The sequence below is a fragment of the Triticum aestivum genome, chromosome 4D, assembly GCF_018294505.1.
Source record: "Triticum aestivum cultivar Chinese Spring chromosome 4D, IWGSC CS RefSeq v2.1, whole genome shotgun sequence".
Classification (NCBI taxonomy): domain Eukaryota; kingdom Viridiplantae; phylum Streptophyta; class Magnoliopsida; order Poales; family Poaceae; genus Triticum; species Triticum aestivum.
In genome coordinates, this window is record NC_057805.1 from 16,913,100 (window position 1) to 16,985,188 (window position 72,089).

Genomic DNA, 72,089 nt, shown 5'->3' on the forward strand with positions numbered 1-72,089 from the left:
CCATAGCTCATAGGTTCATCGTTGTCCAACAACATGACTTCCAAGACAGGATCACGTACTACTCTGAAGTATTACGCATCCTCGTCGTCCTACGAGGTTTGGTAGTGACTTGATCCGAAGTTTCATGATCACTATCATAAGCTTCCACTTCAATTGGTGTAGGTGCCACAGGAACAACTTCCTGTGCCCTGCTACACACTAGTTGAAGTGACGGTTCAATAACCTTATCAAGTCTCCACCATCCTCCCACTCAATTCTTTCGAGAGAAACTTTTCCTCGAGAAAGGACTCGTTTCTAGAAGCAATTACTTTTGCTTCCAGATCTGAAATAGGAGGTATACCCAACCGTTTTGGGTATTCTTATGAAGATGTATTTATCCGCTTTGGGTTCGAGCTTATCAGCCTGAAACTTTTTCACATAAGCTTCGCAGCCCCAAACTTTTAAGAAACGACAACTTAGGTTTCTTTAAACGGTGTCGTCTCAACGGAATTGCGTGGTGCCCTTTTTAAAGTGAATGCGGTCTTCTCTAATGCCTAACCCATAAACGATAGTGGTAATTCGATAAGAGACATCATGGTATGCACCATATCCAATAGGGTGCAGTTATGATGTTCGGACACACCATCACACTATGGTGTTCCAGGCGGTATTACTTGTGAAACACTTTCCACAATGTCTTAATTGTGTGCCAAACTCGTAACTTGGATACTCATCTCTATGATCATATCACAGACATTTTATCCTCTTGTCACGACGATCTTCAACTTCACTCTGAAATTACTTGAACCTTTCAATAATTCAGACTTGTGTTTCATCAAGTAAATACACTCAGCATCTACTCAAATAATCTATGAAGTAAGAACATAACGATATCCACTGCATGCCTCAGCACTCATTGGACTGCATACATCAAAATGTGTTACTTCCAATAAGTTGCTCTCTTGTTCCATCTTACTGAAAACGAGGCCTTTCAGTCATCTTGCCCATGTGGTATGATTTGCATGTCTCAAGTGATTCAAAATCAAGTGAGTCCAAACGATCCATCTGCATGGAGTTTCTTCATGCATATATACCAATAGACATGGTTCGCATGTCTCATTCTTTTCAAAAACAAGTGAGAACAAGGATCCATCTACATGGAGCTTCTTCATGCGTTCTGTACCAATATGACTCAAGTGGCAGTGCCACAAGTATGTGGTACTATCATTACCATCTTATATCTTTTGGCATGAACATGTGTATCACTACGATCGAGATTCATTTTAGGTGCAAGACCATTGAAGGTATTATTCAAATAAACAAAGTAACCATTATTCTCCTTAAATGAATAACCGTATTGCGATAAACATAATCCAATCATGCTCAACGCAAACACCAAATCTCGATAGTAGAGGGAGCATGCAATGCTTGATCACATCAACCTTGGAAACACTTCCAACACACATCGTCATCTCACCTTTAGCCAGTCTCCATTTATTCCGCAGCTTTTATTTCGAGTTACTAACACTTAGCAACCGAACCGGTATCCAATACCCTGGTGCTGCTAGGAGTACTAGTAAAGTACACATTCATATAATGTATATCCAATATACTTCTGTCGATCTTGCCTGCCTTCTCATCTACCAAGTACCTAGGGTAGTCCTGCTTCAGTGACCGTTCCCCTCATTACAGAAGCACTTAGTCTCGGGTTTGGGTTCAACCTTGGGATTCTTCACTAGAGCAGCAAATGACTTGCTGTTTCATGAAGTATCCCTTTTGCCCTTGCCCTTCTTAAACTAGTGGTTTTACTAACCATCAACAATTGATGCTCCTTCTTGATTTCTACTCTCGCGGTGTCAAACATCGCGAACAGCTCAAGGATCATCATAACTATCCCTGATTTGTTATAGTTCATCACGAAGCTCTACTAGCTTGGTGGCAGTGACTATGGAGAACTATCACTATTTCATCTGGGAGATTAACTCCCACTCGATTCAAGCGATTGTGGTACTCAGACAATCTGAGCACACGCTCAACGATTGAGCTTTTCTCCCTTAGTTTGCAGGCTTAAGAAACTTGTCAGAGGTCTCATACCTCTTGACGTGGGCACTAGTCTGAAATCCCAATTTCAATCTTCGGAACATCTCATATGTTCTGCGACGTTTCAAAAACGTCTTTGGTGCCACAATTCTAAACCGTTAGCATTACGCACTGAACTATCACGTAGTCATCAAAACGTGTATGTCAGATGTTTCGCAACATCTACAGACGACGCTAAGGTTCAGCACACCGGTCGGTGCATTAAGGACATATGCCTTCTGTGCAGCAATGAGGACAATCCTCAGTTTACGGACCCAGTCCGCATAATTGCTACTATCAACTTTCAACTAAATTTTCTCTAGGAACATATCTTAAACAGTAGAACTAAAGCGCAAGATATGACATAATTTGCAAAGACTTTTTGACTATGTTCATGATAATGAAGTTCATCTGATTATTGAACTCCCACTCAGATAGACATCCCTCTAGTCATCTAAGTGATACATGACCCGAGTCAAACTAGGCCGTGTCCGATCATCACGTGAGACGGACTAGTCATCATCGGTGAACATCTCCATGTTGATCATATCTACTATGCGACTCATGTTCGACCTTTCGGTCTCTTGTGTTCCGAGGCCATGTCTGTACATGCTAGGCTCGTCAAGTCAACCTAAGTGTTTCGCATGTGTTCCGAGGCCATGTCTGTACATGCTAGGCTCGTCAACACCCGTTGTATTCGAACGTTAGAATCTATCACACCCGATCATCACGTGGTGCTTCGAAACAACGAACCTTGGCAACGGTGCACAGTTAGGGGGGACACGTCTCTTGAAATTTTAGTGAGGGATCATCTTACTTACTACCGTTGTTCTAAGCAAATAAGATGCATAACATGATAAACATCACATGCAATCAAATAGTGACATGATATGGCCAATATCATTTTGCTCCTTTGATCTCCATCTTTGGGGCACCATGATCATCTTTGTCACCGGCATGACACCATGATCTCCATCATCATGATCTCCATCATTGTGTCTTCATGAAGTTGCCACGCCGACGATTACTTCTACTTCTATGGCTAACGCGCTTAGCAATAAAGTAAAGTAATTTACATGGCGTTATTCAATGACACGCAGGTCATACAAAAAATAAAGACAACTCCTATGGCTCCTGCCGGTTGTCATACTCATCGACATGCAAGTCGTGATCCCTATTACAAGAATATGATCAATCTCATACATCACATATATCATTCATCATATCTTCTGGCCATATCACATCACATAGCACATGCTGCAAAAACAAGTTAGACGTCCTCTAATTGTTGTTGCAAGTTTTTACGTGGCTTGTATAGGTTTCTAGCAAGAACGTTTCTTACCTACGTAAAACCACAACATGATATGCTAATTTCTATTTACCCTTCATAAGGACCCTTTTCATCGAATCCGTTCCGACTAAAGTGGGAGAGACAGACACCCGCTAGCCACCTTATGCAACTAGTGCATGTCAGTCGGTGGAACCTGTCTCACGTAAGTGTACGTGTAAGGTCGGTCCGGGCCGCTTCATCCCACAATGCCGCCGAAACAAGATAAGACTAGTAGCGGCAAGAAGAATTGGCAAAATCGACGCCCACAACTACTTTGTGTTATATTCGTGCATAGAAACTACGCATAGACCTAGCTCATGATGCCACTGTTGGGGAACGTAGCAGAAATTCAAAATTTTCTACGCATCACCAAGATCAATCTATGGAGTTTACTTGCAACGAGAGGGAAGGAGTGCGTCTACATACCCTGGTAGATCGCGAGCGGAAGCGTTGCAAGAACGCGGATGAGGGAGTCGTACTCGTAGCGATTTAGATCGCGGTTGATTCCGATCTAAGCGCCGAACCACGGCGCCTCCGCGTTCAACACACGTGCAGCCCGGTGACGTCTCCCACGCCTTGATCCAGCAAGGTGAGAGGGAGAGGTTGGGGAAGACTCCATCCAGCAGCAGCACGACGGCGTGGTGGTGGTGGAGGAGCGTGGCAATCCCGCAGGGCTTTGCCAAGCACCGCGGGAGAGGAGGAGGAGGGAGAGGGGAAGGGCTGCGCCGAAAGAGAGACGTTCTCGTGTGTCTTGGGCAGCCCAAACCTCAACTATATATAGGGGGAGGGTGCTGAGCCCCCCTCTAGGGTTCCCACCCAAAGAGGAGGCGGCCAGCCCTATATCCCATCAAGGGGGGGCGGCCAAGGGGAGGAGAGGGGGCGCGCCCCACTAGATGGGCCCTAAGGCCCATCTGGACCTAGGGTTTGCCCCCTCCCACTCTCCCACGCGCCTTGGGCCTTGGTGGGGGGGCGCACCAGCCCACTTGGGGCTGGTCCCCTCCCACACTTGGCCCACGCAGCCTTCTGGGGCTGGTGGCCCCACTTGGTGGACCCCCGGGACCCTCCCGGTGGTCCCGGTACATTACCGATATCACCTGAAACTTTTCCGGTGACCAAAACAGGACTTCCCATATATAAATCTTTACCTCCGGACCATTCCGGAACTCCTCGTGATGTCCGGGATCTCATCCAGGACTCCGAACAACATTCGGTAACCACGTACAAACTTTCCCTATAACCCTAGCGTCATCGAACCTTAAGCGTGTAGACCCTACGGGTTCGGGAACCATGCAGACATGACCGAGACGTTCTCCGGTCAATAACCAACAGCGGGATCTGGATACCCATGTTGGCTCCCACATGTTCCACGATGATCTCATCGGATGAACCACGATGTCGGGGATTCAATCAATCCCGTATGCAATTCCCTTTGTCTATCGATATGTTACTTGCCCGAGATTCTATCGTCGGTATCCTATACCTTGTTCAATCTCGTTACCGGCAAGTCTCTTTACTCGTTCCGTAACTCACATCATCCTGTGATCAACTCCTTGGTCACATTGTGCACATTATGATGATGTCCTACCGAGTGGGCTCAGAGATACCTCTCCGTTTACACGGAGTGACAAATCTCAGTCTCGATTCGTGCCAACCCAACAGACACTTTCGGAGATACCTGTAGTGCACCTTTATAGACACCCAGTTACGTTGTGATGTTTGGTACACCCAAAGCATTCCTACGGTGTCCGGGAGTTGCACAATCTCATGGTCTAAGGAACTGATACTTGACATTAGAAAAGCTCTGAGCAAACGAACTACACGATCTTGTGCTAGGCTTAGGATTGGGTCTCGTCCATCACATCATTCTCCTAATGATGTGATCCCGTTATCAACGACATCCAATGTCCATGGTCAGGAAACCGTAACCATCTATTGATCAACGAGCTAGTCAACTAGAGGCTTACTAGGGACATGGTGTTGTCTATCTATCCACACATGTATCTGAGTTTCCTATCAATACAATTCTAGCATGGATAATAAACGATTATCATGAACAAGGAAATATAATAATAACCAATTTATTATTGCCTCTAGGGCATAGTTCCAACACACAGTTTCATCAATTTCTTCTTCCATAGATTCCTGCAAAATATTAGTCTCTTCTGGGACAGCGGAGACTTTCTCAATAAGTGCATTAATATCGGAATTGTATTCATAATTCTCATAGCAATATTTGAGGATAGCTAAATTTTCAGGTCTATAAACAGCATCATCAAAAGCTTCAAACTCTTTAAACATAGATTCAATTTCATAATCACCCATAAAAGCAACAAATTCTTCTATTTGTTCCACATCATAGTAATCATATATACCATTAGCATAAGAAGCTAAGGTTTTATTATCATTAAATTTGCATGAAAAGGGAAGTTGTGGAGCCTTCATCCTAGAGCAACAAGTATAATCATAACTCAAGCATACTTGCCGAGCATACCACTTCAATATATGAATTTGATCCCATAATAGTTTCCCTTTTTGTGTCAAGCGATAATCCCTAAAGTATTCACGTTGATCCAACGTCACTCCCATTACATAATATCTGTCACATAACAAGCATCGAGGGTTTTAGGAGGTTCCCCATCTCCATGAGCAGCAAGCACACCTAATTTTGTTTGTATTTCGTGTTCCATATCCATAACTAAAGATAGAGAACAACTAAGAACAGCAAATAAAAAATACTTGGTGATAAAGCAAACAAGCACAGACGAGAATATTCACCCCACGCTATTGCTCCCCGGCAACGGCGCCAGAAAAAGGTCTTGATAACCCACAAGTATAGGGGATCAATTGTAGCCTCTTTCGATAAGTAAGAGTGTCGAACCCAACGAGGAGCTAAAGGTAGAACAAATATTCCCTGTAGCCTCTTTCGATAAGTAAGAGTGTCGAACCCAACGAGGAGCTAAAGGTAGAACAAATATTCCCTCAAGTTCTATCGACCACCGATACAACTCTACGCACGCTTGACGTTCGCTTTACCTAGAACAAGTATGAAACTAGAAGTACTTTGTAGGTGTTGTTGGATAGGTTTGCAAGAAAATAAAGAGCGCGTAAATAAAAAGTAGGGGCTGTTTAGATGAAGACACAACTAAATTAGTTTTAGTAGAGAGCTTTTTGTTACGAGAAAGTTATTTGTCCCTAGGCAATCGATAACTAGACCGGTAATCACTATTGCAATTTTATTTGAGGGAGAGGCATAAGCTAACATACTTTCTCTACTTGGATCATATGCACTTATGATTGGAACTCTAGCAAGCGTCCGCAACTACTAAAGATCATTAAGGTAAAACCCAACCATAGCATTAAAGCATCAAGTCCTCTTTATCCCATACGCAAACAACCTACTTACTCAGGTCTGTGCTTCTGTCACTCACGCCACCCACCATAAGCAAATCATGAACATATTGCAAACCCTACAGCGGGAATCCCTCACGCTTGCGCGACACGGAGAGCACCATAGGATAGCACCAATAATAAAACATGCAACTCAAACCAATCTTGATCATCAAATAACCCGTAGGACAAAACGGATCTACTCAAACATCATAGGATAGCCATACATCATTGGGAAATAATATATAGCATTGAGCACCATGTTTAAGTAGAGATTACAGCGGGTAAGAGAGAGGTTACACTGCTGCATAGAGGGGGGAAGAGTTGGTGATGATGGCGGTGAAGTTGTTGGTGAAGATTGCGGTGATGATGATGGCCACGGCGGCGTTCCGGCGCCACCGGAAGAGAAGGGGAGAGGGGGCCCCTTCGTCTTCTTCTTCCTTGACCTCCTCCCTAGATGGGAGAAGGGTTTACCCTCTGGTCCTTGGCCTCCATGGCGTGGGAGGGGCGAGAGCCCCTCCGAGATTGGATCTGTCTCTCTGTCTCTCTCTATTTCTGCCTTCTGTTCTGCTGCCCTTTCACCGTTTCTTTTATATCCGGAGATCCGTAACTCCGATTGGGTTGAATCTTTCGCCCAGATCTTTCTCATAAAACTAGCTTTCTTGCGGCAAAAGAAGAGCGTCAACCGCCTTATGGGGTGCCCACGAGGGTCCAGGGCGCGCCTGCCCCCTGAGGCGCGCCCCCTGCCTCGTGGCCCCCTCGGGCACCGTCTCGCGTTGATTTTACTTCCCAAAAATCATAAATATTCCAAAATAATTCTCCTTCCGTTTTTATCCCGTTTGGACTCCGTTTGATATGGGGTTTCTGCGAAACATAAAACATGCAACAAACAGGAACTGGCACTAGGCAGTGGATCAATATGTTAGTCCCAAAAATAGTATAAAAAGTTGCCAAAAGTATATGAAAGTTGTAGAATATTGGCATGGAACAATAAAAAATTATAGATACGACAGAGACGTATCACTTAGCACTTGATCGTTTAGTATGTTGCTATTGCTTTCTTCATGACTTATACATGTTCCTATAACTATGAGATTATGCAACTCCCGTTTACCGGAGGAACACTTTGTGTGCTACCAAACGTCACAACGTAACTGTGTGATTATAAAGGTCCTCTACAGGTGTCTCCAAAGGTACTTGTTGGGTTGGCGTATTTCGAGATTAGGATTTGTCACTCCGATTGTCGGAGAGGTATCTCTGGGCCCACTAGGTAATGCACATCACTATAAGCCTTGCAAGCATTGCAACTAATGAGTTAGTTGCGAGATGATGTATTACGGAACGAGTAAAGAGACTTGCCGGTAATGAGATTGAACTAGGTATTGAGATACCGACGATCGAATCTCGGGCAAGTAACATACCGATGACAAAGAGAACAACGTATGTTGTTATGCGGTTTGACCGATAAAGATCTTCGTAGAATATGTGGGAGCCAATATGAGCATCCAGGTTCCGCTATTGGTTATTGACCGGAGACATGTCTCGGTCATGTCTACATAGTTCTCGAACCCGTAGGGTCCGCACGCTTAAAGTTCGATGACGGTTATATTATGAGTTTATGAGTTTTGATGTACCGAAGGTTGTTCGAAGTCCCGGATGTGATCTTGGACATGACGAGGAGTCTCGAAATGGTCGAGACTTAAAGATCGATATATTGGACGACTATATTTGGATACCGGAATGGTTCCGGGTGAGATCGGGATAATACCGGAGCTCCGGAAGGTTATCGGAACCCCCCGGGAGGTATATAGGCCTTAATGGGCTTTAGTGGAAAGGAGGGAAAAGGAGCAAGGGAGGGCCACTCCCCAAGCCCAATCCGAATTGGGAGGGAGGCCGGCCCCCCTTTCCTTCCTCCCTCCTTCCTCTTCCTTCCCTTTCCCTCTCCAAATAGGAAAAGGAGGAGTCCTACTCCCGGTGGGAGTAGGACTCCCCCCTTGGGTGCGCCTCCTCCCCTTGGCCGGCCCTCTCCTCCCCCTTTATATACGGAGGAGAGGGGCACCCCATAGACACAACAATTGATCTCTTTGATCTTTTAGCCGTGTGCGGTGCCCCTCTCCACCATAGTCCACCTCGATAATATCGTAGCGGTGCTTAGGCGAAGCCCTGCGTCGGTAGAACATCATCATCGTCACCACGCCGTCGTGCTGACGGAACTCTCCCTCAAAGTTCGGCTGGATCGGAGTTCGAGGGACGTCATCGAGTTGAACGTGTGCAGAACTCGGAGGTGCCGTGCGTTCGGTACTTGATCGATCGGATCGTGAAGACGTATGACTACATCAACCGCGTTGTGCTAACGCTTCCGCTTTCGGTCTATGAGGGTACGTGGACAACACTCTCCCCTCTCGTTGCTATGCATCACCATGATCCTGTGTGTGCGTAGGAATTTTTTTGAAATTACTACATTCCCCGACAGAACCCTCTTCTAATCTTCTTGGGCGTCTCTTTTGTTGGGTCGGTTGGATCACCCACTTCTTCCTCGGTGTCGATGCCAGTGGTCTTGACGGTGTTGGTAATGAATAAATTCCACTTGGGTTGCCCAGTCAACTTCAAGCAACAATGCACGAGGACGAAGTTATTCTTGTCCACCTTCAGAAACAGGTTACACGCACGGGAAGGCTGCAAAGGCAAACATGTCATCAAGTTGCATATCCGGCCAAATGACCAACACACATAACAACGTACTTGTTCGGTGATTTGCACACCACTTGGCCACCGATCAATTAGTTGCTTCAAATTGCCGCAATACTTGGACACGTCCTTTTGGATAATGTATCACCGATGGTTAAACGACTTTACCCCACGGTTGCGGATTAGTTCGTCGGCGTAGGGATCAAAATATTTGTGCTCATCGAACCAAGTGTGAATGTTGGCCTAAAATGTTGTGCCCTTTTGCTTCGTGCCATGGATCGGAATGATGCTAGTGGCCAACCACGAATCACCTTCATGTGCACTCCCTCATGTTGAAGCTTTCTCCTCTACCCTACTTCTTTGGATCCGCAACAAATTCATCTGGATCAAGGTCGTCGTTGCAATCCTCCTCCGGCTCCTGCTGGCCGGTGTACGAATCTGGTTGCTGGTATACGTGTCTGACTCCATGCCCGGCTGCGTGGACTCCAAGTCATCCACTTGTCTGTCCTCGTAGCAGCTCCGCCTTCGTCGTGAATCATCTCAAACATCTGCTTGTCTGTGTCGTCATACGCCGGCTCGCCCGGTTGAGACATACCGTCGAACAGATAGCAGGCACCAAGCTGCTCCACGCGCGGTGCCTGAGTCCGGACAAGTAGTGGGGCTGTAAACCCGACGCGCGAGAGGATGCGTATCGGACGGCCAACTACAATCAAGCCACGAAATCTGATGTCAAGAAGCGTGGATGCGTGAGAGGACATGGATCAGGCTCAGCTTTTGTTGTCCTGAATAAATACTTTTGTGTGAATAAAGCTCTCTCAATTGTCCGAAAAAATAGAAAAACATAAAAGAGGAAACCTCTCCTTTTGGTTGAAAAAATAAAATAAAAGAGAAAATCTCTCGTCTTGGTTGGCAGCATGGTGGGAGTTGAATAACCAGGGCAATAATGACGAGAGTTTTTCACGGGAATTAATTACACGCCTTGGCCCCTGCGCACCGGCTGGCCTGCCTGTAGACTGCAGTCCTGTGCGGGCTCGAGACTGGCTGGCATGCCTACCGATGCGTTGACCAGAACTCTTGATGTTCACTACTCGTTGACCTTGTTTCTAAAAAAAACTACTCGTTGACCTTTCCGCGAAGCCTGCCTGCACGCGTACCTCGGTGCCCAAAACAGCACTCTACTCATGACATAGAGGTCTATGCACATTTCTTATTTTATTTTATTTTGCTAGAAAACTTTCAGTCTATTCATCTTCTATTTCCTAATTGCAGAAAATGAACCTCAAGTCTGTTCTTTGTAGTACAAAAATAGAGAATCAAATTTGTGTCAGTAGGGCAAAACACAATAGAATCTTTTTCACGTCGTTCACTCCTCGTATCCGGGACCAAAGCTTCGTCGTGCGTACTTTATTTTTTTAACATATCAGAAATTAGTCAACGAGTATGCTTTTACTAAGTGTATCATTCATTGATAGAAGAAGATCAGAACGAATACAAGATATGATTACAACACATGACACGGACGCAAAAGGCGTGAACATGGTGATCTGAGCAGAGAAACAAGGGATGCTCGGCCCAAAATAAGAAAAAACACAGCTAAACTCGCCATCTTGAGAAGTAGCGCAAACCACCAACAAGACAACCAACAACCTCAGATCCAAGCCCGAGGACGCCACGAGCAAAGAAAACGACACCTTCAAGAAGGAGAACGACGCCTAGACGCCGCCGCCGTCCGATCCAGATAGCCGGACCTAGGGTTTCCCCCGCTGCTCGAAGAGGGGCTCAGAACCGGCCGTGACAACGCCACCAAGGAGGGGACGGCACCCACGGGTGTCGCCGCTGCCAGCATCCAATGCAGGGATTTCGCCCTGGCCATAGTCCGAGCAATCCCAAGCCGTCAGAACACGATCGGAGTAGAGGAAGTCTGGTATAGGTCGGTGCCAGAACCGCAGGAGGGGAGCCACGCCCGTCACTGAAGAGGCATCGGGATCAAGCTCCGTCGTGCGTACTTTATTATTTGCTTTAACATATCAGAAATTAGTCATTCCTTTTTTTGCGAGGGAGAAATTAGTCGTTCCTAAAAATCTTATTCTACGAGACATGCAAAACAAAAGTGCTCAGCGAGACATTTTCTTGAACACGATACAATCGAAGTCACGAGACAATCAGTCGTCACTTGCACTGTTTGAAGATATAAATCCAATGCTAAGTTTAGTCGAGTTGTTTGGATGGTAGCCCACACTTACTTTACCAATATTTTGGCGTTGACCAAAAGCATGGGTTTGTATTTGGTTTGAAGCCTTTTCACTTCACACTAATTTTGTGGTATGCTAGTTGAGACACTGCACCATTCACGGACGGCGAATTTGCTTGCCAAAATCTTGGTATGCCCTTATTTGGTAGGGTTGCCTCAGGCGTCAACCAAACAGTCCCCTAGTAATCGTCACTTGATGTTTGGCTCATGCTTTACGGTTCCTGCACAACGTGTCCATCGACTGGTTCAAAAAAAATCGACTGACCAAAATGGTGTAAGTCGATTCCAAGAGATAATTAACTTGTCCAAATTATATTTTGAGGCGACTTGTCCGTAGCCAGTCCCATAGTGCAAGCTTTGACGAGCAAGGGCCAGCCCCTCTCAAATCGCTCGTTGCGCTGGAGATCAGTCACATGCACTCCCCCACGCTTTCACGAAAAATAGCACGCCGGAGGCCTCCTCGCATGTCGCATGGCCCAAGTTCCACCGCGCGCAGGAGATAATTTTGCCCTGTTTGTTTGAGCTTCAGGAATCAGATTCGGCTTTGCCGGTGAAGCTGAATCTGGAATCGGAAACAAACAGCTATTTCAAATCAGCTTTGCGAGTGAAGCTGAATCTGGAATCGGAAACAAACAGCTATTTCAAATCAGCTTTGCGAGTGAAGCTGGATCTGGATTTGGGTCATTTTTAGTGCAATTTGTTGAAGCACCTCAAAGTGTATTTCGGTGGCGAAGCTGATTCGCAGAATCTGCTTTACCACTAAAGCGAAATTACAGATGATTTGAATCCAATCAAAACTGGAACAAACATGATCTATATAACTGTGAATCAGCTTTGCCACTAAAGTGATTCCCTAGGTGATTCGAATCAGATCAAAGCTGAAACAAACAAGGCGACTCAGGGAAACTGGTTGTGGGCGCGTCAAGCCACTGCAGGGCAGGCCATCGTGTCGTGCGGTGAGACGAAATTACTAATTTCAAAATTTTGAAATAACAAGCTGCTAGTACTGCTTGTCTATTAGTACATCTACATATCCAAATGAATGAAAAAAATATGATTTGTAGAACACTATTAGCGAGAAAAGCAAGTCATGCACCATACAAATACAGGAGGAGATGAACAATGCAGATTCAAAAACACTACTTATATACTGATGATAAACTGACAAACCATCAAACAAGACTGGAATATCAACCAAATACTCTCAGAGGTTGACCATGCACTAGTAGAAAAAGGGGCTTTTACCCCGGTTGGTAAGGGTTTTTTGTCCCGGTTTTCGAACCGGGACTAAAGGGTCGTTACTAAAGCCCTAACCCTTTAGTCCCGGTTCTTACACGAACCGGGACAGAAGGTCCTCCACGTGGCCGCTGCTGCCAGCCCAGGTAGGGGGGCCTTTGGTCCCGGTTGGTGGGCAGGGACCAATAGGCATCCACGCGTCAGCATTTCAGGGGCTGGGGTTTTTGTTTTTTTTAAGGGGGGTGGGGGGTTTTGGGGGGTTAATTTAGGTGTTTCATATATTGTGTTAGCTAGCTAATTAATAGAGAGAAGTGTCCTCTCTTATCTCCGTGCTTGGTCGACGCTACGTACTATATACGTATGGAGAGGACTAGACACGCTAGCTAGTAAGCAAATGAAGGAAACAGAAGATCGTCATGAACATATGCATACAGAGAGAAGTGATATCGACCACCTCTCCTTCTCCGAGAGATTGGTCGAACAACAAGTTCTCGTATATCTATTTGACACTACCGGCTACATATATACAATAATTATCTCTTACAATATAATCTCCTAATTAAATTGTAAGAACACAGGGTCCACATAGTATTCTTCCGTTTTCAGCGATCACGTGGTCAAGGAAGAATGCCGCCAATTCCTCTTGAATTGCTCGCATACGATCTTCTGCTAGGAGTTCATCCCGCATCTGAAACATCTAATTTGAAGAAGGGGGTCAATACATATATATATGAATAAATGAAACTCGACACAAATGATGGTAATAAAATAAAATTATGAATATTATTGCTTACGCACTTCATATTGTTCGTCAGAGTAGCCCCGCTCACAGGTCGTGTGGCGGATAGACTCGCAAACGTAGTATCCACAAAAATCATTCCCTTGTTCCTGCCACAACCACTTTACAAAAAATAGAGGTCAATCTAACTGATAAGCAAGCATGCTAAATGGTATTGATGAAACTAGCGCTTGAATCACTAGGAGATGTGCGGAACATGCTACTATAGTACTTACCTTCGGGTCTCTAAATTACAGCTTCTTCGGCAGTCCCGGAGCTTTTGTGGTGAATTTTCTCCAAACCCTGCCAGACAAAGAAAACAATTACTTGATATCAGGAAATGAACAAAGTTGCTGATATGGTGGATAATGATCGATTTAACTTACTTCTCGAGCATTTGAGTCATGTCCGCATAGTCCTGGGGATCTTTTCGTCTCGAGTCTAAGACGGTTACTACTCCCTGCTCAAGCTTAATCTCTAGGAGAATATAGTGGAAGCTGCGCATGCATGCATAAGTCATCAATTACATTACCATAACATGGACTAATAAGGGAAACCGATTATGCACAAGACAGTAACACTCACTTGAAGTTGTAAGGAAAGAGTATTATATCTTTGTTTTGATTTAATACCAACGATCGTAGCAAGTTGGCCTCGGCTTTTTGGCATGTTTTTCAACCGTATATGCATCTATGAGATTTGTGTTAATGAACCCAATATCACCGATTTGTCTTTTCTTCAATTCGGCGATCTTCAATCTGCATAATATAGTGAGGATAATTATAAATACATGCAATGAAAGAGCTGACCTATATAGAGAGACTTAATAACATAAGTAGTACTACTTACAGACAGTAGCAAGTGATCGTTGATTTATCGAGGGCCTTTTGATTGAAAAACTGGAAGAACTCCTCAAATGGAACATTCAGCAGTTCAATTCCAACGAGGTCATGCTCCGGTTTAACTCTCAGCGTCAAAGTATTCATCCCATCAAACTCTCTGCAGGTTTTCATGTACCAATCATGTAATCTTCGCATCATCGTTGTTAGAGATCTTTCATCTTTGACGAGAGGCTTCCCATAATGGTATTTGTGTTCGTCCACCTCCATGATTTCATAATGTACATCGTCGGGCAGGTAATCTCCAAGATTGCTATAACCGGCCACCATCCTCGGATCATTAGTGACAATGTCTTTAGACACCTTGAGCAGGGGGCACGATTGGTTCGTTGTTCGCCGAGCTGGGCAATTTTTTTCCCAGCTCGTCGTTCTTTTAACCTTTGATCACTGACAGTACTTCCCGACCGCTCCGCTTCGACAAATGTCTTTGAAATAATGCGCTCATAGTTGCCTTTCGGCGGAGACTTTGGTGGTTTTGTCAGGGCATCCAGAGTGCGCTTCGCTTTCACCGGATCTACCTTCTCCTCCGGAGGTGGATGTTTCTTTGCTTTCACCCCTTCAAAGAAGTTCTTCACTTCGGCTCGCACGATCTTCGCGTTCTCCTCCTCGGTCCTCTCGTATGGTAACTTCTCTGGAGTCTTCAGAGAAGGACCGAATCTGTATTGCCTCCCACCTCTGGCAGCTGTACTGCTAGACGCCGGCAGAGCAGACGGAGCGGCTGCGGCTGTCTTCTTTCCTTGCTTACGAGGCGGAGGAGAAGGACTACGACGCGCCGGAGCAGCCGGAGCGGCGGCGGGTCTCTTCCGCCCTTGCTGACGAGGCGGAGAAGGAGGAGGCTGGCTGCTCTGGCACGCCGGCGCAGGCGGAGAAGGAGGCGGAGTGCCGCCACGCGCCGGAGAAGGAGGCTGAGTGCCCTGATCACTCGCCGGAGGAGGAGGCGGAGTGCCGCCACGCGCCGGAGAAGGAGGCTGAGTGCCCTGATCACTCGCCGGAGGAGGAGGCGGAGGAGGAGGCGGAGTGCCGCCACGCGCCGGAGAAGGAGGCTGAGTGCCCTGATCACTCGCCGGAGGAGGAGGCGGCGGCGGAGTGCCCTTACTCGCCGGAGGCGTCCAGTTCGGAAGGTTAATGAGCTCCTTCCGCCATAGGCACGGAGTCTTCAGAGCTAAACCCAGCCGAGTCTCCCCTTCACCGGTAGGATGGTCAAGCTGGAGGTCCTCAAATCCCTCCGTTATTTCATCCACCATCACCCTAGCATATCCTTCTGGAATCGGCCGGCAGTGGTAGGTTGCGCCGGGTTCAGGAGGTAAAACAGAGCCAACAACCGCCTTGACTTTGAAGTTCTGCCATTGCGCCATAAGGTGGCAATGTTGAGACTCCGTGATAGCATCCACGGGGTAGCTAGCAGGAGCCGTCAAGACATGCTCTGGCTGAAGCAGCTCGGTGGAAGCCACACTGCTTCTCCGCTGAGATGGCGGGGTAGTTTCGGCATGTCGATTGCCGTCTCGTTCCTCTAGCGCTTGAACCCTTTCGTGCAGCTTCTGAATTTGGGTCTGCTCCATTTTTTTCCTCCTCTCCTGGCTTTTGTAACCGCCTGCGTCCGGAAAACCAGCCTTCCACGGAACGAAGCTTGGCGTGCCTCGTGTCCGTCCAGGGTGCTCAGGATTCCCGAGGGCCATTGTGAGCTCGTCGTTCTCTCTGTCTGGAACGAACGTCCCTTCCTGCGCTGCATCGATATATTGCTGAATCTTCTTGACTAGTATTCTCAAAAGCTCGTTCGTCCAAACGCACCTCCCTGATACAGGGTCCAAGGTTCCGCCAGCCCCGAAGAACCAAGTCCGACAACGGTCTGTCCAGTTCATCGTCTGTGGTTCGATCCCTTTTTCAAGCAGATCATTCTCAGCCTCGGCCCACTTAGGCCGGGTTTTGAGGTAGCCACCTGACCCCGTGCGATGGTGAAGCTTCTTCTTCACAGCATTCTTCTTGTTTGTCGCTGACATCTTCTTACTCTTTTCCGATGTCTTGTGGGCCACAAATGCAGGCCAGTGATCTCTGATCTTCTCATACCGGCCGATGAATTCTGGTGTCTCTTCTTTGTCGACAAACGTTTTCAGTTCATTCTTGCACCTCCTGAATAGGTCTGCCATCTTCTTAAGAGAATGAGACTTGACTAATTGCTCTTTAACTAGCTTCTCCAGATCCTCCTCTGGCGGTAGGGTGAAATTTGCCTTCAGCTCGGTCCAAAGATCATCTTTCTGCATATCATTGACATAAGACACCTCAGGGTCTTCCTTCTTAGGCTTATACCATTGGTGGATGCTGATCGGGATCTTGTCCCTAACTAGAACCCCGCACTGAGCAGCAAATGCATCCTTTGTCCGGATGGGTTCAATCGGTTGGCCGTCGCGCGCGATTGCTGTGATCTCAAACCTTTCATCCGAGCGCAACTTTCTCTTCGGGCCTCGTCTCTTTACCGAAGTTGTGCTTGATCTGGAGGGATAAAAAAAGAAGAAAGACGAGTGTTAATTAATATGTGTACATACCAAAACAATGAATGCATCAATTAGCTAGTCAGCACAGGCTTAACTAATATATTTACCTGGCCGGACTCTGTTCGGTCACCGGAGCCGTCACCACGGGCTCCTTCTTGCACCAGCATTGGGTCACCGGAGCCATCATAATCATGTCTTTCCTCCTCCACTCTTCGATCACCGTAGCCTGCTTCTTCACCCTGTTCTTCCAGACCATCATTGTCGTTAAGATACGACAAGATATCACCTCCGTCTAAGATTATGTCCCCCAACACCTCTTCTGCTTGCTCGTCTCGTCCGTGCTCCATTGTTTCTGCAAATATTACAACATGGCAATTATTACACAAACATGACAGCAGGTGGATATATTAGTGCAAACGTAGACCTAGCTTATTCCGGGTTTGGGGTGGCCTTGGTAACGCTTCAAGGGTAGGGGCGCGGCGGGAGGGGGTAGGAGACCGACATCGTTTTTTTCTAGGGTTTGGGTGTCCTCGAGAGTTTTGGTCGAGCGAGAGGGCCGGGGGGTGCTCCCGTGGTATAAGTTATCACAGTCGAGAGGGGGTATAAATATCGACCGTCCATCATGTCGAAGTTATCTGGGAGGGAGTTATATATATCGACAACGACGACATACATACATGGGAAAATAATGTTATCGGGGAGGGGGTATATCGACCCCCCCACATGTTGAAGTTATCGGGAGGGGGTTATATCGACAACGACGACATACGTACATGGGAAAATAATATTATCGGGGAGGGGGTATATCGACCCCCCCCCCTCGTGTTGAAGTTATCGGGAGAGGGGTATATCGACGACGACAGACCCGATAAAACATAAGAAAACAAAGAAGAAATAAAAAGAGGAGAAGAAGAAATTAATAGAGGAGAAGATCGAAGAAAAAAAAGAAGAAAAAAAAAGAGGAGAAGAAGAAAGGAATAGAGGAGAGAAGAAGAAAAAATAGAATTTTTTCTATTTTTTCTTCTTTTCTTCTATTCCTTTCTTCTTCTCCTCTTCTTTTTCTTCTTTTTTCCTCTTCTTATTTATTTCTCCTCTTCTTCCTCTCCTCTTCTTCTCCTTTCTTCCTCTTCTTATTTTCCTTTTTCCTCTCATTCATAAAAAAATGTTCATATAGAAAATTTCAAAAAAAAGTAAAGGTTTTGCCTAATGCATTGTTCATATGAATATACAAACATTTGCATATTATCCAATAATTAATATCACCAAAAAATCTATGAACAGAAAAAAATCCTAACTTTTCTAAAAATCTATCTTTTGCATATATACATGAATATATATATACACAGAGAACATATATACATACATATATACATTTTTATAAAATGCAAAAAAAGATCTAAAAAAAGGACATATAAACAGATATACACTCATACATATACATATATATGTGCAGAAAAAAATCGGGAGGAAGGGGCAGTGCCGGCCCTGACCAAGGCGACGGCGGCGCGTCGGGGCAGGGGCAGAGGCGATGGCGGCGTGGTCGGGGCAGGGGCAGAGGCGACGGCGGCGTGGTCGGGGCAGGGCGAGGCAGAGGCGACGGCGGCATGGTCGGGGCAGCTGGGGCGACGACGACGTGGTCGGGGCAGGGGCGCGCGGCGTGGTCGGGGCGGGCCGCCGGCGGCGTGCTCGGGGAAGGGGCGGCTGCGCGTCGACGAGGCAGCAGAGGCGGCGACGGCATCGACGGGGCGAGCTCGGGCAGCCTGGCGGCGTCGTCGGGGCAGGGGAACTGATGCAGAGATGAATCTGAAAAACGCTAAGTGCTTTCTTATATACTGAGAGCATTGGTCCCGGTTCGTGGCACCAACCGGGACCAATGCCCCCCTTTAGTCCCGGTTGGTGCCACCAACCGGGACCAAAGGCCTCTTTTCAGACCAAAGGGCGGGAAGCGGCGGCCTTTGGTCCCGGTTGGTGGCACCAACCGGGACTAAAGGGGGGCATTGATCCCGGTTGGTGCCACGAACCGGGACCAAAGGGTGGCATTGGTCCCGGTTGGTGCCACGAACCGGGACCAAAGGGTGGCATTGGTCCCGGTTCGTGCCACCAACCGGGACCAATGGCCTTGCACAGCGACGTGGTGGTGGGAGTTTAGTCCCACCTCGCTAGCTGAGAGAGAGCCGCACCTGTTTATAAGGTGCGGTGCGCCTGAGCTGTCGAGCTCCTCTCTAAAGCAGGCTTACGGGCCTAACCTCTCTGTACATGCCTGTGGGCCTACTGGGCCTTCTGCGGGCCTGAATCCTGGCCCATGGATGGGTTTCTAGTCGTATTCAGGCCGTGGTGGCCCAGTAGGTGGCATAATTTTTATTTTTTGCCTATTTTTTTGTTTTCTTTTTGCTTTATTTATTTTGTTTTGTTTCTACTTACAACAAAAAACTTATTTATTTTATTTTATTTTGTTTCTAATTACTTATTTATTTTACTTTATGATAATTCTTTTTGCTATTAAAGTTTCTAACAAAAAAAGTTCTTTATGAAAATTATTTTTGCTTTCAATGATTTTGAACAGAAAATACTTCGATAATTTTAGTTGCATCAATTTTATATAATTTTAGTTTCAATAATACTAGAGGTTGCTTATAATGTTTTGAACAGAAAATACTTTGATAATTTTAGTTTCATAAATTTTATTTATGTTATTAAAGTTTATTTTATTTTGTTTCTACTTATATATTTTATTAAAGTTTATATTATTTTGTTTCTAATTACTTATTTATTTTATTTGTTATTTTTCATGCACCATTTTTCATGCATTTACTGATTATTTTGAGCTATAAGACCCTAAAATTAAAAAGCATTTCAAATGAACTCTGAAAAGGTTTGAAAGTTGGCATGGTATCATCATTTCATCCACATAGCATGTGCAAGAAAGTTGAGAGAGTTACGGCAAAAACTGGATGCACTTCATGTACAAAACGGACAATCTCTTTCGAAGTATCAGGATTTCATACGGAAACTCGTGTGTTACAAAGGGATTTCATTTTTTAAAACTTATTTGAACTCCTGACTTTTTGTGTGTTCAAAATGCACCATTCAAAGCCACATCATCAATTTTCAACCCTTTCTGACTTCATTTGTTATTTTTCATGCATTTACTGATTATTTTGAGCTATAAGACCCTAAAATTGAAAAGCATTTCAAATGAACTCTGAAAAGGTTGAAAGTTGGCATGGTATCATCATTTCATCCACATAGCATGTGCAAGAAAGTTGAGAGGGTTACGGCAAAAACTAGATGCACTTCGTGTACAAAACGGACAATGGTATCATACTCGTCTGTTACAAAGTTGGCATGGTATCATCATAATAGTTGCGGGAGAAAGTCTTCACTTTTTCTTCGCTTGTGTCATTTGCTTATTGTGCCGTAACCATGGATAATCTCCATCGTTTATCAGGATGCTTGGGTCAGCCTTGACTTTGAAGGGAGGAATTTCATGAAACTTTTCATAATCTTCAGACATGTCTGTCTTGCCCTCCACTCCCACAATGTCCCTTTTTCCTGAAAGAACTATGTGGCGCTTTGGCTCATCGTATGATGTATTCGCTTCCTTATCTTTTCTTTTTCTCGGTCTGGTAGACATGTCCTTCACATAGATAACCTGTGCCACATTATTCTCTTTATATTCGACGAGAAGCCAGTCGGGACCTTCATACTGAGCAGGCATTCAAAGAAGATTTCTTTCTCTTCTTTCGTAAGAGCATAGCTGGCAGAACCTTCATACTGCTTCGGAGGCATGCCGTCTTTTTCGTGCAAACGTTGCAGGTCCTCCCATGCCTCAGGTGTATCTTTTGTCTTCCCATACACGCCCAAGAAGCCTAGCAGGTTCACGCAAAGGTTCTTCGTCACGTGCATCACGTCGATTGAAGAGCGGACCTCTAGCTCTTTCCAGTAGGGTAGGTCCCAAAATATAGATTTCTTCTTCCACATGGGTGCGTGTCCCTCAGTGTCATTCGGAACAACTAGTCCGCCGAGACCCTTTCCAAAGATTACGTGTAAATCATTGACCATAGCAAGTACGTGATCACCGGTACGCATGGCAGGCTTCTTCCGGTGATCTGCCTCGCCTTTGAAATGCTTGCCTTTCTTTCGACATTGATGGTTGGTCGGAAGAAATCGACGATGGCCCAGGTACACATTCTTCCTGCTTTTGTCCAGGTATATACTTTCAGTGTCATCTAAACAGTGCGTGCATGCGTGGTATCCCTTGTTTGTCTGTCCTGAAAGGTTACTGAGAGCGGGCCAATCGTTGATGGTTACAAACAGCAACGCGTGCAGGTTAAATTCCTCCTGTTTGTGCTCATCCCACGTACGTACACCGTTTCCATTCCACAGCTGTAAAAGTTCTTCAACTAATGGCCTTAGGTACACATCAATGTCGTTGCCGGGTTGCTTAGGGCCTTGGATGAGAACTGGCATCATAATGAACTTCCGCTTCATGCACATCCAAGGAGGAAGGTTATACATACATAGAGTCACGGGCCAGGTGCTGTGATTGCTGCTCTGCTCCCCAAAAGGATTAATGCCATCCGCGCTTAAACCAAACCATACGTTCCTTGGGTCAGCTGCAAACTCAGCCCAGTACTTTCTCTCGATTTTTCTCCACTGCGACCCGTCAGCGGGTGCTCTCAACTTCCCGTCTTTCTTACGGTCCTCACTGTGCCATCGCATCAACTTGGCATGCTCTTCGTTTCTGAACAGACGTTTCAACCATGGTATTATAGGAGCATACCACATCACCTTCGCAGGAACCCTCTTCCTGGGGGGCTCGCCGTCAACATCACCAGGGTCATCTCGTCTGATCTTATACCGCAATGCACCGCATACCGGGCATGCGTTCAGATCCTTGTACGCACCCCGGTAGAGGATGCAGTCATTAGGGCATGCATGTATCTTCTGCACCTCCAATCCTAGAGGGCATACGACCTTCTTTGCTGTGTATGTACTGTCGGGCAATTCGTTATCCTTTGGAAGCTTCTTCTTCAATATTCTCAATAGCTTCTCAAATCCTTTGTCAGGCACAACATTCTCTGCCTTCCACTGCAGCAATTCCAGTATGGTACCAAGCTTTGTGTTGCCACTTCGCAATTGGGTGTGACGCCCCGATTTGACCGTACACTAATCATGCACGCAAATGTGTACGACCAAGATCAGGGACTCACGGGAAGATATCACAACACAACTCTAAAACATAAATAAGTCATACAAGCATCATAATACAAGCCAGGGGCCTCGAGGGCTCGAATACAAATGCTCGATCACAGACGAGTCAGCGAAAGCAACAATATCTGAGTACAGACATAAGTTAAACAAGTTTGCCTTAAGAAGGCTAGCACAAACTAGGATACAGATCGAACGAGGCGCAGGCCTCCTGCCTGGGATCCTCCTAACTACTCCTGGTCGTCGTCAGCGGCCTGCACGTAGTAGTAGGCACCTCCAGTGTCGTAGGTGTCGTCGTCGACGGTGGCGTCTGGCTCCTGGACTCCAACATCTGGTTGCGACAACCAGATAGAAAGGAAAGGGGAAAAAGAGGGAGAGAAGCAACCGTGAGTACTCATCCAAAGTACTCGCAAGCAAGGAGCTATACTACATATGCATGGGTATATGTGTAAAGGGGCATATCAGTGGACTGAACTGCAGAATGCCAGAATAAAAGGGGGATAGCTAGTCCTGTCGAAGACTACGCTTCTGGCCATCTCCATCTTACAGCATGTAGAAGAGAGCAGATTGAAGTCCTCCAAGTAGCATCGCATAGCATAATCCTACCCGGCGATCCCCTCCTCGTCGCCCTGTTAGAGAGCGATCACCGGGTTGTATCTGGCACTTGGAAGGGTGTATTTTATTCAGTATCCAGTTCTAGTTGTCATAAGGTCAAGGTACAACTCCGGGTCGTCCTTTTACCGAGGGACACGGCTATTCGAATAGATAAACTTCCCTGCAGGGGTGCACCACATAACCCAACACGCTCGATCCCATTTGGCCGGACACACTTTTCTGGGTCATGCCCGGCCTCGTAAGATCAACGCGTCGCAGCCCCACCTAAGCACAACAGAGCGGTCAGCACACCGGTCTAATCCTAAGCGCGCAGGGGTCTGGGCCCATCGCCCTATGCACACCTGCACGTTGCGAACGCGGCCGCGAGCAGACCTAGCAACCCACACGATCACGGCGGTTACGTCAAAGCGGTCCAACACGGCGCGCGCCACTCAGTCGCATACGTCACGAAGGCTTCGGCTGATACCACGACGCCGGGATACCCATAACTACTCCCGTGTAGATGGCTAGTGCGTATAGACCAAATGGCCAGACTCAGATCAAATACCAAGATCTCGTTAAGTGTGTTAAGTAACCGCGAACGCCGACCAGGGCCAGGCCCACCTCTCACCTGGGTGGTCTCAACCTGCCCTGTCGCTCCGCCACAAAGATCCACTTGCGGGTACTCCTACGAGCCGACCCGACTTTAGTCATCACATGTGTCATGTAAATAGTATATAAGTATATACCCGTGATCACCGCCCAGGTGATCACGGCCCGATAGTATAGCACAGCAGACGGACAAGAATGTAGGGCCACTGATGGAAAACTAGCATCCTATACTAAGCATGTAGGATTGCAGGTAAAGGTAACAACAGTAGTAGCAAGGATAGGCTATGCATCATGATAGGATATCGAAAAGCAGTAACATGCTACACTACTCTAATGCAAGCAGTATAGAGAAGATTAGGCGATATCTGGTGATCAAGGGGGGGGCTTGCCTGGTTGCTCTGGCAAGTAGGAGGGGTCGTCAACTCCGTAGTCGAACTGGGCAGCAGCAGGGTCGGTCTCGTAGTCTACCGGAGAGAAGAGGGGGGAAGAAACAGTAAATATAATGCAAACATAAACATGACGATGCGTGACATGACAATGAGCGGTGCTAGGTGTGTCCTAACGCGACAGTAGGTGGTACCGGTGAAGGGGGGAACATCCAGGAAGTATTCCCGATGTTTCGCGTTTTCGGACAGACGGACCGGAGGGGGAAAGTTGCTAGTTCGATAGGTTAGGGAGGTGTGGTGGACGAACGGACTGCGTATTCGGATTCGTCTCGTCGTTCTGAGCAACTTTCATGTAGAAAACATTTTCATCCGAGTTACGGTTTAAAAGATATGAATTTTCGAAGATTATTTGAATTTCTGGAATTATTTGAATTTAGAAAAAATGAATTATGACGTCAGCATGAGGTAATGCTGACGTCAGCAGGTCAACATGTCGGCTGACCAGTCAAACCAGACAGGTGGGTCCAGTGGGACCCACATGTCATTGACAGGGCACTAACAGAGTTTATAATTAACTTAAACAAGGTTATTAGCAGGTAGGCCCCACCTGTCAGTGCCTAATTAGATTAATTAATTAGTTTTATTTATAAAAACATTTTTTTGTTAATTATGCGGCGGGGCCCGCATGTCAGTGGCTGGGCCTGCCCAGTCAGCAGTTGACTGGGGTCAACCCAGTCAACGGGGCCCACGGGGCCCACTGGCAGTGGCTCTGGGTGGCCCCAAGCCAGCCACGTCGGCGGCCGGCGCCGGAGCGACTCCGGCGACCAAAACAGAGGCGGCCCCTCGCCGGAGTTGGCCGGAATCGCGCTACGGGGCTCGGGGAGGAGCGGGGCTAGGCTCATTCGAAGGAGCTCGCAGCGCCGCATCCAGTGGTGGCCGTAGCTTCGCCGGACTTGGCCGGAATCGGCGCCGGCGAGCGGCGGAGGCGGCGGCGTGCACGGGTGCCCGACGGAAACGGGGCTACGGCGTGCTATCGAGCAAGCGGAGGGGCTGGGGAGCATCTACGCGGTGTGGGGAGTGCAACGGGCTGGAGCCCGTGACCAAAAGGTCACCGGAGCCTTGCCGGCGGCGAGCTCCGCGGCGACGCGTTCGGGCGCAAGCAGAGCGGCGGCTACAAGAGCTCAAGAGGCCAGGAGAGCGAGGGGAGAGGATGAGGGGCTCACCGCGCGGCGCAAGAAAGGCCCGTGGGTGGCTTAGTAGCAGCAGCAGTCGTCGGAGTCGAAGAAGACGGCGGCGACCCGAGGAAGAAGGCGACGGCGTTGGGGGGTGATGTAGGGGGGTCCCGGCTCGAGCAGGTGGTCGGGGAGGACGGGCTCGACGCGGCGGAGCTCGTGGACACGTCGGGGAGGGGAACGGGGCTCGGTGGCCGCGTGAACGACGGAGAACGGCGGCGACCGCGCTCGGGCGGTGGGGAAGGCGGGAGCGGCGTGGATCTGGGGGGAGAGGGAGAGGCGCAGAGGCCAAGAGGGGCAAGTGGGAGGGATGGGCGGAGGCCGAGGCGTCGGGGCGGCCTTATCCTCCCCCGTCGCCGGCGAGGTGGTGCGGCGGGGACCTGCCCCTGTTCCGACCCCGGTCGGGGGAACAGGGAAGGGGAGGGCGACCCGGGGAGGTGGGCTAGGCCAGCTGGGCCTGGGGTCGGCCCAGTTGGGCCAGGGTCCAGTGGGGGGGGCTTCTCCTTCTCCTTTTTTTCTTTGTTTGTTCTGTTTTCTTTTGTATTTTCTTTTTATTTATTTATTTTCTTTTCTGCTTTATTTCATTTAAAAGTATTTAGGCATTTTATAAAAATGTGTTTTCTCCACAATAATTATGAGTGCAATATCTGGCATGGCCCGAACATTTTTGTTTAAATTTTTGAAAACTTTTATTTTCCACTTTAAATTTAATTGAAGTTTGAATTAGGAGTTTGAAAAAAAATGTGATTCAAATGGGATCAAGCCCTGTTTAGCAACATGATTAGCTTAATCACAGAGAGTTACTGTAGCATGATTCTCGGGGTGTTACGAATCTCCTCCACTACAAGAAATCTCGTCCCGAGATTTAGGAGGTAGAAGGAAACAGTGCGGGGTATTCTTTGCGCAGACGATCCTCTCGTTCCCAAGTGGCCTCTTCTTCAGAATGGTGCGACCACTGGACTTTGAGAAACTTGATCGCCTTCTGACGTGTGCGGCGTTCAGCTTGATCGAGAATGCGGACCGGATGCTCCTTATAGGAGAGGTCTTGCTGCAATTCGAGCACTTCATGATCCACAGCTCGGATTGGGTCCTTGAAGCAACGGCGGAGCTGTGACACATGGAACACATCATGAACCTGAGAAAGGTTCGGCGGTAGCTCCAGTTGGTATGCCACTTTTTCACGCCTTTCGAGAATAAGGAATGGGCCAATATATCGAGGAGCTAGTTTGCCCTTGATTCCGAAGCGGTGAGCACCCTTCATAGGTGTGACTCGAAGATAAGCCTTTTCGCCAGGTTGATAGACCATGTCTTTATGATGACGGTCATACTGACTCTTCTGACGTGACTGAGCAGTCTTGAGATTCTCGCGAATAATGCGGACTTGTTCTTCGGCATCTTGGATAATATCCGGACCGAAGAGTGGACGTTCCCCAGTTTCTGACCAGTTCAGAGGGGTTCGGCACTTTCGTCCATATAACACTTCGAAGGGGGCCATCTTCAGACTAGCTTGATAGCTATTATTATAAGAGAACTCAGCATACGGGAGAGATTCCTCCCATTTCTTGCCGAAGGAAATAACGCAAGCTCGAAGCATGTCTTCGAGAACTTGGTTGACGCGTTCAACTTGTCCTTGCGATTGAGGATGAAACGCAGTACTGAATGACAGATGAGTTCCCATGGCTTCTTGGAAACTTGCCCAGAATCTTGAAGTGAATAAGCTGCCACGGTCTGAACTGATAACCAATGGAATGCCGTGGAGTGAAACAATCCTGGACATATAGAGCGTTGCCAGTTGACTAGCAGTGATCGTTTCCTTGACCGCCAGGAAATGTGCAACTTTGGAAAGCCGGTCAATGACGACAAGAATAGCATCATTACCTTTCTGTGACTTGGGAAATCCAGTGACGAAGTCCATCTCAACATGGTCCCATTTCCACTCAGGAATAGAGATAGGTTGCAGAGTTCCAGCAGGCCTTTGATGTTCTGCTTTGATACGACGGCAAACGTCACACTCAGCAACATAACGAGCAATGGCTTGCTTCATATTAGACCACCAGAATCTCTGACGGATGTCTTGGTACATCTTTGTACTACCAGGATGGATACATAGAGGCGTATCATGAGCTTCTTTCATAACTTCCTGTGTCATATCCAGGTTTTTCTCTGCACATGGCACCACTAGGCGGCCCTTGAAGTATAAGGTGCCATCTTCAGCAATAGTGAAGAATGAGGGCTTTCCTTCTGCGAGGTAGCGCTTAATCTTGTGGGCTTCAGAGTCATACTTCTGTAGCCTTTTGATGCTGTCCTCGAGATCTGGTTTAGCAACTAGGGTATTGAGGGAACCCTGGGTAACAACGTGGAGGTTCACCTTGCCAAACTCCTTAGGAGGGGGAGTGAGTGCACCCGAAGGAACAATATGGAGGTTCAGCTTCCTGAATTCTTCAACAAGCGAGGGCTGAACTTTGTGAACCTGGAGGTGGTTGCAGTAAGACTTGCGGCTCAAGGCATCAGCCATTACATTAGCCTTGCCTGGCGTATAGGAAATACCCAAGTCAAAGTCTGCAACAAGCTCCATCCATCTCTGCTGACGGAGGTTCAGATCTGGCTGAGTAAACAAATACTTCAGACTTTGGTGGTCAGTGAAGATCTCGCAATGATTACCGAGAAGGTAATGTCGCCACTACTTCAGCGCATGAATGACAGCAGCAAGTTCGAGGTCGTGAACTGGGTAGTTCTCTTCGTGAGGGCGCAATTGCCGAGAGGCATAAGCAATCACTTTGCGGTCTTGCATTAGGACACAGCCTAATCCTTGACGGGAAGCGTCGCAGTAAATGACAAAGTCCTTCTTAGTATCAGGTGGAGCTAGAACTGGAGCAGAAGTCAACTTGTCTTTGAGTGCCTGGAAACTTTCCTGACATTTGTCTGTCCATTGGAACTTGACGCCCTTATGCAACAGGTTAGTCAGAGGCCTGGCGATCTTGGAGAAGTTCTCGACGAATCGACGGTAATAGCTGGCGAGACCGAGAAAACTTCTGACTTGCTTAACGTTCTTGGGAGGAGTCCAATCAAGAATAGCCTGAACTCGCTCGGGGTTGACGGCAATACCATCCTTAGAGATGACATGCCCAAGATAGGTTACTTCCGGTAGCCAGAATTCACATTTGGAGAACTTGGCATATAGTTGATGCTCTCGTAGCTTTTCCAGCACAAGTCGAAGATGTTCAGCATGTTCTTCTTCGTTCTTGGAAAATACCAGGATATCATCCAGATAAACCACGACGAACTTGTCGAGGTAATCCATGAATATATAGTTCATCAGACGAGAGAAGGTGGCTGGAGCATTGGTTAAACCGAAAGACATGACAGTGTACTCGTATGAACCATAGCGAGTCACGAAGGCGGTCTTTGGGATATCCTCTTCGCGAACACGGATCTAGTGGTAGCCCAACCTCAAGTCGAGCTTAGAGAACACTGACGAACCCGCCAGTTGATCATACAGATCATTGATCCGAGGAAGGGGGTATTTATTCTGGATGGTAGCTTGGTTTATAGGACGGTAGTCTTGAACTAACCGGTTTGTCCCATCCTTCTTCTTGACAAAGAGAGAAGGTGCTCCCCAAGGAGAGCAACTTGGGCGAATGAATCCTTTGCGAAGAGATTTGTCGATTTCCTCCTTAAGCTCAAGAAGTTCATGCGGCGGCATCTTGTAGGGTCGCTTGGCTATAGGAGTGGTGCCTGGTTTCAAGTCGATGATGAATTCGACAGCTCTAGCAGGGGGAATCCCTGGAAGTTCTTCAGGGAAGACGTCGAGGAATTCACGCACGACGGGTTCAATGCCCTCGAGTGGTGCAGCGTTCAATGCATTCAATGCATAGAGCCTTGCCTCGGCATTTTGCACCAGATGGGCTTGGTAAGTAACTATCTCATCTGAAGGGTGTAGCAGATGGACGGTCTTAGTGGTGCAAACGATTGAAGCAGTATGCGCTTTTAACTAATCCATTCCCAGAATGAGATCAATGCTACAGGACTTCAGTACGATGGGAGAGACAAGAAATTCCAGTCCTTCAATTTCAACAGTAACGTCGTGACTAACCATAGAGGTTTGACATTGGCCCGCAGGGGTGTGTACCACTAGCGGAGTGTTTATCTCTTCGTAATTAATGCCATGCAGGAATGCAAATTCTGCTGATATGAATGAATGGGATGCTCCTGTATCAAATAAAACGGATGCTGGTACTGAATTTACGAGGAGTGTACCCATCACAGTAGCAGGCTGGTCTTGAGCTTCGCTGAGATCAACGTGGTTGGCATGAGCACGACCATAAGACTTAGCATTGTTGTTGCGGGGCTGGTTGTTACCACGGCCAGCTGCTGGAAGGGCCAGTTGATTCTGGTTCTGATAGCAGTTCCTGGCAAAGTGACCCGGTTGACCACACTTGAAGCACAGACCATTATCGGAAGTGGGAACAAGAGCCCCAGGTGGGGGAGCTGGTAGCTTTGACTGCCTAGATGGTGGAGGAGGCAGACGCGATGCAGCATAAGATTTCCTGGGAGCGAGTGCATTTGGACGGTACATGCTGTTCGGGATCCATATCTTCCGTTTCTGCGAGGGCGGGCCCGAAGATGAGCCCGTGTCACAGTTGCGCCTCTGAGAGCTCTGGTATTCTTGCAGACCAGTATCGACATTGATGGCCTTGTTCACCAAGGTGGCGACGGGGCCCACTGGCAGTGGCTCTGGGGCGGCCCCAGGCCAGCCACGTCGGCGGCCGGCGCCGGAGCGACTCCGGCGACCAAAACAGAGGCGGCCCCTCGCCGGAGTTGGCCGGAATCGCGCTACGGGGCTCGGGGAGGAGCGGGGCTAGGCTCATTCGAAGGAGCTCGCAGCGCCGCATCCAGTGGTGGCCGTAGCTTCGCCGGACTTGGCCGGAATCGGCGCCGGCGAGCGGCGGAGGCGGCGGCGTGCACGGGTGCCCGACGGAAACGGGGCTACAGCGTGCTATCGAGCAAGCGGAGGGGCTGGGGAGCATCTACGCGCTGTGGGGAGTGCAACGGGCTTGAGCCCGTGACCAAAAGGTCACCGGAGCCTTGCCGGCGGCGAGCTCCGCGGCGACGCGTTCGGGCGCAAGCAGAGCGGCGGCTACAAGAGCTCAAGAGGCCAGGAGAGCGAGGGGAGAGGATGAGGGGCTCACCGCGCGGCGCAAGAAAGGCCCGTGGGTGGCTTAGTAGCAGCAGCAGTCGCCGGAGTCGAAGAAGACGGCGGCGACCCGAGGAAGAAGGCGACGGCGTTGGGGGGTGATGTAGGGGGGTCCCGGCTCGAGCAGGTGGTCGGGGAGGACGGGCTCGACGCGGCGGAGCTCGTGGACACGTCGGGGAGGGGAACGGGGCTCGGTGGCCGCGTGAACGACGGAGAACGGCGGCGACCGCGCTCGGGCGGTGGGGAAGGCGGGAGCGGCGTGGATCTGGGGGGGGAGAGGGAGAGGCGCAGAGGCCGAGAGGGGCAAGTGGGAGGGATGGGCGGAGGCCGAGGCGTCGGGGCGGCCTTATCCTCCCCCGTCGCCGGCGAGGTGGTGCGGCGGGGACCTGCCCCTGTTCCGACCCCGGTCGGGGGAACAGGGAAGGGGAGGGCGACCCGGGGAGGTGGGCTAGGCCAGCTGGGCCTAGGGTCGGCCCAGTTGGGCCAGGGTGCAGTGGGGGGGGGGCTTCTCCTTCTCCTTTTTTTCTTTGTTTGTTCTGTTTTCTTTTGTATTTTCTTTTTATTTATTTATTTTCTTTTCTGCTTTATTTCATTTAAAAGTATTTAGGCATTTTATAAAAATGTGTTTTCTCCACAATAATTATGAGTGCAATATCTGGCATGGCCCGAACATTTTTGTTTAAATTTTTGAAAACTTTTATTTTCCACTTTAAATTTAATTGAAGTTTGAATTAGGAGTTTGAAAAGAAATGTGATTCAAATGTGATCAAGCCCTGTTTAGCAACATGATTAGCTTAATCACAGAGAGTTACTGTAGCATGATTCTCGGGGTCTTACATTGGGGTACAACCCTTTTTTGTGATCCTCTAACATGCGATCGAACTTCAGCTTCTCCTTTTTACTTTCGCATTGCGTCCTTGCATCGACAATGATCCGGCGGAGATCATCATCATCGGGCAGTGGTTCCTCTTGATCTTCAGCAGCTTCCCCCCTTGCAGCATCATTGGGCACATCGTCTGGTTCCTCTTGATCTTCAGCAGCTTCCCCCGATGCAGCATCACCGTATTCAGGGGGCACATAGTTGTCATCGTCCTCTTCTTATTCGCCGTCTTCCATCATAACCCCTATTTCTCCGTGCCTCGTTCAAACATTATAGTGTGGCATGAAACCCTTGTAAAGCAGGTGGGTGTGAAGGATTTTTCGGTCAGAGTAAGACTTCGTATTCCCACATGTAGGGCATGGACAACACATAAAACCATTCTGCTTGTTTGCCTCAGCCACTTCGAGAAAATCATGCACGCCCTTAATGTACTCGGAGGTGTGTCTGTCACCGTACATCCATTGCCGGTTCATCTGCGTGCATTATATATAATTAAGTGTGTCAAAAACCATTACAGAACATCATGAATAGATAATTAAGTGACCAAATTAATATAAGTTCATCATCACATTAAAACCAAAGTCCATACATAGTTCTCATCTAACAACATATATATAGCTCTCCAGAGCATCTAATTAATTAAACCATACATTGAAACTATGTAAAACATTTCAATGCGAAAACAAATGCGATCATAATCGCAACCAAGGTAACAATTGATCCAACGACATAATGATACCAAGCCTCGGTATGAATGGCATATTTTCTAATCTTTCTAATCTTCAAGCGCATTGCATCCATCTTGATCTTGTGATCATCGACGACATCCGCAACATGCAACTCCAATATCATCTTCTCCTCCTCATTTTTTTTATTTTTTCCTTCAAGTAATTGTTTTCTTCTTCAACTAAATTTAACCTCTCGACAATAGGGTCGGTTGGAATTTCAGATTCAACCACCTCCTAGATAAATAAAATCTATGTCACGTTGGTCGGCATATTTGCCATAAATAATAAATGAACCAAATAGTTATAAAAAGATAATATATACCACATCCGAATCATAGACAGGACGAGGGCCGACGGGGGTGGATACCAAAACCATCGCACTATGTAATAAGAAGGAATAATAAAAGTAACAAAATTAGACAAGTATCTATCTAAAGTAAGAATTTTTTTCTTTCAGAAAGAAGATAAGAACAAGAGGCTCACCACGGTGGTGCTGGCGACGAGATCGGCGTGGGCGATCGACGGCGGTGAAGACGGGGACGGGACGTGACGGACCGCTAAACCTAGACACATCTCGGGGAAAATGGAGCTCGGAGGTCGAGTTTCGAGAGGAGAAAGATTAACTAGTTTGGCTCAGACATTTCATCGAACACCTCATGTGCTTTCGGGCCTAACCGTTCTCTTTGCCTGTGAGGCCTACTGGGTCTTCTGCGGGCCTGAATCCTGGCCCATGGATGGGTTTCAAGTCGTATTCAAGCCGTGGTGGCCCAGTAGATGGCATAATTTTTTTCCCTGTTTTTTGTTTTCTCTTTTGCTTTATTTATTTTGTTTTGTTTCTACTTACAACAAAAAACTTATTTATTTTATTCCATTTTGTTTCTAATTACTTATATATTTTACTTTATTTATTTTATTTTTATTTATTTTACTACTGTTATTTTTATTTATTTTAGTACTGCTATTTTTATTTATTTTATTAAGGTTTATTTATTTTATTTACTATAGTTTATTTTATTTTATTAAGGTTTATTTATTTTTATTTATTTTATTAAGGTTTATTTATTTTAGTTACTATAAAAAATGAACATAGATGCACCTATAGAGAAAATTCAACCTAAATTCATAATAAATTTCTATGAAATTCAAAGAAATTTACTTTGAATTTAGGTCAAATTCCCTGTATAAGGGCATCTATTTTCAATTTGAGAGGAGCTCAACAAGGCAAAGAGGGACGGGCTTATAAACCGGTGTGAGCGCCCTTCGGTTGGCGAGGTGGGACTAAAGTCTGACCGCTACTAGGACCAACCCTTTAGTCCCGGTTTCTGGTATGAACCGGGACTAAAGGGTGAGTCTCTGGTCCCGGTTCAAGCCACCAACCGGGACCAATGGTGGTGGGCCAGGAGCGAGGCCCATTGGTCCCGGTTTGTCCCCCCAACCGGGACCAAAGGGGCCGGACGAACCGGGACCAATGCCCCCACGAGGCCCGGCAGGCCCCTGGCCGCACGAACCGGGACCAACGCTCACATTAGTCCCGGTTCATGACTGAACCGGAACTAATGTGAATATTGCCCTGTGACCAAAGCCCAGTTTTCTACTAGTGATGCTATCTCTGTTTAGGCCTCAATCTCATGCTCATTGCAGATTAAAAAATAAATGGTACGAAATGAGCACTCTAGCATGCTCTCTGTTTTGAAGCGGCAGCAAGGAACTGGAAATACATTCCTCGGTAGAAACTGCTACACAGCAAGCCATACTTACAGATTAATTGGCCAAGTATCTCCTCCAGCAGCGTCCTTGTTCACCATCAATTCAGGTCAGATCCCTTCTTTTTAGTTTCACATTTGCGCTACATATACACATGATTGATAACTAACACTGGACAGACAATTGATTGATTCAAAGAAAAGATATCAAAATGCTAGAGGATACTGACATCACACACAATCTGCAAGCATTTTGTCCTATTCGATAGCCCATCCACAAGTCAAAACCCAGAGCATAGGAAATACATGAAAATAGCACACAGATCGGCCATAGCTCAAAGGCTACTGATCAGCAAAAGAAAGGTAGCAAATATCTATTCTTATTGCACCCGGATCAAACAAGACCAAGAATAACCTCACGAAGCAGGAAATATGAACTTTAAATGAGAATCCTAGCATGGCCAAGAAGCATATCCGTTGAATTACAACTCGAAGAGTAGCATAACCATGCTAATTCAACAGATTAAACTTAGAAATTAACATCATCTCGGAATAAACAAGCTATACCAAGGACCAAATCAATTAGCAGCCTTGTTCGTATCAAAATTACTCCATAGCAGTCAACAAAAGCATGTCAGTTGATAGACAGTTTCTACTTTTAAACTGAACCCATGATGATACAGTTTCAACTAAACTTAACATGAATGCCAAACAATAACCCTACAATTAACCATGGCATAGCAATACATAATTCTTTGTGTTCCAAGCAAATGGAAGGTGCGAGACCTTTGTGTTCCATGACTCTGCATTGTTTTTGACTCATGTTAACTTGAGCCTGATCGGTCATAGTAGGTTTGCTTTGTTAATGAACTCCAAGAGACCCAACTGTTTCCAGACTTCACTGACACGCTTGCACCCAAAAGATTCCGCCTCGTTTTGTTAATCAACTTGGGGATGAACCAAGTTGCAGCAACTATAAACTACCCTATTCAAATCTGAGTATTGCTCCAGTAGCCCAGCCAATTCCTCCTCTTGGAACGAAGCATCGACATTGACTTTCAAGAACCGTGCATAGGCTTTCTCCATTTTTGATCTTAGTTCTTCCTCTTAATTTTAGTGCTTGTTGCTCGCATGAAATTTGTGGGCAAAGCTCTGATAGAAGTAGTTGTTCTTTGGGTTGGCCGAACGGTCTCGCCCTTTGTCAATTGATGATGTTGCCCCTAAACATACCAAGAAGCAACAACTATAAGCTCAGGGAAACTAGGCAGAGCTGCGCTGCCTAGTATGATTTGCATGGAGTGTTGTGCTGCAGCTATTACGGTTGCTGTTTTTCTTTTTCTTTTTTTCTTTGATCTTTCGGATCCTCTGGTGGTCCTAGGACCTTCACCACCTTGGTATTTTCCGTTGCTTTCTGCTATTATCTATGAATGCGAGCGATGCTAGATCTAAAAAAAATATAAGCTCTGGGATAGCAGTTGACTCATGACTGAGCCTGATCGGTCATAGCAGGATGCTTTGTTAATGAGCTCCAAGAGACCGAGCTGCTTCCAGACTTCGCTGGCACGCTTGCACCCAAAGATTCCGCCTCGTTTTAATAAAAATAAGAAAATTGCCTTTTTTTTCGCGTTCCCTCGTTTCAATAAAATAAGCGAAAACGACCCCATAAAAAAGCAGCGAGGCCCCGCTCCACTGCTGGCATTCCGCTCACTCACCTTTTGCAGAAAACCCACCGAGTTCTCCGAAGCATCCCATTTCCGCCCCCCTCGCTGCCCCCCTTCCCAATCTCCACACCGCACCGCTCCGCGAGCGGCGGCACGCGCGCGCCAGATCGCCCGCCCGCTCGCCGCCGCACCGGCGCAGGTCCGCCGCGGCCCCGGCTGCCGCCATTGCGCGGGGGTGGCCGAACCGACCGCACCCCACCCCGCCCCCTGAAGGACGCGAGGCGCCGCACCCACCGCGCGCGCGGGGGAGGACGCCGCCGCGGCGCGCACGGCGATGATGATCAGCAGGCAGCTCCTGCTCACCTACCTCTACCTGCTCATCTACATCTGCCTCTCGTCGGGGGTCATCCTCTTCAACAAGGTACGTCCTCCCTCCCCCTCCCCAGCGCCGGCTTCACCGCTCGGAAACCCCTGTGTGTGCCCAGTCCCACTGTGCGGCGGAGTGGAGCAAGTGACGACGTCATGATGAACTACCATTCGTCCTGCTCACGATGTCGTTCGCATGGTAGTAGTATTTTATTTCCCGTCGACGGTTTCAGGTGTAGTGTGGATTAAGTTTAGTACGTACTAGCTCCAGTGTGAATGCCTGCTACCTTGATTGCCCGCACTTGCTGATTTGGTGCGCGGTCTGTTACAATGCCACTTATGCTCTGTAAACTGTAGGGGTTTCTGTGGTTGGTAGGTGGATCAAGGTTTTGCTGCATCACGCTTTCAGTAATCTGTAGCATAATGTAGCTCCATGGGTAACCAATTTGAGGGATGCTGTATTCGCATGCTAGTGCAGATCCAAACTCCAAAGCATTGTGTTCTTTAACCCCTTTTTTTTTTTTGGTATTATGTGCTTTCTTATGTATATGTGACTTTGATTATGATGTATGTATGTTTTTCTAAAAAATATCTTGTTTATTTTTACAGTGGGTGCTATCTCCCAAGTACTTCAAATTCCCCTTTCCTATCACTCTCACAATGATTCACATGTCATTTTCCGGAGTCGTGGCATTCTTCCTAGTCCGTGTTTTCAAGGTATGCTTCTCCATGCCACTTCCCTGTTAGAGCCTTCGATTATCCTTGTATAATACTATCACATCTCTTATTTAGCGAATAATGGTGGGCCTGCTTCAACAGAACGACTTGTAAATCAATAATATTCTCACATATGCAAAGCTTGGGCTACTAGCTTTAATTGAATCGTTAATTTTTCTAGTGATGTAATTTGGTTTTTCCTAGATGAGCTAATGGAGTCACTTGTATTTTGGTTATCCAGGTTGTTGCACCTGTCAAGATGACTTTCCAAATGTAAGAGCATTCATTTTTGTTCCTTCATTGCATAAAGCTGAGCATTCATTTTTCTTCCTTCATTGTATAAAGCTGAGCATTCATTTTTCTTCCTTCATTGATAAAGCTGAGCAATCATTTTTCTTCCTTCATCATATAAAGCTGATGATTCTTTTTTGTTCCTTCATTGTATAAAGCTGAATATTAGTAATTTGTGTCCTCCCTGATGCAGATATGCCACATCTGTAATTCCCATTAGTGCCTTCTTTGCGTCAAGTCTTTGGTAAGCTAATTGAAGACAATATGAAATTCTATTCCATCTCTTTTTATTTCTCTAGGCTTCTTTACAATATCCCTACATGCAAAGGCAAGCCTATGCAGGCATGTAGTATGTGAATGCATATATGCCTAAAATGGTGAAGCATCTTAAACTAATTTTGACTATTAATATTGCACAAATGCATACTTGCAACATTGGTGTTTGTATCAACCGAATTGTTTGCCTTGAAATGATTATGTGTTTGTGTTGAAGTTGTTTGCACACCTAGCAGGTGCTGCGATGTTCTTTGTGTTGGACTGTCTTATTGCCCTATTTGCCTGATATACCTGTTGCTTGGAATTGGATGATGCAACTTCCTTATTATGTGAAATTGCTTAATGCAATAGCAATCTTAGTTGACATGGGTTGCTGTATGGACAAAGGAGTGCTTTCTACACAGGCTTTAAGCCTTTGACTTAATTCTATACCAATTATAACTTAGTTAATTTACTAGTTTCCATTCTCAAGCTCCATATAGTACTTATTATCCACTGAATGGCAGTTTGTTACTTTTCTTTAGAGTTGTCTTAACTCAGGTTTCGCAGCATGACTCTCCCTCACATACTATTCATGCGAAACTTTATTGATTTTTGTTTTTGTTTTACAGGTTCGGAAATACAGCATACCTATACATTTCAGTGGCCTTCATTCAAATGCTCAAGGCTTTGAGTGAGTTTACTGCGCACCTTCCTTATATTATTGTTATGATATGGTACTGATTTGAATTAATTCGAATTGCAGTGCCTGTGGCAACATTTATAATGGCCGTTCTATGTGGTACTGACAAATTAAGGCGGGACCTTTTCTTGAACATGGTGCTGGTCAGTGTTGGTGTTGTAGTTTCATCATATGGGGAGATTCATTTTAATGTGATAGGAACATTATACCAAGTAACTGGCATTGTTGCGGAAGCCCTCAGGCTGGTCCTGACACAGGTCCTCCTCCAAAAAAAGGGATTAACCCTGAATCCTATTACAAGCCTGTATTACATAGCGCCTTGCAGGTACCGGATACTTTATCTAAAATTCTGAATACTTGCTTGCTTATTATATTCTCTCTTGAAGAATCCTTGTACAAAAATATGTGAATTATCATTTCTATGTAACAGGATACTTGAAAAAATGATGACTGGCATTTTCGTAAATTCTTTTGAGTGATACTAACGAGCCAGTGACTTAAAATGCTCTTAATGCTTGATAGATGATTGGATAGGGATGCCGACTTAAGGAATAGAGATGACAACTTGACATGAGATTGAGGCCACACAACTATGTTTGTAATATGTGTGTAAAAATAAACTAGAACACTCTATTGTTATTGGTTTTAGTATGGATATGAACCGAATCAGTAGTTCCCAAAAGGCATATCAAAAAACATATATAATCCTATTAGGCGTATGTTCAAACTCTGTAATCATGTAATGTTTCTGGTAGATGTACATATGCATTATGCAACAAGCCCATTTATGGTAGGTTTATCTGTTCATGACAACTTTCGCTAGGACTTTTTTATATGATGCTAGGACTCTTATATGAGGTTGTTACTAACAAACATCTGCTGGCTACTTTTCTCCAGGACTCAGTTCAAATGAGCTGTCAAAATTAATTAACTTGCTATATTTGATTGGTCATATTACTGAAGTCTTCATGTTCTATGGTGAATTTAGGTTCATAACAATTAACATATGTTGCCTATATGTTAACCAAAGAATCATATGCATATATTGAAGGGCTTAAGTTATATTGGATGACTATTTTACTCGTTACTTGGAGTATTTGATCCCGAGCTCATATGCTCCCGCATGAACAGTAAAATCCAAAAAAATAGTAAAAAAAATTCAAAAAAATCTGAATTTTTTTTGTGATGAACATTGATAAATTTTCTAACTGCATGCAAAATTTCAGGTCAAAATGACATTCGTGGAAGTCTGGGCAAAAAAAATAAAATCGATGGTCCAAAAAAACTATTGTTGGAAGCATTTTGGAGCATCGATTTTGTTATTTTTGCCCAGACCTCCACGAATGTCATTTCGAACTGAAATTTTGTGTGCAGTTAGATCATTCATCAATGTTTATCACAAAAAAAAAATAGATTTTTTTGAATTTTTTACTATTTTTTTCGATTTTGCTGTTCATGCGGGAGCATATGAGCTCGGGATCAAAAGAGCACTTTCGTTACTAAGTGCTCTACTTACAATGTTCAGTACTAGATTAATATCCATGAGATTATTGTCAAATGTACTTTACAAGGAATATTTGGTTTTTAAGCATGAACCATAAATTCTGTTTAGCCATCTACAACCCGTTGGCTGTTGCTTAGCATGGCATTTTAGTCTAGTTGAGTGTCGAGTCAAATTTGTCGTAAGCCTAGTTAGCTGAAATCCTATACTTTGTGAAGTACATATGCATCTAGAAACATTTGACTTCTCATGATTGTTATGACTTATGAGTGTCATTCCTTTTCATGCTTTAGAATATCATTTGCTCATAATGATTTAATTAAGTATGAACGCTCTCAGTTTATTCCAGAAGAGCTTCTTTGTATTACTAGAAACCAAACCATATGCACTTTTCCATAAGCTATATATGTTGTGTAAAACAAGCAGAGTTTGCCAATACTAATGACTAGCTCAATGCTGTTTCTTTTTAAAACATGCTGTGAGCATATCTTTCGTTGACATTCCTTTGCAGCCTTTATCATTTCCATTTGAGGTCATTATGCAACTTGTTCTGTAATATAACTAAATATTGCATGTTCTGTATGTCTCCAGAATGCTTTAGTCTTCCACATTTATTTTAGATGCAATTTATCTAATGTATTATTCTTTCATGCAGTTTCATCTTCCTATTTGGTCCATGGTATTTACTGGAAAAGCCAGAAATGGACATCTCTCCAATTCAGTTCAATTATTGGATATTTTTCTCGAATGCACTTGCTGCATTTGCATTAAACATATCCATATTCCTAGTTATTGGAAGAACAGGAGCAGTCACTGTCAGAGTTGCAGGAGTTCTAAAGGACTGGATACTTATTGCCCTCTCGACCATTATCTTTCCTGAATCTACTATTACAAGCCTCAACATAATTGGATATGCCGTTGGTAATTATCATGCATTCAGTTTCCGTCCAGATATAATTTGCAAATGGATCTTGTAATAATAAGTTGGTATGCCTGTTTTGAATATATATTTTGCGAACAAACTCTTAACTTGTAGTAATTTAATGTGTAGCGCTCTCTGGCGTTGTCATGTACAATTATTTGAAGATGAAAGATGTGACAGCAATTCAACTTCCAATTGATAACACTGCTGATAGAGCTACCAAGGTTAGTGTACATATCACACTGTAGTTTCAATATTTAATTTTCTTTAGCTTTTTTAGGTCGTCCATCGTACAATGTCATCAAGAGAAGCCTTTGATGTATCACTACTTCAGAGGGCATTATCGTTGCATTTTTCATATTTTTTTTCCATATTCTTTCCTTCTCCCTATTTTATTCGTTGTTGCGTATGACACCTCTAGTACAAAAATTCAATTGTTTTGCCCTGCCGATGTGTATCGTGTTGTCAGACAGGACATATGAGGTTGTGGACCAGAGATGACTATTCTTATTCCTATGTTTTCTCACCATTTAGTACATGCCATTTTTATCTCCTATTTCTTGAGCTTATCCTTGTTCTATCATCTAACAAACTTTTACAATCATCTGTGCACCTGGCAGCGACCATCTTAGTGTCAGACACGCCTGGCATGCTGTTTCTTCGCTTAGCTTCCACTAAAGTTGATAGAACATATGGTTCCAATTTGTAGCGTATGCCACTCCGGTTCTCATCTGGTCACAAACATCTTATTAATCCACGGATACTAGTTTTAGAGTTTGTCTCTCGGGGATGTCAAGTTGCATTATATAAGTGTTCTGCTGCCATTCCGGTCACGAAATGGCTGCTTTCAGTTTCTGATACGTTCCTTTTCCTCTTTCAGGAAAAGAAGGTTGTCAACATATACAAACCCGACAGTTCCATTGACAGTATTGATGAAACTGTTGTTGGAGGTGTGGCAGTTGGAAGTCTGGCAACAGAAGCTGCAGCTGTTGACGAGGAAGCCCCATTGATCCCTTCATCACGCATCTCCCATGTAACCCGGACACAAACAGGCGGTCTCAGTAGCAGATGACCACGGTTTTCTAAAGTTTTGAGTCAGGTTGAGGTAGCAAACTTCATCCTATATCTTCCTCCTGGATAGTCCGAGAACTACGAGAAGACCCTCTTTGGAAGCTTTGCCGATCGATTGGTCTTGCACGTTCCTTTTCTCCACGACATGTTTGCCTGGATGTCTTGCTAGTTGGCGCTGAAAGCTGTTTCAGGAGACACCTGGAGGTGAATTAGAGAAAGTAGCAGTGATAGAATGATTCATTACTTGTTATCTGTACCTGCGTATTTTGAGAATTTTTTGCCGGTAGTCCATGTTAGATATACGACATTTCTTAACCCAGCGTATGGAAATGCTGTCGGATCATAGATGGTGTAAGGCATCTTTGTAGATGCTAAATCTAATAGCAGAGGTTCCATTCCGTCAGTCGATGTGTGCTGTTCTTGTTGCCTTCAGCATGAGTACCAAATGTGGATTTTAGCTGGATAATATGATCTATTGATCTGATATTATACATGGTAATGGCAGGAACTTTTCCAGTGAACTGGTATGTAAGCACCAAATGCATGAGCCCTTTCTGTTGGATACTGTACGTGCAAGCGCAGTTATGTTTTTCTCAAGTTTTGTCTTAGTCTGAGCATGTAAAAATGTAGGGAAAACTATAATGCAAGTTTTTTTGGTTGAAAGACTATGATGCAAGTTTTTTTTTTTGAAAAACTATAATGCTAGTTTTTTTACAAAGCGCCTCAAACATAACAAAAGTTACATCGAGGTCTATGAATCGCCGTTGTCGCCGCTCTCATACTAAGAGTCGCCCTAACCTTGTCGACGATAGTAGGGAAGTCTTCATGCACTTGCTCCTAATGACCAACGCTTTAGAACCACAGTCATTGTCATTGAATCATTGAATCGATCCGAAAAATCTGACACCAAATCTCGCCGTTGCCTACGCACGGTGAGAAACCCTAACCTCGCCGCCCCAAAGAGTCGGCAGGAATCGTTAACCCACAGTTTGCAATCGGGGTCACTTTTAACGGTAAGGTGGTTTTGATCTGTTTAAGTAATCTAGCTTTCTCAAATCATACCTTAATTATATTCTCAAGGCCATATTTTATGCAAAGTGGATAATACTTGGATACAAATACGACTACACCAGTAACATTTTTTTATTCCATCCCATTCCATATAGATACACATTGTAACGAGTAAACAACATTGAGTCATTTGACTCGTAGCAACTCTAGCCATAGCCCCAAAAATTCTCTCCTCCACCCTCAACACTATTTGGGGGGAGGGAGGCTCCCAAAATAGTGTCTACTTTTTTTAGTGGCATTACAATGATATCCTCCAAAACCTCCCCCCTTCCCACATTTATTCTTCTTCCATTTTCACATGAAAAGACAAAATAAGAACTCATTGATGGTGAACCATGACAAGCGATGGCGGGAGGTGGCAGACAGCGACAAGAAACGGCGGTTGTCGGTGGACAACGGTCGACAATAACATATATCGGCCAATAGGATTCATGAAGGAATGGAGAGCCGTTATAGTTGCCCCCTACACATTTGGGAGAAAGACGGTGTGGATGGAGGGACCCCAAGATGAAACAGGAGTTGGAGTAGGGTTTTAGCTTATAAACGAGAGAGGTGAAAGGAAGAATGGCGACGCAAGGTTTGCCCTGCTCCAGCGAGGGAGGAGCGATGACGGCGGCGCGTCTTCGGTTCGCTTCAGTGCTTGTAGTCGTCGCTAGGTGGTCTACGGATCTGGATGTAATTTTTATTATTTCTCGAATTCGTTGTACTACCATGTTTGAAGATGAATAGATTGAGTTTGCAAAAAAAATAAAATAGATTGAAAGTTTTTCGAAAAAAAAACGAGAGAGGTGAAAGGAAGAATGGCGACCCAATCTTTTTTTGAGTAACGAATGGCTACACAATTTGTAGTTGCTCTCACCGGTGTCGCCTGACCCGAGCCCCTCTCCCCGAGCCCGGCCCGGCCTGGCCCGGTCTGCTACTGTGTCCCTGGCCCTACCCAAAGCTCCAATCCGACCCGACCCAGCGCTCTAAAATCCGTCCTGGAGTCCATCGCCGCTGTACTGTGCCGTGGCTTTAGCGTCAACGCCGACGCCCCCCTTCCCACACACAGCCCCCTCCGCCCGCCGCCGCCACCGCCGCCGTCGCCGTCCCACCTCGTCGCCTCCGCCCCGTTCGCAACCCCCGACATCTGCTCCTGAGGTATGCCGTCCAGTCATCCACCCACGGTCGGATTACTTGAACCCAAAAACCTGGACTTAGATTTGGGGCGCGGCGGCGTGCGCCGCTCGCCGCCACGCCGCCTAGAACCCTAGATCCGCTCCCCTGCAGCCGGGTCCGGGCTTAGATTCGGCCAGGCTTCCGTTTCGCCGCGGCGTTGTTCTTAGCTCTACCGCGCTTAGAGATCTGGTCGGATTAGTTGCTTATTAGGGTTTTTGTTTCTTGCGTTTCTGCCGCTGCGGATTGGCGGCGACCGTCATCTTGTGCCTCGTCTCCCTTTGCATACGCATATTCTCATCGGTTTGTGCCTCATCGGTTCAAATATTTACATTGCTGAAGTATTATTTTTCCCGGACGCTGGCTAGATTTGAGGCTATGTTCGATGAGAAGCACCACTTCTAGATTAAAATTGACTCACAGTGGTACAGCTCTATGTCTATGTTGCTATATTTACATTGCTTAAGTATTATTTTGCCTGGATGCTGGCTAGATTTGAGGCTATGTTCGATGAGAAGCACCACTTCTAGATTAGAATTGACTCACAGTGGTATAGTTCCATGTCTATGTTGGAGGCTTGGTCTATCGTATTTCCTATGCTTGAGCACACACTATTCGTTAGTGCTGTGTAGTAGTAAGAAGTAGCCTGCAGTTCTAGATCTTCTGGATCTTGAGCTGTTTGGAGGTTTTTCGAAGCCGAACGTTGCATGGTGGTGTGCATGTGATTGCCACGTAGCGTATGTTTAGAATCAATTCTGAGGACCTTGAAGGCCATGCGCTTCCTGCTTTTTGTAAGTTGTAACGTTTCTCACTTGAGATACGCAGAGCTCGCTTTGTTTTTTTTTGTTCGAAAGAAATTATCACGTGATTCCTGGGTTATTTCCGAATCGGTCAACTCATACATGGTATTTTTACCGTTGCTGGCATTGGCTATTAAATTGTAGAGCTTATGTGGTTATCCACTTCGCTACCTGCCATTTTTTTCAGGTAACGTAGATCGCATGTTGGATTTAATTCTTTCAGTGTTTAAGTAAAGTGACTGTGCAGCTACTGGAATAGGTTGACATACGTTGTCGTATTGCATTGAATGCCTCGCTTTCACGTGATTCCTGGGTTATTTCCGAATCGGTCGACTCATACATGGTATTTTTACCGTTGCTGGCATTTTCGATTAAATTGTAGAGCTTATGTGGTTATCCACTTCGCTACCTGCCATTTTTTTTCAGTTAATGCAGATCGCATGTTTTCTTTCAGTGTTTAAGTAAAGTGACTGTGCAGCTACTGGAATAGGTTGACTTACATTGTCGTATTCCATTGAATGCCTCGCTTTTTTTTTTCCATGCAAAATCTGAAGTCAAGACTCCATCACTTACATCACTCTGTTCGTTTCTTACACTTGGTAGCTTCTGTATTCTGCAGGTGAACTGAGCACCCAACTTTTGTCAAGATGTCTGATAGTCATGAAACCGACAAGAATATTGAGATGTGGAAGATCAAGAAGCTGATCAAGGGACTCGAGTCTGCTAGAGGCAATGGCACAAGCATGATCTCTCTGATTATGCCTCCACGTGATCAAGTCTCGCGTGTGACAAAGATGTTGGGTGATGAATATGGTACTGCTTCAAACATAAAGAGTAGAGTCAATCGTCAATCTGTTTTGGGAGCCATCACCTCAGCTCAGCAGAGGCTGAAGCTGTATAACAGGGTTCCCCCAAATGGACTAGTTCTTTACACTGGAACAATTGTTACTGACGATGGCAAGGAAAAGAAGGTCACAATTGATTTTGAGCCATTCAAGCCCATCAATGCGTCCTTGTACCTTTGTGACAACAAATTCCACACTGAAGCCTTGAGTGAGCTCTTGGAATCCGATGACAAGTTTGGCTTCATCATTATGGATGGTAATGGAACTCTTTTTGGCACACTTAGTGGCAATACTCGTGAAGTGCTTCACAAATTCAGTGTGGATCTCCCCAAGAAGCATGGAAGAGGAGGGCAATCTGCTCTGCGTTTTGCTCGCCTTCGGATGGAGAAGCGTCACAATTATGTTCGGAAAACAGCTGAACTTGCTACTCAGTTCTTCATCAACCCAGCTACCAGCCAGCCTAATGTTGCGGGACTAATATTGGCTGGTTCTGCTGATTTTAAAACAGAACTGAGCCAATCTGACATGTTTGATCAGCGCCTTCAGTGCAAAATACTTAATGTGGTTGATGTTTCTTATGGTGGCGAGAGCGGTTTCAACCAGGCCATTGAGTTATCAGCTGAAATTCTAGCAAATGTGAAGTTCATACAAGAGAAGAAGTTGATCGGGAAGTACTTTGAAGAGATTAGTCAGGATACTGGGAAGTATGTCTTTGGAGTTGATGACACCCTGAAGGCTCTTGAAATGGGTGCTGTTGAAACTTTGATGGTGTGGGAAAACCTTGATGTCAATCGGTTTGTGCTTAAGCACAGTGCAACTGGAGAAATTATCATAAAGCATCTGAACAAAGAAGGTGAAGCCGACCAGAGCAACTTCCGTGATCCATCTACCAATGCTGAGTTAGAAGTCCAGGAGAAGACCTCACTTTTGGAATGGTTTGCTAATGAATACAAAAAGTTTGGCTGCACCCTTGAATTTGTTACCAATAAGTCTCAAGAGGGCTCACAGTTCTGTAGAGGATTTGGTGGCATTGGCGGTATCCTCCGCTATCAGCTGGACATTCGCTCCTTTGATGATCTTGATGACGACGAGGGTGTCTATGAAGACTCTGATTAGCAACCAATCAATCACATGCCTGAGGCAGTCGCGGTTAAATCTGAATTTGGCGTGACTATTTGCTCCGGGGCACCTCAAAGAAGCTGTGAGTTTCGTATCATATGCAATTAGCTTGTAGTAATTCCATTGTCATTTGCATGATTTCTGAAGCTCTCCTGTTCTATTTTCAGATCCATTGAATGATGGGCGCGGGTCAGCTACATATTATGCTTTAGAAGTCTGAGACGATACAACCGCAATTCCTCTATCAAACGACGTCGAGATGTTATCCTAAATCGCAATGATGACTCGTGTACTGAACCTTGTTTTTTCCCCAGGAACTCCTGCGTCGCTGTTGTCTGAACTGACTCTGTGTCTATGGTTCAATTTAGCAACTTGTCTGCCCTAATGGTAGAACATGGCAAATGTCTGCCTGAATTTGAGTTGTTGTAAGCTACCTATTGTTGTTGTCATGCGGGAAAGGTTGAATTGGGATTCATTCAAGTGTGTCTTTTAACTTCCGGTCTGTTACCTCCGCCCCAAATTAGATTTATCTAGGTATGGATGTATATCTGTCTGGACAAATCTAAGTCATCTCATTCGAGACGCTAAGTTATTTGTCTTAGATTTATCTAGGTATGGACAAATCTAAGTCATCTCATTCGAGACGGAGGGAGTATTTATCATCTGCATCTGCAGTATAAAGAGCACCAAAAGCTTCATCTGCATCTGCAGCACCAGAAGCAGCTGACCGGCTGAAACTTCGGCCGGGCGGCCGCGTGAGACTCGTTCGATCGTATCACTTGTTTGCTAAAGCGCATCGTCTCCTACCTTTGAAAGCGCTCCTGCAAGACGCCCCATTGCGCTTTTTTTTTCTCCTTTCGATCTCCACACCGTGGTGCACAGATGCTCCTGCAACAGAGGTGCCGGGACTTTGTGCCGACAAGTCTCTGCATGGATGACCACGGCGAAGGTTGCAACACCGGCGAGTGGACTTGCTGCAACCGGCCGAAGCCAGAGCTGGAACCACAGTTGGTTTTTGCTGCAAATAAGCAAGTTGAAACCACACTTGGTTTTTGCTACGACCGCATCACCTTTTCTGCTATCAGAAAGCTGCAAACCACACTATGAAAAAGCTATGACTGACAAGAACAAAAGCGACGACCGTCAGACTGACTGTTGCAACCAACAACGGCGAACTTGTGGCCGGCAACGGCGCACGGCTGCAACCTACGAAGGAGCCGCAACTGGCATCCAATTTTGCTAAACTTGTGTCGTGCTGTGTTACCACCGGTGTTGAGTTTTGCTACAACCAGTGTCGACGGTTGGAAAAAAGCTTCAACCGGCGTGAGAAAAAGCTTCAACCTGGTGTGGACGATGATGCTGAGAGCTGTGGCCAGGGGCACCGTGGTGTTGCGACGGACGTCCTACGACGGCGACGACTAGGTGTTGCATCGACAGAGACGTTGGGCATGCTACAAGACGGCGGCGTTTTGCTATTGGGGGGGGGGGGGGAGTGTCCTTGCTGGAACTGGCGAGGACGTGTGTTGCGAGGATGGCCGCCGAGCTGGCTGGCATCTCGGAGGATCACGACATGGACGCGGTGGGCAGGTGCCATGGCTTTCCTTTCTGTTTTTTGAACGAAGCAGATGGAAGAGAGAGAATATCGTGCGGCTATAACTAGTAACTAGGCAGATTGTACGTGTGCGGTGCGATCGTCCAAAATTTGACCGGCCAACTTGCGCCTATCACTGGCCTAACAATAATTACATGGAGGTCGACCAACTAGTGACGACTACAAGCATTGCGTAAAAATGAAGACTGGATCCAAGCAGATCCATTGAAGTTCAACATGGGTCGAGATCTGCTAGAGACACATCTTCACACGTCTTCCAACGACTCTAGACCTTATTCAACCTTACCAAGAAAAGGCCTTCACCCCGCTTTATATATAAAACAACAACCAACTTGCAACGAGTGATACAACACCACACGCACCCAAGGCAAGATACAAAGATGCTAAGAAGCAGCTAACACTCCCACAACAAGTCCAAGTAAACAACATATACACACTAAGCCTCACTAGGAAATCGAGGGAGCACTCAAGCGGGAACAAGCCACCGAGAAGAGACCAAGCCGCACGTCGTCGATCTATGAGGCCCAAGGCGATGATTTCAAGAAGATTACGCCACCGGAGTACCGCCACCACCCGATCCGGAGGATCACAATTTTCATCCGGGGCACCTTGGAGGATATGGAGTAACCACGACGGAGCCTTCAAGAAGATAACGATGTCCACGGACGACACCTCCGTCGGCCCGAGAAAGCCAGGCAGGGTATTCACCCCGGTAAACACACTCCAACTCTGAATAGGTTGCGGCCAGTCCCGGGGACAAATGCCACATCACAGCCACCGATCGACAAGCACCAACCGCCATGCCGCCCACACGGCCATAGAGACTAGCCTGCACCTGAGCCGCGAGCTCCGCCCACGAGCACGCCGCTCCCGCCACCAAGGCCGTCGCCCTGCATCCCGACGCTCTAGAAACCAACAAAGGAACGGACTTGGAACCGACCGGCAAAACCCAAGCATCAGCAGAGCCGCCGGTGACCAGACTGCCCCGAACAACTCAATCTGGAGCTCGGAGGCGCTAGGCAGGGGAAACGAGGAGAGGAGAGGAGCATGTCCGGACCGACGCCCGCCGCGTCGGTGACGGGTAGAGAGACCACTCATCCCTCCTGCAACCTCCCCACACGTCACCCCTGACGCCCCATCACGGCCTCCAGCCAGCTCCAAGCGGGGCAATAGCAGCCACCCTTCCATCGGCAAGGGATGTCGGCTTGTCCGCATCCTGCCGCCAAAGAGGGCCACATAGAGCCCATCCACCGAGGGGCCACCGCACCCCTGCAGCAGCCCACCGCGCACTGCCGCGGTCCACTCCCAGCGCCACGACCACGCCAGGTCGTGGCCAGCCACCCCGCGCCGCCTGTCGAGGGAGAGCCACCCGATCTCGATTTGAGCACGCGCTGCCTCCGCCACCGCGAGCACATCCCCGCCGGCCACACCACGCGGCCCTCCACGCCGGGGCAACAACCACCAGCGCTATCGTGCCCCGAAACGACGTGGTCGTCCCGCGCTGCCCACCACCGCTCAGATAGGAGAGGAGGCCCCGCCGCCGCCTCTGCCGGCTGGGCTTTGCCCGCCAGCGAGCTCCCGCGGCGACTAGGGTTTACCTGAAGGAAATATGCCCTAGAGGCAATAATAAAGTTATTATTTATTTCCTTATATCATGATAAATGTTTATTATTCATGCTAGAATTGTATTAACCGGAAACATAATACTTGTGTGAATACATAGACAAACAGAGTGTCACTAGTATGCCTCTACTTGACTAGCTCGTTGATCAAAGATGGTTATGTTTCCCAGCCATTGACATGAGTTGTCATTTGATTAACGGGATCACATCATTAGAAGAATGATGTGATTGACTTGACCCATTCCATTAGCTTAGCACATGATCGTTTAGTATTCTGCTATTGCTTTCTTCATGACTTATACATGTTCCTATGACTATGAGATTATGCAACTCCCGTTTACCGGAGGAACACTTTGTGTGCTACCAAACGTCACAACGTAACTGGGTGATTATAAAGGTGCTCTACAGGTGTCTCCGAAGGTACTTGTTGGGTTGGCGTATTTCGAGATTAGGATTTGTCACTCCGATTGTCGAAGAGGTATCTCTGGGCCCACTCGGTAATGCACATCACTTAAGCCTTGCAAGCATTGCAACTAATGAGTTAGTTGCGGGATGATGTATTACAGAACGAGTAAAGAGACTTGCCGGTAACGAGATTGAACTAGGTATTGAGATACCGACGATCGAATCTCGGGCAAGTAACATACCGATGACAAAGGGAACAACGTATGTTGTTATGCGGTCTGACCGATAAAGATCTTCGTACAATATGTGGGAGCCAATATGAGCATCCAGGTTCCGCTATGGGTTATTGACCAGAGACGTGTCCCGGTCATGTCTACATAGTTCTCGAACCCGTAGGGTCCGCACGCTTAAAGTTTCGATGATAGTTATATTATGAGTTTATATGTTTTGATGTACTGAAGGTTGTTCGGAGTCCCGGATGTGATCACGGACATAACGAGGAGTCTCGAAATGGTCGAGACATGAAGATTGATATATTGGACGACTATATTCGGACACCGGAATGGTTCCGGGGGTTATCGGATATATACCGGAGTACCGGGGGTTACCGGAACCCCCCCTGGGGATTAATGGGCCTATATGGGCCTTAGTGGAGAAGAGGAGGGGCGGCCAGGGCAGGCCGCGCGCCCCTCCCCCTCTAGTCCAAATTGGACAAGGAGGGGGGGGGGGGCGGCGCCCCCCTTTCCTTCTTCTCCTCCTCCTCTTTCCCCCCTTCTCCTAATCCAACAAGGAAGGGAGGGAGTCCTACTCCCGGTGGGAGTAGGACTCCTCCTGGCGCGCCCCTCTCCTGGCCGGCCGCCTCTCCCCCCTTTGCTCCTTTATATACGGGGGCAGGGGGCACCCCAAAGACACAACAATTGATCTGTTGATCTTTTAGCCGTGTGCGGTGCCCCCTCCACCATAATCCACCTCGATAATACTGTAGCGGTGCTTAGGCGAAGCCCTGCATCGGTAGAACATCATCATCGTCACCACGCCGTCGTGCTGACGAAACTCTCCCTCAACACTCGGCTGGACCAGAGTTCGAGGGGCGTCATCGGGCTGAACGTGTGCTGAACTCGGAGGTGCCGTGCGTTCGGTACTTGATCGGTCGGATCGTGAAGACGTAGGACTACATCAACCGCGTTGTGCTAACGCTTCCGCTTTCGGTCTACGAGGGTACGTGGACAACACTCCCCCCTCTCGTTGCTATGCATCACCATGATCTTGCGTGTGCGTATGATTTTTTTTGAAATTACTACGTTCCCCAACAGTGGCATCCGAGCCTGGTTTTATGCGTAGATGTCATATGCACGAGTAGAACACAAGTGAGTTGCGGCGATACAAGTCATACTGCTTACCAGCATGTCATACTTTGGTTTGGCGGTATTGTTGGATGAAGCGGCCCGGACCGACATTACGCGTACGCTTACGCGAGACTGGTTCTACCGACGTGCTTTGCACACAGGTGACTGGCGGGTGTCAGTTTCTCCAACTTTAGTTGAACCGAGTGTGGCTACGCCCGGTCCTTGAGAAGGTTAAAACAACACTAACTTGACGAACTATCGTTGTGGTTTTGGGGGTAGGTAAGAACGGTTCTTGCTAAGCCCGTAGCAGCCACGTAAAATTTGCAACAACACAGTAGAGGACGTCTAACTTGTTTTTGCAGGGCATGTTGTGATGTGATATGGTCAAGACATGATGCTAAATTTTATTGTATGAGATGATCATGTTTTGTAACCGAATTATCGGCAACTGGCAGGAGCCATATGGTTGTCGCTTTATTGTATGCAATGCAATCGCCCTGTAATGCTTTACTTTATCACTATGCAGCAACGATAGTCGTAGAAGCATAAGATTGGCGAGACGACAACGATGCTACGATGGAGATCAAGGTGTCGCGCCGGTGACGATGGTGATCATGACGGTGCTTCGGAGATGGAGATCACAAGCACAAGATGATGATGGCCATATCATATCACTTATATTGATTGCATGTGATGTTTATCTTTTATGCATCTTATCTTCTTTGATTGACGGTAGCATTTTAAGATGATCTCTCACTAAATTATCAAAGTATAAGTGTTCTCCCTGAGTATGCACCGTTGCGAAAGTTGTTCGTGCTGAGGCACCACGTGATGATCGGGTGTGATAGGCTCTACGTTCAAATACAACGGGTGCAAAACAGTTGCACACGCGGAATACTCAGGTTAAACTTGACGAGCCTAGCATATAACAGATATGGCCTCGGAACACGGAGACCGAAAGGTCGAGCGTGAATCATATAGTAGATATGATCAACATAGTGATGTTCACCATTGAAACTACTCCATCTCACGTGATGATCGGACATGGTTTAGTTGATTTGGATCACGTGATCACTTAGAGGATTAGAGGGATGTCTATCTAAGTGGGAGTTCTTAAGTAATATGATTAATTGAACTTTAATTTATCATGAACTTAGTCTTGGTAGTATTAGCATATCTATCTGGTAGATCAATAGCTCGCGTTGTTGCTTCCCTATGTTTTATATATGTTCCTAGAGAAAACTAAGTTGAAAAATGTTATGAACGTCTGGCAGAGCAAAGCTGATGACTACTCGATAGTTCAGTGTGCCATGCTTTACGGCTTAGAACCGGGTCTTCAACGACGTTTTGAACGTCATGGAGCATATGAGATATTCCAGGAGTTGAAGTTAATATTTCAAGCAAATGCCCGGATTGAGAGATATGAAGTCTCCAATAAGTTCTACAGCTGCAAGATGGAGGAGAATAGTTCTGTCAGTGAGCATATACTCAAAATGTCTGGGTATAACAATCACTTGATTCAACTGGGAGTTAATCTTCCGGATGATAGCGTCATTGACAGAATTCTTCAATCACTGCCACCAAGCTACAAGAGCTTCGTGATGAACTATGACATGCAAGGGATGGATAAGACGATTCTCGAGCTCTTCGCAATGCTAAAGGCTGCGGAGGTAGAAATCAAAAAGGAGCATCAAGTGTTGATGGTCAATAAGACCACCAGTTTCAAGAAAAAGGGCAAAGGGAAGAAGAAGGGGAACTTCAAGAAGAACATCAAGCAAGTTGCTGCTCAGGAGAAGAAAGTCTGGACCTAAGCCTGAGACTGAGTGCTTCTACTGCAAGCAGACTGGTCACTGGAAGCGGAACTGCCCCAAGTATTTGGCGGATAAGAAGGATGGCAAGGTGAACAAAGGTATATGTGATATACATGTTATTGATGTGTACCTTACTAATGCTCGCAGTAGCACCTGGGTATTTGATACTGGTTCTGTTGCTAATATTTGCAACTCGAAACAGGGACTACATATTAAGCGAAGATTGGCTAAGGACGAGGTGACGATGCGCGTGGGAAATGGTTCCAAAGTCGATGTGATCGCGGTCGGCACGCTACCTCTACATCTACCTTCGGGATTAGTTTTAGACCTGAATAATTGTTATTTGGTGCCAGCGTTGAGAATGAACATTATATCTGGATCTTGTTTGATGCGAGACGATTATTCATTTAAATCAGAGAATAATGGTTGTTCTATTTATATGAGTAATATCTTTTATGGTCATGCACCCTTGAAGAGTGGTCTATTTTTGTTGAATCTCGATAGTAGTGATACACATATTCATAATATAGAAGCCAAAAGAAGCAGAGTTGATAATGATAGTGCAACTTATTTGTGGCACTGCCGTTTAGGTCATATCGGTGTAAAGCGCATAAAGAAACTCCATACTGATGGACTTTTGGAACCACTTGATTATGAATCACTTGGTACTTGCGAACCGTGCCTCATGGGCAAGATGACTAAAACGCCGTTCTCCGGAACTATGGAGCGAGCAACAGATTTGTTGGAAATCATACATACAAATGTATGTGGTCCGATGAATATTGAGGCTCGAGGCGGATATCGTTATTTTCTCACCTTCACAGATGATTTGAGAAGATATGGGTATATCTACTTAATGAAACATAAGTCTGAAACATTTGAAAAGTTCAAAGAATTTCAGAGTGAAGTTGAAAATCATCGTAACAAGAAAATAAAGTTTCTACGATCTGATCGTGGAGGAGAATATTTGAGTTACGAGTTTGGTCTTCATTTGAAAAAATGCGGAATAGTTTCGCAACTCACGCCACCCGGAACACCACAGTGTAATGTGTGTCCGAACGTCGTAATCGTACTTTACTTGATATGGTGCGATCTATGATGTCTCTTACTGATTTACCGCTATCGTTTTGGGGTTATGCTTTAGAGACGGCTGCATTCACGTTAAATAGGACACCATCGAAATCCGTTGAGACGACGCCTTATGAACTGTGGTTTGGCAAGAAACCAAAGTTGTCGTTTCTTAAAAGTTTGGGGCTGCGATGCTTATGTGAAAAAGCTTCAACCTGATAAGCTCGAACCCAAATCGGAAAAATGTGTCTTCATAGGATACCCAAAAGAGACTGTTGGGTACACCTTCTATCACAGATCCGAAGGCAAGACTTTTGTTGCTAAATTTGGAATCTTTCTAGAGAAGGAGTTTCTCTCGAAAGAAGTGAGTGGGAGGAAAGTAGAACTTTATGAGGTAACTGTACCTGCTCCCTTATTGGAAAGTAGTTCATCACAGAAACCGGTTTCTGCGACACCTACACCAATTAGTGAGGAAGTTAATGATCATGATCATGAAACTTCAGATCAAGTTGTTACTGAACCTCGTAGGTCAACCAGAGTAAGATCCGCACCAGAGTGGTACGGTAATCCTGTTCTGGAAGTTATGTTGCTAGACCATGACGAACCTACGAACTATGAAGAAGCGATGGTGAGCCCAGATTCCGCAAAATGGCTTGAGGCCATGAAATCTGAGATGGGATCCATGTATGAGACCAAAGTGTTGACTTTGGTTGACTTGCCCGATGATCGGCAAGCCATTGAGAATAAATGGATCTTCAAGAAGAAGATTGACGCTGACGGTAATGTTACTGTCTATAAAGCTCGACTTGTTGCGAAAGGTTTTCGACAAGTTCAAGGGATTGACTATGATGAGACCTTCTCACCCGTAGCGATGCTTAAGTCTGTCCGAATCATGTTAGCAATTGCCGCATTTTATGATTATGAAATTTGGCAAATGGATGTAAAAACTGCATTCCTGAATGGATTTCTGGAAGAAGAGTTGTATATGATGCAACCGGAAGGTTTTGTCGATCCAAAGGGAGCTAACAAAGTGTGCAAGCTCCAGCGATCCATTTATGGACTGGAGCAAGCCTGTCGGAGTTGGAATAAACGCTTTGATAGTGTGATCAAAGCATTTGGTTTTATACAGACTTTTGGAGAAGCCTGTATTTACAAGAAAGTGAGTGGGAGCTCTGCAGCATTTCTGATATTATATGTGGATGACATATTGCTGATTGGAAATGATATAGAATTTCTGGATAGCATAAAGGGATACTTGAATAAGAGTTTTTCGATGAAAGACCTCGGTGAAGCTGCTTATATATTGGGCATCAAGATCTATAGAGATAGATCAAGACGCTTAATTGGACTTTCACAAAGCACATACCTTGACAAAGTTTTGAAGAAGTTCAAAATGGATCAAGCAAAGAAAGGGTTCTTGCCTGTGTTACAAGGTGTGAAGTTGAGTAAGACTCAATGCCCGACCACTACAGAAGATAGAGAGAAGATGAAAGATGTTCCCTATGCTTCAGCCATAGGCTCTATCATGTATGCAATGCTGTGTACCAGACCTGATGTGTGCCTTGCTATAAGTTTAGTAGGGAGGTACCAAAGTAATCCAGGAGTGGATCACTGGACAGCGGTCAAGAACATCCTGAAATACCTGAAAAGGACTAAGGATATGTTTCTCGTTTATGGAGGTGACAAAGAGCTCATCATAAATGGTTACGTTGATACAAGCTTTGACACTGATCCGGACGATTCTAAATCACAAACCGGATACATGTTTACATTGAACGTGAAGGAAATATGCCCTAGAGGCAATAATAAAGTTATTATTTATTTCCTTATATCATGATAAATGTTTATTATTCATGCTAGAATTGTATTAACCGGAAACATAATACATGTGTGAATACATAGACAAACATAGTGTCACTAGTATGCCTCTACTTGACTAGCTCATTGATCAAAGATGGTTGAGTTTCCTAGCCATAGACATGAGTTGTCATTTGATTAACGGGATCACATCATTAGGAGAATGATGTGATTGACTTGACCCATTCCGTTAGCTTAGCACTCGATCGTTTAGTATGTTGCTATTGCTTTCTACATGACTTATACATGTTCCTATGACTATGACATTATGCAACTCCCGTTTACCGGAGGAACACTTTGTGTGCTACCAAACGTCACAACGTAACTGGGTGATTATAAAGGTGCTCTACAGGTGTCTCCGAAGGTACTTGTTGGGTTGACGTATTTCGAGATTAGGATTTGTCACTCCGATTGTCGGAGAGGTATCTCTGGGCCCACTCGGTAATGCACATCACTATAAGCCTTGCAAGCATTGTAACTAATGAGTTAGTTGCGAGATGTTGTATTACGGAACGAGTAAAGAGACTTACCGGTAACGAGATTGAACTAGGTATTGAGATACCGACGATCGAATCTCGGGCAAGTAACATACCGATGACAAAGGGAACAACGTATGTTGTTATGCGGTTTGACCGATAAAGATCTTCGTAGAATATGTGGGAGCCAATATGAGCATACAGGTTCCACTATTGGTTATTGACCGGAGACATGTCTCGGTCATGTCTACATAGTTCTCGAACTCGTAGGGTCCGCACGCTTAAAGTTTCGATGACGGTTCTGTTATGAGTTTATGAGTTTTGATGTACCGAAGGTTGTTCGGAGTCCCGGATGTGATCACGAACATGACGAGGAGTCTCGAAATGGTCCCCAACAGCGTTAGCACAACGCGGTTGATGTAGTCGTACGTCTTCACGATCTGACCGATCAAGTACCGAACGCACGGCACCTCTGAGTTCAGCACACGTTCAGCCCGATGACGTCCCTCGAACTCCGATCTAGCCGAGTGTTGAGGGAGAGTTTCGTCAGCACGACGGCGTGGTGACGATGATGATGTTCTACCGACGCAGAGCTTCGCCTAAGCACCGCTACAGTATTATCGAGGTGGACTATGGTGGAGGGGGGCACCGCACACGGCTAAAAGATCAAACGATCAATTGTTGTGTCTCTAGGGTGCCCCCTGCCCCCGTATATAAAGGAACGAGGGGGGAGGTGCGGCCGGCCAGGAGGGGCGCGCCAGGTGGAGTCCTACTCCCACCGGGAGTAGGACTCCCTCCCTTTTCCTAGTTGGATTAGGAGTGGAGGGGGAAAGAGGAGGGAGAAAGGAAGGAAAGGGGGGGGGGCATCGCCCCCCTCTCCTTGTCCTATTCGGACTAGGGGGGAGGGGCGTGCGGCCCTTCCCTGACCGCCTCTCCTCTTCTCCACAAAGGCCCACTATGGCCCATTAAGCCCCCGGGGGGTTCCGGTAACCCCTCGGTACTCCGGTAAAATCTCGATTTCACTCGGAACAATTCCGATATCCAAAGATAGGCTTCCAATATATCAATCTTCATGTCTCGACCATTTCGAGACTCCTCGTCATGTCCTTGATCACATCCGGGACTCTGAACAACCTTCGGTACATCAAAACATATAAACTCATAATATAACTGTCATCGAAACTTTAAGCGTGCGGACCCTACAGGTTCGAGAACTATGTAGACATGACCGAGATACGTCTCCGGTCAATAAGCAATAGCGGAACCTGGATGCTCATATTGGCTCCCACATATTCTACGAAGATCTTTATCGGTCAGACCGCATAACAACATACGTTGTTCCCTTTGTCATCGGTATGTTACTTGCCCGATATTCGATTGTCGGTATCTCAATACCAAGTTCAATCTCGTTACCGGCAAGTCTCTTTACTCATTCCGTAGTACATCATCCCACAACTAACTCATTAGTTGCAATGCTTGCAAGGTTTAAGTGATGTGCAATACCGAGAGGGCCCAGAGATGCCTCTCCGACAATCAGAGTGACAAATCCTAATATCGAAATACGCCAACCCAACAAGTACCTTCGGAGACACCTGTAGAGCACCTTTATAATCACCCAGTTACGTTGTGACGTTTGGTAGCACACAAAGTGTTCCTCCGGTAAACGGGAGTTGCATAATCTCATAGTCATAGGAACATGTATAAGTCATGAAGAAAGCAATAGCAACATACTAAACGATCGAGTGCTAAGCTAACGGAATGGGTCAACTCAATCACATCATTCTCCTAATGATGTGATCCCGTTAATCAAATGACAACTCATGTCTATGGCTAGGAAACATAACCATCTTTGATCAACGAGCTAGTCAAGTAGAGGCATACTAGTGACACTCTGTTTGTCTATGTATTCACACAAGTATTATGTTTCCGGTTAATACAATTCTAGCATGAATAATAAACATTTATCATGATATAAGGAAATAAATAATAACTTTATTATTGCCTCTAGGGCATATTTCCTTCAGTCTCCCACTTGCACTAGAGTCAATAATCTAGATTACACAGTAATGATTCTAACACCCATGGAGCCTTGGTGCTGATCATGTTTTGCTCGTGGAAGAGGCTTAGTCAACGGGTCTGCAACATTCAGATCCGTATGTATCTTGCAAATTTCTATGTCTCCCACCTGGACTAAATCCCGGATGGAATTGAAGCGTCTCTTGATGTGCTTGGTTCTCTTGTGAAATCTGGATTCCTTCGCCAAGGCAATTGCACCAGTATTGTCACAAAAGATTTTCATTGGACCCGATGCACTAGGTATGACACCTAGATCGATATGAACTCCTTCATCCAGACTCCTTCATTTGCTGCTTCCGAAGCAGCTATGTACTCCGCTTCACACGTAGATCCCGCCACGACGCTTTGTTTAGAACTGCACCAACTGACAGCTCCACCGTTCAATGTAAACACGTATCCGGTTTGCGATTTAGAATCGTCCGGATCAGTGTCAAAGCTTGCATCAACGTAACCATTTACGATGAGCTCTTTGTCACCTCCATAAACGAGAAACATATCCTTAGTCCTTTTCAGGTATTTCAGGATGTTCTTGACCGCTGTCCAGTGATCCACTCCTGGATTACTTTGGTACCTCCCTGCTAGACTTATAGCAAGGCACACATCAGGTCTGGTACACAGCATTGCATACATGATAGAGCCTATGGCTGAAGCATAGGGAACATCTTTCATTTTCTCTCTATCTTCTGCAGTGGTCGGGCATTGAGTCTTACTCAACTTCACACCTTGTAACACAGGCAAGAACCCTTTCTTTGCTTGATCCATTTTGAACTTCTTCAAAACTTTGTCAAGGTATGTGCTTTGTGAAAGTCCAATTAAGCGTCTTGATCTATCTCTATAGATCTTGATGCCCAATATATAAGCAGCTTCACCGAGGTCTTTCATTGAAAAACTCTTATTCAAGTATCCCTTTATGCTATCCAGAAATTCTATATCATTTCCAATCAGCAATATGTCATCCACATATAATATTAGAAATGCTACAGAGCTCCCACTCACTTTCTTGTAAATACAGGCTTCTCCAAAAGTCTGTACAAAACCAAATGCTTTGATCACACTATCAAAGCGTTTATTCCAACTCCGAGAGGCTTGCACCAGTCCATAAATGGATCGCTGGAGCTTGCACACTTTGTTAGCTCCCTTTGGATCGACAAAACCTTCCGGTTGCATCATATACAACTCTTCTTCCAGAAATCCATTCAGGAATGCAGTTTTACATCCATTTGCCAAATTTCATAATCATAAAATGCGGCAATTGCTAACATGATTCGGACAGACTTAAGCATCGCTACGGGTGAGAAGGTCTCATCGTAGTCAATCCCTTGAACTTGTCGAAAACCTTTCGCAACAAGTCGAGCTTTATAGACAGTAACATTACCGTCAGCGTCAGTCTTCTTCTTGAAGATCCATTTATTCTCAATTGCTTGCCGATCATCGGGCAAGTCAACCAAAGTCCACACTTTGTTCTCATACATGGATCCCATCTCAGATTTCATGGCCTCAAGCCATTTTGCGGAATCTGGGCTCACCATCGCTTCTTCATAGTTCGTAGGTTCGTCATGGTCTAGCAACATAACTTCCAGAACAGGATTACCGTACCACTCTGGTGCGGATCTTACTCTGGTTGACCTACGAGGTTCAGTAACAACTTGATCTGAAGTTCCATGATCATCATCATTAACTTCCTCACTAATTGGTGTAGGCGTCGCAGAAACCGGTTTCTGCGATGAACTACTTTCCAATAAGGGAGCAGGTACAATTACCTCATCATGTTCTACTTTCCTCCCACTCACTTCTTTAGAGAGAAACTCCTTCTCTAGAAAGATTCTGAATTTAGCAACAAAAGTCTTGCCTTCGGATCTGTGATAGAAGGTGTACCCAACAGTCTCCTTTGGGTATCCTATGAAGACACATTTCTCCGATTTGGGTTCGAGCTTATCAGGTTGAAGCTTTTTCACATAAGCATCGCAGCCCCAAACTTTAAGAAACGACAACTTTGGTTTCTTGCCAAACCACAGTTCATAAGGCGTCGTCTCAACGGATTTTGATGGTGCCCTATTTAACGTGAATGCGGCCGTCTCTAAAGCATAACCCCAAAACGATAGCGGTAAATCAGTAAGAGACATCATAGATCGCACCATATCTAGTAGAGTACGATTACGACGTTCGGACACACCATTACGCTGTGGTGTTCCGGGTGGCGTGAGTTGCGAAACTATTCCGCATTGTTTCAAATGAAGACCAAACTCATAACTCAAATATTCTCCTCCACGATCAGATCGTAGAAACTTTATTTTCTTGTTACGATGATTTTCAACTTCACTCTGAAATTCTTTGAACTTTTCAAATGTTTCAGACTTATGTTTCATTAAGTAGATATACCCATATCTGCTTAAATCATCTGTGAAGGTGAGAAAATAACGATATCCGCCACGAGCCTCAACATTCATCGGACCACATACATCTGTATGTATGATTTCCAACAAATCTGTTGCTCTCTCCATAGTTCCGGAGAACGGCGTTTTAGTCATCTTGCCCATGAGGCACGGTTCGCAAGTACCAAGTGATTCATAATCAAGTGGTTCCAAAAGTCCATCAGTATGGAGTTTCTTCATGCGCTTTACACCGATATGACCTAAACGGCAGTGCCACAAATAAGTTGCACTATCATTATCAACTCTGCATCTTTTGGCTTCAATATTATGAATATGTGTATCACTACTATCGAGATTCAACAAAAATAGACCACTCTTCAAGGGTGCATGACCATAAAAGATATTACTCATATAAATAGAACAACCATTATTCTCTGATTTAAATGAATAACCGTCTCGCATCAAACAAGATCCAGATATAATGTTCATGCTTAACGCTGGCACCAAATAACAATTATTTAGGTCTAAAACTAATCCCGAAGGTAGATGTAGAGGTAGCGTGCCGACCGCGATCACATCGACTTTGGAACCATTTCCCACGCGCATCGTCACCTCGTCCTTAGCCAATCTTCGCTTAATCCGTAGCCCCTGTTTCGAGTTGCAAATATTAGCAACAGAACCAGTATCAAATACCCAGGTGCTACTGCGAGCATTAGTAAGGTACACATCAATAACATGTATATCACATATACCTTTGTTCACCTTGCCATCCTTCTTATCCGCCAAATACTTGGGGCAGTTCCGCTTCCAGTGACCAGTCTGCTTGCAGTAGAAGCACTCAGTCTCAGGCTTAGGTCCAGACTTGGGTTTCTTCTCCTGAACAGCAACTTGCTTGCTGTTCTTCTTGAAGTTCCCCTTCTTCTTCCCTTTGCCCTTTTTCTTGAAACTGGTGGTCTTATTGACCATCAACACTTGATGCTCCTTTTTGATTTCTACCTCCGCAGCCTTTAGCATTGCGAAGAGCTCGGGAATCGTCTTATCCATCCCTTGCATGTTATAGTTCATCACGAAGCTCTTGTAGCTTGGTGGCAGTGATTGGAGAATTCTGTCAATGACGCTATCATCCGGAAGATTAACTCCCAGTTGAATCAAGTGATTATTATACCCAGACATTTTGAGTATATGCTCACTGACAGAACTATTCTCCTCCATCTTGCAGCTGTAGAACTTATTGGAGACTTCATATCTCTCAATCCGGGCATTTGCTTGAAATATTAACTTCAACTCCTGGAACATCTCATATGCTCCATGACGTTCAAAACGTCGTTGAAGTCCCGGTTCTAAGCCGTAAAGCATGGCACATTGAACTATCGAGTAGTCATCAGCTTTGCTCTGCCAGACGTTCTTAACGTCGTCAGTTGCATCAGCAGCAGGCCTGGCACCCAGCGGTGCTTCCAGGACGTAATTCTTCTGTGCAGCAATGAGGATAATCCTCAAGTTACGGACCCAGTCCGTGTAATTGCTACCATCATCTTTCAACTTTGCTTTCTCAAGGAACGCATTAAAATTCAACGGAACAACAACATGGGCCATCTATCTACAATCAACATAGACAAGCAAGATACTATCAGGTACTAAGTTCATGATAAATTTAAGTTCAATTAATCATATTACTTAAGAACTCCCACTTAGATAGACATCCCTCTAATCCTCTAAGTGATCACGTGATCCATATCAACTAAACCATGTCCGATCATCACGTGAGATGGAGTAGTTTCAACGGTGAACATCACTATGTTGATCATATCTACTATATGATTCACGCTCGACCTTTCAGTCTCCGTGTTCCGAGGCCATATCTGTTATATGCTAGGCTCGTCAAGCTTAACCTGAGTATTCCGCGTGTGCAACTGTTTTGCACCCGTTGTATTCGAACGTAGAGCCTATCACACCCGATCATCACGTGGTGTCTCAGCACGAAGAACTTTCGCAACGGTGCATACTCAGGGAGAACACTTATACTTTGATAATTTAGTGAGGGATCATCTTATAATGCTATCGTCAATCAAAGCAAGATAAGATGCATAAAAGATAAACATCACATGCAATCAATATAAGTGATATGATATGGCCATCATCATCTTGTGCTTGTGATCTCCATCTCCGAAGCACCGTCATGATCACCATCGTCACCGGTGCGACACCTTGACCTTCATCGTAGCATCGTTGTCGTCTCGCCAATCTTATGCTTCTACGACTATCGCTACCGCTTAGTGATAAAGTAAAGCATTACAGGGCGATTGCATTGCATACAATAAAGCGACAACCATATGGCTCCTGCCAGTTGCCGATAACTCGGTTACAAAACATGGTCATCTCATACAATAAAATTTAGCATCAACCGTTCTTACCTACGCATCAAAACCACAACGATAGTTTGTCAAGTTGGTGCTGTTTTAACCTTCGCAAGGACCGGGCGTAGCCACACTCGGTTCAACTAAAGTTGGAGAAACTGACACCCGCCAGCCACCTGTCTGCAAAGCACGTCGGTAGAACCAGTCTCGCGTAAGCGTACGCGTAATGTCGGTCCGGGCCGCTTCATCCAACAATACCGCCGAACCAAAGTATGACATGCTGGTAAGCAGTATGACTTATATCACCCACAACTCACTTGTGTTCTACTCGTGCATATAACATCAACGCATAAAACCTGGCTCGGATGCCACTGTTGGGGAACATAGTAATTTCAAAAATTTCCTACGCACACGCAAGATCATGGTGATGCATAGCAACGAGAGGGGAGAGTGTTGTCCACGTACCCTTGTAGACCGAAAGCGGAAGCGTTAGCACAACGCGGTTGATGTAGTCGTACGTCTTCACGATCCGACTGATCAAGTACCGAACGCACGGCACCTCCGAGTTCAGCACACGTTCAGCCCGATGACGTCCCTCGAACTCCGATCCAGCCGAGTGTTGAGGGAGAGTTTCGTCAGCACGACGACATGGTGACGATGATGATGTTCTACCGACGCAGGGCTTCGCCTAAGCACCGCTACAGTATTATCAAGGTGGACTATGGTGTAGGGGGGCACCGCACACGGCTAGAAGATCAAACGATCAATTGTTGTGTCTCTAGGGTGCCCCCTGCCCCCGTATATAAAGGAGCAAGGGGGGAGGTGCGGCCGGCCAGGAGGGGAGCGCCAGGTGCCCTTTTCCGAGTTGGATTAGGAGTGGAGGGGGAAAGAGGAGGGAGAAAGGAAGGAAAGGGGGGGGGGCGCCGTCCCCCGCTCCTTGTCCTATTCGGACTAGGGGGAGGGGCGCGCGGCCCTGCCCTGGCCGCCTCTCCTCTTCTCCACAAAGGCCCACTATGGCCCATTAATCCCCCGGGGGGTTCCGGTAACCCCTCGGTACTCCGGTAAAATCCCGATTTCATTCGGAACACTTCCGATACCAAATATAGGCTTCCAATATATCAATCTTCATGTCTCGACCATTTCGAGACTCCTCTTCATGTCCGTGATCACATCCGGGACTCCGAACAACCTTCGGTACATCAAAACATATAAACTCATAATATAACTGTCATCGAAACGTTAAGCGTGCGGACCCTACGGGTTCGAGAACTTTGTAGACATGACCGAGATACGTCTCCGGTCAATAAGCAATAGTGGAACCTGGATGCTCATATTGGCTCCCACATATTGTACGAAGATCTTTATCGGTCAAACCGCATAACAACATACGTTGTTCCCTTTGTCATCGGTATGTTACTTGCCCGAGATTCGATCGTCGGTATCTCAATACCTAGTTCAATCTCGTTACCGGCAAGTCTCTTTACTCGTTCCGTAATACATCATCCCACAACTAACTCATTACTTGCAACGCTTGCAAGGTTTAAGTGATGTGCATTACCGAGAGGGCCCAAAGATACCTCTCCGACAATCGGAGTGACAAATCCTAATCTCGAAATACGCCAACCCAACAAGTACCTTCGGAGACACCTGTAGACCACCTTTATAATCACCCAGTTATGTTGTGACGTTTGGTAGCACACAAAGTGTTCCTCCGGTAAACGGGAGTTGCATAATCTCATAGTCATAGGAACATGTATAAGTCATGAAGAAAGAAATAGCAACATACTAAACGATCGAGTGCTAAGCTAACGGAATGGGTCAAGTCAATCACATGATTCTCCTAATGATGTGTAACACCCCCAGTGTCATGCTACAGTAACTCTCTGTGATTAAGCCTAATCATTTGGCTAAAGAATGCTTAATCACCTTTGTTCAATATCTCTTTTCAACTCCCATCTGAATTCAAATTCAAATCATAAGTGAAATTTGAAGTTGCACAAAAGTTGCTGGAAAAATGTTCATCATTTAGCAAATATTCCAATACAATTTGATGTAATTAAAAACAACATCACTCCTATGCTAAAATGGACACTAACATTTATAACAGTGCCATTCCAGCAATTTAAAATGCAAATTCACTTATGAAAATTCCAAATGAATCTAAACCTCTCCCAAAAATAATTGTGGCAGTGCCTAAAAATGCACTGGACCTTTATGATCCAGTTCCACATTTTTCCTAAATCATTAGGGTCCCCAGATAAATCATTTTCCTTCTCTTGTGATTAAAGAAAAGAAAAGGAAAAGCAGAAGAGAGAGAGAGAGAGAACCCCCCCCCCCGTGTCCCTCTGGACCTCAACCAGCCTTGCCGGCCCAGTCGGCCCAGCTCCCCGCACCGCACCCTCCCTTCCTGTTCCTCGGTCGCGCGCCGCTACAGGGCACGGTCGCCACCGAACCCACCTCGTCGGCGCCGTCCCGAGGGGATAAGGCCGACAGCCGTGCCCCCTCGAGCTCCCCCCGCCCTCTCCCACTCGCCTCTCCCAGATCCACTCCCCTCTCTCCATCCGCTCGCTCCTCGCCTCTCCCCTTCGTTCCCCATCGCCACCGAGCGCCATCGCCGCCGAGCACCGCGGCCACCGACGCCCATTCCTCCCTCCGAGGTGTCCAGGAGGTCCGCGGTGGACTGCTTCTTCATCCTCGTCACCGGATCGATCCCGAGGAGCGCCACCGTCGTCGCTCGCATCTTCTTCCCCAACTGCGGCCACCGCTACGCCGCCGTTCGATCCGCCTCGAATCTGCAGCTACTAAACCCCCGAGGGCCACCGTGCGTGCCGCAAGGTGAGCCCCTCTTCCCCTTCCATCGCTCCCCTGGCCTCTTGCGCTCCCGTAGCCACCGCGTCCGCCAGGGCCGAGCTCAGCTCCGCCGCATAGCTCGCCGCCGTCGCCACGGGCATCGTCACGCTCGCCCGAGCACTCGAGAGTGCTCAGGCCACCTCGCCGCATCCGCCCGTGCCGCTAGGTCCCTTCCCCGTAGCCTCTAGCGCCGACCGCCCGTTTGCCCGTACTCCGGTGACCACCGCGGTGCGCGCCGCCATCGTTTTAGTGCGTTTCCGGCCAGGACACCACTGCTGTTCGACGCGCGCTACTCCGCTTGTTCGAACGCGCCCTCGCGCGCGCGAAACGGTTGCCCGTAGGCGAAATCCGACGAGGTCCGAGGCCCTCCGCCGTGTTTGCCGTCACCGGCGATGTGCCGCCGGCCGCCGCTGACGTGGCACACCTGGGGCCTCCCCTGGGTCACTGCCAGCGGGCCCCGCGGGCCCCGTTGACTGGGTTGACCTAGTCAACGTGCTGACTGGGCGTCTATGTGACGCTGACATGCGGGCCCCGCCACTTAATCTTCTAATTAAATGTTTTATTAATTAAAACTAATTAGTTTAGTTAATTAGTCCATGACAGGCGGGACCTACCTGCTAAATAACTCTGTTTAGTTAGTTTTAAAACTCTGTTAACTCTCTGTCTATGACATGTGGGCCCCGCTGGACCCACATGTCAGTTTTGACCTGGTCAGCGAGTCTGTTAACTGCTGACATCATCCCCACGCAATGCTGACATCATAATTCCTTTTCTGTTAATATTAATAATTCCAAAATATTGTTTAAACTTTGAAAATTCATAGTAATTAAACCGTAACTCCGATGAAAATGTTTTCTACATGAAAGTTGCTCAGAAAAATCCAACGAATCCGGATACACGGTCTGTTTACCTGTCAGATGCCTCTAACTATCTGAACATGGAACATTCCCCCTTCGCTTATCTGTCTGACACAGGTCCGGAACCGAGAATACATTCCCGGTTGAATTCCCCCTTCACCTACATCGTGTAGCCATACGTTAGGTCACACCCGGCACAGCATATTGCCACGTTATGCTTTGTGATGCTATGTTTGCTTTATGTTTACTGTTTCTTCCCCCTCTTCTCTCCGGCAGACCCCGAGACCGATGCTGCCCCTGTGATCGACTACGTCGACGACGACACTTCTTCCTTTTTAGCAGAGCTTCCAGGCAAGCCCCCCCTTGATCACCAGATATCGCCTATTCTTCTCTATACTGCTTGCATTAGAAGAGCGTAGCATGTTACTGCTTTCGGTTAATCCTATTCTGCTGCATAGCCTATCATTGTTGCTACAGTTGTTACCCTTACCTGCTATCCTACTGCTTAGTATAGGATGCTATTGTTCCATCAGTGGCCCTACACTCTTGTCCGTCTGCCATGCTATACTATCGGGCCGTGATCACTAGGGAGGTGATCACGGGTATATACTATATACTTTATATACATGGCACATGTGGTGACTAAAGTCGGGTCAGCTCGTTGAGTACCCGCAAGTGATTCTGATGAGGGGGCTGAAAGGACAGGTGGCTCCATCCCGGTAGAGGTGGGCCTGGGTTCCTGACGGCCCCTGACTGTTACTTTGTGGCGGAGCGACAGGGCAGGTTGAGACGACCTAGGAGAGAGGTGGGCCTGGCCCTGGTCGGCGTCCGCGGATACTTAAAAATAACACACTTAACGAGTTCTTGGTATTTGATCCGAGTCTGGCCATTTGGTCTATACGCACTAACCAACTACGCGGGAACAGTTATGGGCACTCAACGTCGTGGTATCAGCCGAAGCCTTCGTGACGTCAGCGACGGAGCGGCGCGCGCCGGATTGGACTGGAACGCCTGCTAGGCTAGGTCTGCTTCCGGCCGCCCTCGCAACATGCAGGTGTGCAATGGGCGATGGGCCCAGACCCCTGCGCCATAGGATTTAGACCGGCGTGCTGACCTCTCTGTTGTGCCTAGGTGGGGCTGCGACGTGTTGATCTCCCGAGGCCGGGCATGACCCAGGAAAGTGTATCCGGCCAAATGGGATCGAGCGTGTTGGGTTATGTGGTGCACCCCTGCAGGGAAGTTTATCTATTCAAATAGCCGTGTCCCTCGGTAAAAGGACGACCCGGAGTTGTACCTTGACCTTATGACAACTAGAACCGGATACTTAATAAAACACACCCTTCCAAGTGCCAGATACAACCCGGTGATCGCTCTCTAACAGGGCGACGAGGAGGGGATCGCCGGGTAGGATTATGCTATGCGATGCTACTTGGTGAACTTACCATCTACTCTCTTCTACATGCTGCAAGATGGAGGTGGCCAGAAGCGTAGTCTTCGACAGGATTAGCTATCCCCCTCTTATTCTGGCATTCTGCAGTTCAGTCCACCGATATGGCCCTTTACACATATACCCATGCATATGTAGTGTAGCTCCTTGCTTGCAAGTACTTTGGATGAGTACTCACGGTTGCTTTTCTCCCTCTTTTCCCCTTTCTATACCTGGTTGTCGCAACCAGATGGTGGAGTCCAGGAGCTAGAGATCCCGAGGATGATTCTACGTGGAGTTCGGCTTCGAGGAGTAGTTAGGAGGTCCCAGGCAGGAGGCCTTGCCTTTTCGATCGTTGCTACTTTTGTGCTAGCCTTCTTAAGGCAATCTTGTTTAACTTATGTCTGTACTCAGATATTGTTGCTTCCGCTGACTCGTCTATGATCGAGCACTTGTATTCGAGCCCTCGAGGCCCCTGGCTTGTATTATGATGCTTGTATGACTTATTTTTATTTTTAGAGTTGTGTTGTGATATCTTCCCGTGAGTCCCTGATCTTGGTCGTACACGTTTGCGTGTATGATTAGTGTACGGTCAAAACGGGGGCGTCACAAGTTGGTATCAGAGCCGACTGCCTGTAGGAATCCCCCTTCCACACTCCTTGGCCGAAGTCGAGTCTAGACATTGCAAAACTTTTACTAACATGGCTGTGTGTCTTACGGGCCCACGTCGCCATTGGGTGGTATTAGGATCTTTTATTCCTCGTCTGTACTCTGGGACTCTTATCTCTCTTCTATTCGGGTTAAATGATTTTTCTAAAATCTACCTTTAGGTTCTCGAGAAAACTTCTCCTGGAGAGCCCCTTCAGTCCAGATGACCGCCTGCTGCACCAGAAAATTTTGAAGATACTCTCCGATGTTTCCCCGAGACCCTGGTGCCCTTCGCCGTTGCAAATCCATGCCACCGATAAATCCCTATGGAAAGCTACATACACTTGTCGTCCATAACTTCATTTCCAATTGTTCTTGTTATTACAAGATACCCTGAAATACTTCGGATATTCCGAGAATCCTTTGGGTCTGCTGCCTTGCAGCTTCTTTTCCTCATGAATACATGTATGAATAATTCCTCACACTTACCGGGGATTCGTTCATCCCTAGTTATTCAGGTGTTTCGCAAATTCTTCGAAATGCCATTCGATCTTCCAAAATCCTCAGTAGCCTATTGCCTTTGATCTTCTTTACCTGCTTGCATAATGGTTACTTCCATATGTCTAGCAATATTCATTAAAATACTTTGTGATCGACATTCTGATCATGCTGGATCAACATGTGTGTGAATGCACACAATCATCAATTAATCCTTGGAAAATTTCTTTCCGGCTCAGACATTGTTCTGGATATGAGCTCGTTCTTGCCAAATCAAGATTTGATCGGGTGCACCTCTAAGTCTATTCAACTTACTCATCTTTTGATCAGAGCCTCTGCTTCTGATCCTTCGTCTTGAAATCATAATTCCTTTGTACTCAAGCATCGAATTATTCAGACGTTTCTATAAGTCGATGCCTTTGCATCCCCTTCTTCATCTGGCTGATTACCGATACTCACATCACTCTGTCGTGAATCACTAGATCCACTGTTGGGTTGTTATCCGACAATGTCCTTCACATCCAAAATCTTATGAGTTTTTCCCTGATACATAATACCTTCGGTAAATTGTATCATCTGCTTTGACCTCAATATTCTGCTTTCGAACTCGTATCTTTTGCTTGGTTGATGGTTGTATAGATTCGTAAAAATGCCCCGATGGGTTGAACTTATGCCTTCCATAATCTGTGTGAACCCAAGAGTTCTCACGAGTCTCACTCTTCTGGTACTTCGCCAGATAAATCTTCTGCACTACAATTTCTTCGAAAACGAAGAGTGAATGAAAGGTTATGCATTGAAGAAGTGGGAGTCGACCTTGAACCTTTGTGTTCATGCCCATGAAACCGATGTAGAACTTATCATGGAAGCTGCTCGTAAAAATAATAATAATAAACTCCTATTATAATCCATCTGGTATTTTGCTTTGATTCTTTGCAATCGTGGTCCCGACCATGATTGTTCTTCTTTGATCCCATTTCGTGGGCAAGGTAAAGCACTTGTCTTTTGCAAACCAATATGCCTGCCCAACCTCTATTCTGTTTTACCCTCGAGTGTTACCCCTTGGTATCTCGGGAATATCGCAAGAACTACATAACTTCTTATGAGTTCTTCATTGAACTACTATTGATCACCAATTCCAGTATCCCCGGGTTCTGAGTGGTTGGTCACTCGAGAACATCGGTAAGTGAATCGGTTCTGCACTCCGATTCGATAACTCTAAGTAATTTTCGTTGCTTACGAGTTTAGTAATCCTTCCAGTCATTCCTAGCCTGATCGGGTATATCATTATCGTGCTAATTTTAACTGTGCTACCCGGTCCTGGAGCACAACTTTTTGACGATGAGCGAAGCTTACGTCGATCTTCCTCATCTTATCATTCCACCTTGAACAACAAGCTTGAATCCGAGCTTGTGTCGTATACGTGGTTCCAATAGCCTTTGCTTCATCATTCCTTTTGCTTGATGTCGTTGCTGCTCGATGGCATCTTCATAGAGCCTCTCGACAAAATTTGTCGTGATCACCGTCAATATACTGCCTTGTTCTAAGATATCAATCGAATTCTTGAGGAGAAATACCATCCTTGCCCGTCGATGATTCGTGTTGTCATCGACACCATCCTTGACTTCCTTCCAATACAGACTTGGTCATGTTTTGATTATATCTTACATTCCTTGTCATTCTTGGAATTGTTCCTTTGTACTTCTTGTGACCTTCAGATTCAATCTTGCTTGAAACACCCTGTTAATGTTACCTCGAAGCATGACTGTGGTATGCCGAACAACAACAAGAACATTGGAAGTGCATTGCCAAATGTTTCTTGCTCTATTATCCAAAACACCGTTGTATGGATAACATCATGAATTCCCTTGCCCCTTTATCCAAAATGGTGATGTACTTGTTGATCTAACATGTATATCATGCTCTACTTTTCCTTGGGAAAAGTTACACTCCTAAATCTTGTGTATAAACACATTTTCCTTTCCATTGGTTTGATTAACCTTTCTTGTGATCTATATATGTTATAAGCAGAAATAATTCCCTGCTTATGGAAACACCTCGGTTTACAACTCTGTCAGTGTGACCCTGTTACTATTGCTGACGACATCCTGGTAACCACCGATGGACGAGAACTTTCCTATTGCTCCGCCTCGTTCAACGAGCAGGAAAATAGTTCTCTTCGTCCCTCGCCCTTGGTACCAACGATGTTGGCAACATAACTGGCAGTCTATCATCTGACATGCCTTGCTATCGACCCCCTTTCTACTTTTAACCCACATGGTGGGCCCAAAACCCACAGTTCCACAGGATCGGAACCTGACTCTCCTGTATATCTTTGATTCTGAAATATTCTTGAATTTGGCTTCGTATCATGTCACGAGCCACCTTTCGAGAGATGATCTATTCCCGATGCTCTGAACCCCTTTCTCACACCCTGTTCAGGTATCGATCGTTTGTCCATTCGCTTGAAACTTCTTATTGTACCTTCATATTTTGCTGTCGACATTTTCTTATATTTCAACTCGAGAGATACTTCTGTCACATTCCCTGAATTGTTCACTAGATAATTAACCCTAAAAGGGTCAGTTCTCCCGAAGTTACTCTTTACTTCCCCACTTAAATCTCGGGACGAGATTTCTTGTAGTGGAGGAGATTTGTAACACCCCCAGTGTCATGCTACA

At 46.1% G+C, this 72,089-nt stretch overlaps 2 protein-coding genes across 2 annotated transcripts; both read left to right on the forward strand.

The window, feature by feature from the left end:
• Positions 1 to 35,403: 35,403 nt before the first annotated feature.
• LOC123095812 (probable sugar phosphate/phosphate translocator At1g48230) lies at positions 35,404 to 41,664 on the forward strand. Its single transcript, XM_044517380.1, has 9 exons — positions 35,404 to 35,738; positions 36,293 to 36,400; positions 36,642 to 36,673; positions 36,885 to 36,935; positions 37,579 to 37,640; positions 37,713 to 37,974; positions 39,806 to 40,071; positions 40,202 to 40,296; positions 40,953 to 41,664. The coding sequence occupies exons 1-9, from the start codon at positions 35,652 to 35,654 to the stop codon at positions 41,142 to 41,144; spliced, it is 1,155 nt and encodes a 384-aa protein (XP_044373315.1). The 5' UTR covers positions 35,404 to 35,651; the 3' UTR covers positions 41,145 to 41,664.
• Positions 41,665 to 43,177: 1,513 nt separating this feature from the next.
• Positions 43,178 to 46,608, forward strand: LOC123095813 (eukaryotic peptide chain release factor subunit 1-3). The gene is made up of 3 exons (XM_044517381.1): positions 43,178 to 43,354; positions 44,789 to 46,215; positions 46,301 to 46,608. Exon 2 carries the CDS (start codon positions 44,817 to 44,819, stop codon positions 46,128 to 46,130), a length of 1,314 nt encoding a protein of 437 aa, XP_044373316.1. The 5' UTR covers positions 43,178 to 43,354; positions 44,789 to 44,816; the 3' UTR covers positions 46,131 to 46,215; positions 46,301 to 46,608.
• The last annotated feature ends 25,481 nt before the right edge of the window (positions 46,609 to 72,089 follow it).

Bases quoted from the DNA above. Each gene is read 5' to 3' on its own strand.
- LOC123095812 (XM_044517380.1), top strand. From the start codon at position 35,652: ATGATGATCAGCAGGCAGCTCCTGCTCACCTACCTCTACCTGCTCATC. The intron at 36,401-36,641 runs GTATGCTTCTCC...TTGGTTATCCAG, and splicing joins TCCTAGTCCGTGTTTTCAAG to GTTGTTGCACCTGTCAAGAT. The intron at 36,936-37,578 runs GTAAGCTAATTG...TTTGTTTTACAG, and splicing joins TTCTTTGCGTCAAGTCTTTG to GTTCGGAAATACAGCATACC.
- LOC123095813 (XM_044517381.1), top strand. From the start codon at position 44,817: ATGTCTGATAGTCATGAAACCGACAAGAATATTGAGATGTGGAAGATC.